This window comes from Miscanthus floridulus, chromosome 13 (genome assembly GCF_019320115.1).
Source record: "Miscanthus floridulus cultivar M001 chromosome 13, ASM1932011v1, whole genome shotgun sequence".
Classification (NCBI taxonomy): domain Eukaryota; kingdom Viridiplantae; phylum Streptophyta; class Magnoliopsida; order Poales; family Poaceae; genus Miscanthus; species Miscanthus floridulus.
Genome location: NC_089592.1, coordinates 23083876 through 23155964, shown reverse-complemented (window position 1 = coordinate 23155964; position 72089 = coordinate 23083876).

Sequence of the window (72089 nt, the reverse complement as noted above, 5' to 3'; positions counted from 1 at the left end):
GGATCAATGCAGAATTCCAAATCAAGAGCCATCCTATAGTTCAGAGTACATCGAAAAAACTCTCTTCTCCAAGTTGATCCAATTCAACTCCAACAACTTCTCCTTTGCAAATGTGCCAACACCACCGAGTACAAGTGTGTTAGCATTTTCACAAATATTTTTCAAAGGATTAGTCACTCAATTCACCATGCCACTCAATCCTAGCAACGTCGCAAAGTTAGATCGTTCAAGTGGCACAAGATGACCGATATGCAAACAAGTTTGCCCCTCTTGATAGTACGGCCATCTATCCTAAACCCGGTTATCAACTTCTCTACACGCCTATGACCCGTGAAATGAAATGCCTAGGTTATACATTTGCCTTGCGCATTCCATTCCTTCTCCTCCATTGTTGATGCAACACATGCACCAACCAATCACCAAATGATACGATCCACTTTATATCATCACGTGACCGTATTGGTTCATCGATCTTGACTTCACTTGCTCTTCACCGTTGCTTCGGTCCATCGGCGCCAAGTCATCACTCAACTTGCCCTTCACACTTGCAACCAGTCCATCGAGCCAAGTCTTGTCTTGATCTTCTCCACCTTGATCACATGACTCCATGTCATGTCTCATATGCAATGAACTCCTTCATCACATGTTTGAGCTTTGCAACATCTCCAAGTCATTTCACCTTCATGGCAAAGGTTGCTCTCACATGATGTACCTGTAGACTAATCACCTATGTATCTCACATTAAACACAATTAGTCCACCTAGGTTGTCACTCAATTACCAAAACCAAACAAGGACCTTTCACTCGTCGACTCCCTCGTATCGTGGTCGTCGAAACGCCAGCCGACGGTCTCACGGTCTAGTGCCGAGGCCAAGTACCGTGCGGTGGCGAACACGGCTGCTAAGTGCATTTGGCTTCGCCAGCTCCTTCGTGAACTCTGGTGCGACATCAAGAAAGCCACGGTGGTCTTCTACGACAACGTCTCTGCCGTTTACATGATGACGAATCTGGTTCATCACAAGCGAACGAAGCACATTGAGCTCGACATACACTTTGTTCGTGAACGAGTTTAGCTGGGCGAACTACGAGTTCTACATGTGCACACAGGAGAGCAGTTCACAGACGTCAAGACGAAAGGCCTACCGACGGCATCCTTCGAACGTCTTCGTTCCAGTCTTTGTGTACCGCCGCTAGAGCATTCAACTACGGGGGGTGATCTCTTGTACAGCATCACTCACCCATCAGACTATGGGGGACCCTGGCGGGGGGTGTTGAGGGACAGCGCCAAGACCACAAACAACAACTGCCGTCGCTGACCAGAGCCAGTGCGCGGTGACCACACGCACGGCGCGCGCCCCCGCGCCCATGTTGTACACTAGCACTTAGGTACAATTGCCAATTGAGCAACACATGTTGTAACTTATATAAACACATCAGAGATCAATGGAAACACTGTTGGCTCTCATTCCTACTTTCTACAAAGAGGATATTGTCTTAGAACTGGTTTGGGGGCATATGCTCCGGTACTCCTTTCTCAAAAATTTGCACGCTTTTCAAAGCAGCCAATTAAAGTAATTAATTTTGTTTCTTTATTTATTTTCTATCTGGGCCACGCTCGGACCACACCCTGTCACCGTGAGCCATTCCAAGATGCTGTCCAACCTAACCATTTGTTTAGTGGTTGACGAAGGAGATGGTGGCGCCGCCGCCGTGACAATCCACAGTGTAGCTAGGTTTGGGTCTAGGGACTCTAGGGTGTGGGCGCTATCAGGCAAAGGCCTTGCAGGCCTTTATCATGGCTGACAATGATGATGCTTTTGGTAGCACACTACTTATCAGAGGCATTTTAGTCAGGCCCTCTTCCCTCTAGGAGTTTTGGTTGAAAAAACTTGATTTTCCAATCGACGTTAATGGCACCTGTAGATGTCATTTATCTACTTGGAGGCGTTGCAATGAAAACTCACTCCCTCCTCCTTCCTAGGTTACATTGTTTGTTTATTGGGGCATGCATGGAGGTGTAGTGGCAACCGATGCTTCTAAGGTTTGCCAGTGTTGTGTTTCTTACGGTGGTAGTTTTGTTGTGCCTCCTCCGTAAGGATTTGTATATGTTTTAATTTTTTGCTAGGTTGTTTGGTTTTGTATTATTCTTGGGTTTTTCTCTTTGAATATTTGCGTGACATGCTCTTGCCGTTGGTTTTTCGGAAAAAAGAAAAAAGAAAGAAAGATGGAACAAGACAGACAACAAGTCGGGGAATGGAAGTCGAACTGCTTGGGTAAATGAATTTCTTGTGGCAGGCGCCTGGCAGGAACCCGTTCCATTCGATACAGCAGGCCACTACCCGTCGGCAGCAGGCCACTACCCGTCGGCCCGTTGCGTCTTCCATCTACAAGGCTCATTCTCAGCAAATCCTATGCTTTTGTCTCGCTCGCGAGTCCGAGCTGGGCTCTGGGCCTGCCAGTCCTGGCGGCCAGCCCAGACCAGCCTTTGGCGTGCATGGCCATTTTGCTTCTCGTCTCTCAATTTAGGCAGACCTTGACACTGCAGAGCTTTGCTCTGTTTTTGTCTCTGTTTCTCGCAGTCCGAGCTGCCATTTCCTTGTCATTTGTCAAATCCGATGGCTGCATTTGTTGTTGATGAACCGGAAATGGAGGGTCTGGTTGCAGCAGATGCAGCAGCGGTCTCCCAGGACGAGGTGGCCGGAGCAGTCGCTGAACCTGGGCGCGGCGGCGGACATGGAGGGCTGGGACTTGCTGCCACCTCTCTAGCGATGGCTCCATTACGCTCTTCGGGATGCTGATTGCTGGCGTCATCCTGGTCACTGTCCGTGTGTTCCGCGCTTAATACGCACGGAGTTGTAAATTGTAATAGGTCTCAGCGTCCGTCGTGAGAAATTTGCAGGTGATCTGAAGTTGACAGAGAGCTTGAGTGATGTTTCTGTATAGCTGGCTCATTTGGCGTGTGGGGACGAGACAGAGATGGTGTCCTGTTTAGCAATCTGGTCATTCTTCACCCTTTGTCAAGTTTTTTCTCGACGTTATCTATTGGTTTGGTGTTCCTAACTGTATTATCACTGACCACAGAACAAACTTCATCGGGAAAAAGTTCTTGGACTTCTGTGACGGATACGGTATCACGATCTATTAGGTCTCGGTCGGACACCCACGTACTAACGGTTAGGTCGAGCGGGCCAATGGCACGGTCCTCCAAGGACTCAAGCCCCACAGCTTCGACCGACTCAAAAAGTACGCCGGGTGATGGCTTGTAGAGGTCCCAGCGATCCTCTAGAGCCTAAGAGCGATGCCAAACCGGTCCACAGGGTTCACCGCTTTCTTCCTTGCATACGGAGCCAAAGCAGTGTTGCCCTCCGACCTCAATCACGGCGCCCCAAGAGTAAAGGCCTTCGACCAAGACCGAGCCGTGGAGGCTTAGCAGAACACGGTCGACCTGCTCGAGGAGGCTCGTGAGACGACCGTCATCTGCTCCGCTCATTACTAGCAAACTCTCCGCAGGTACCATGAAAGAAAAATCAGGGGGAGGATCCTCGAGGTCGGTGATCTCGTACTCAGGAGGACCCAGTCAACCAAGGACAAACATAATCTCTCTCTACCATGGGAAGGACCGTACTGGCTGAGGTGATCCGACCAGGCGCCTACCGACTGAAGGACGACAACCGCAACGTTCTCACCAACACATGGAACATCGAGCAGTTACATCGTTTCTTCATTCCTTCTAGACATTGTTTAGATCCTTTCAAATATATATATATATATATATAACTACTACTCTGTAGCTGGCTACAAAATAACTTATTCTGTAGCCACTTTGAGTTACGATAATTACTATGTTAATTTACGAGATTATAGTAACTCCTTACTAAGTGGTTTACTATAACGTTATGGTAAATATCCCCGTGTGTTATAGTAAACCAACTATCGTAAATATGTATTGACATTATTGTAAATGAAGGTGGCTATAGAATAACTTATTTTGTAGCTGGCTACCGAATATACTCTTCATATATATATATATATATATATATATATATATATATTAGTGCCTACTCCAACATGGTACCCAAGCCACCCATGTCTCGGTAACACTGGTGCTCCAAGGGCCAAGGGCCATGGCCTATGGCCGGGCGCCGCCATGACCTCGCCATGGTGGAGTCAATTGGACCTGCAAGCATGGACGTTTAAGCCTCGCCAAGATTAAATTGCCACCTTAAGGCCCTGTTTGTTTCAGCTTATAAGCGGCTTATCGGTGGAAATAAGCGAGAATCCCGCCAAACGCTTTGCTTATTTCCATCGATTCTCGCTTATGTGGTAAGCCGCTTCAGAGATTTGAACTACGAAAAGCGAAAAGCGAGAAGCGAGAAAATCTTCGCTTAGATTATAATCCAAGCGTGTCTGGGAGAAGCGGAAACAAACAGGGCCTAAATTGGAAACGCCAGTCACCAAACTAGACTCAAAGTTTAGAATTAGAGACTGTTATGAATCTTCAAAATCATGGAATTTGATATATTGAACCATAACCACGGGAATTCTGTTGGTTTCGGTAAATTTGTGACGTAAATTTAGTATAGTCGTCTTTATCTCGTAGTGACGTTTTTTTTATTTTTAGACTTCTTGTTTGACTGTACGTCTTATTCAAAAAATTTATATAAATATTATTTATTTGTTATGACTTATTTTATCATTAGAGATACTTTAATAATGATTTATTTATTTTATTATTTTTATAAAAAATTGAATAAAATGAACTATCAAACAAAAAGTCTAAAAGTAAAAAACGATACTTTTTAATAGTACTGAGGGCAACGATGTTTATACATGCGAGAAGTGTGGTTCACGCAACGATGCCGGGAGTATTGTTAGGACTTCTCGCGTCCATACGTCCTGCGATGTGTGGTTCTCGTGTGCTAACGTGCTTGTGGGCCTAGAGGCCATCACTGTCTTTTCGTAATTGAGTCGAAAGCATGGGAGCTGCGCCTGTCCTCTCGTTATTTGTGGACTGCATAGGGCGTGCTTGCAGCCAGATAGTTTTAGAATTTTGCTTGATTTATCCACACAACTATGTTTCTTTGGCTTGGTACAACTCCTTTGCATTATGTTCCATACATGGGCCTGTTTAGCATATCTCCACGAGCTCCAGAACCATCAAAAATAGTTTCACTCCATTAAAAGTTACCCAAACGCTCTAGCTCCACAAAATTCGGATTCGCCAAAAAAGTAGATCTGTGGCCAGATTCACCATTTTGGTGGAGCTTCGCAAAGGGTGCTCAACGAAATGTTGTTTCGCACCTCCTAGTGGAGTTAGGTGAAAATTACCCACCATTGCCACTGGGTACACACCTCCCTCCCGTATCGATTCGTTTCTATTCCCTTCCTTCTCCTCTCTCCCGATTAGCTACAGAAAAAAATCCACCCGTTTTTTACGCCACAGGCACACCTCCTCCATGTGGCGCAGCCGACATCGTGGTTTCTCTGGGTGGCCTTGTGCCCCTTGGCCGGCCTCGCAGCTCCCCTGGCCAGCCTCTTACGGGGGCGGTGCAGGGAGGAGCTTGGCGGGGAGCGCCTGCGACAGTCGCAATGGGAGGCACGACGCTCGGAGTAGCGCTGCATGGCACGGGGACGCCTAGTCCTGTGGGTCCGCCTCGAGCCGTTCTAGGACCTATAGCAGCACGTCGGCCAGACTCTCGGTGGTAGATGAGGCGGAGACGAACGTGATAAACAGGACAAATGCGAAACATGCCATTTCCAACCAAAATCTGATTTCATGGATTTGGAGCTGCTGTGTAGCCAAACAGTTACAGGTAGATCCATGGTGGATCTCAATGCACTAATAGAGCTGCTTCATGGTGAATCACATATCCAGATTCACTTTTTCAGTGGTAATGCTCTGTTAAACAGGCCCTATATTATAGACACATTTCGTTGTCAAACTTTGTCATAGTTATTATGGCTTCAATATTTTTAGCGGTAAATTTTGGGGAAGCTCTAATGTGTCTAAATCAAGTTAGTTTGTGACAAGGTTAGATACAAGCCAGATAAGATAACTTAGATAAGGCAACGATATGTTCATGACAGTAGTAGGATAATCAACGACGAGCTCATTTGAGTAGCGCAATGATGGTCAGCGTACCCTATACCCACAGCATCGAAATAGTGTTAAGAGGCAAGTCGCTAAAGCAAGAGATTACCGATAAACTATATTAGACTGTAAAACTTTGTCAAACAACATTAGTAAGCAATTCGATGCGTTATCCGAATAATTAGTTGGTAAAGAGATGTTGGTTGGTAAAACTGTATACCAACGCCATTTACAATGACTGAAAGGAGGAATCGGCAAAGATCTGTACTGATGGATGGTAAGTCAGTATATAGTGGCTTACTGACTAACAAATTTGTTACTTTTGGGCTATGGTATAGTAGTCGTAGACTAGTAGCTCATTTTGCCGAGTTCTGGTGTCTATGACTATACAAATTATCATATTTTTGGCTAATTGTTCTTTCAATAATAGACGATATATCAGTCGACAGTGAAATAACGACTATGACACCATTGTTGATATTTACATTATTTTTTTAATTGTGTGTTATAAGGATAGCTTATACACGTGGTACCTTATAAAGGTGAGATGAGAAGAAGTGCGTGACTTGTATTGTATTTTGAAAAAAAAATACAACCTTACACCATGGGCATTCAGGTCCCTACTTGCTGCTTTTGCTTGTTCCATTAGGCCGATAATTCATAGAAAATAGTATCAGCATTTATGATTTCAAAAAGGTATCCTCTCAAAATATATTTCATAACTTATATAATGGTACATATTTAATATGATAAATATTAGTATTTTTTATATAAATTTGGTTACACTAGTACTAAATATACAATCATTGTTGGTTTCTTTGGAACCGACAGTGATAATACATAACTATCGGTTCGTGGCTGATATTACAACCAGCAAGGATGGTGGGCTTCTACTGCCAGATATTGCCACTAACCAATAATGATAGTATTACTGCCGGATTTTCACATCAGCTAGCAGTATTCCTAGTACTCTGACCAGAATTTCATCTCAATTCATATAAGTTCCTTCATGTCTGTCATGTCCAGTGTTTTCCTAAACGCTAAACGGTAAACAGTCGGTCACCTACCGTTTAGCCATTATTTGGGCAAAACGTCCCATTAAACGGGCTAAACGGCCAATTAAACGGGGTAAACGGGTGATTAAACGGAAACGGTGTACGACCGTGTAGCATTTACACGGTGTTTAAACGGGCTAAACGACCATTTAGACAAATAGTGGTCATGTCTCTCTCTCTTTCCCCCCTATATCCTCTCCCTCCTGTTCCCCTTCTCTCCTATATCATGGCAATGGCGGCCCTAGCACACAGGCCCTAGCAGAGACGCTCCCTGGCACGCATGGCTGCGGCAGCAGCCTAGGTGCACGGCTACTGATACGATGAATCTCCCTCTCTGTCCCCTATATGGGAATCGATCTGTCATTCGATTTGATATGTGATTTGTTCGTATCCCCCTCTCTATGATGTGGATGAATCGATGTGTGATGTGTTGATCTCTCCCTCTGCACAGGGCTCAACACGAATGTGGCCGGTGTCCATGGCACAGGCAGGGACTGATGGCACGAGCGGGGCTGCTATTTTCTTCTTTTTTTTGTTTTGTGAAAATTGGTATCACTAGGTGAGCAACCAGTAGTAAATGGTCAGATCTATTATTGCTGATTGCTCATTGCGTGATAAAAAAATCTGGTAATGAAGACCGGTTTAGAACCGTCAGTAAATGCCGTTTCTGGGGTAGTGTAATTAAGTTCAAAATGGTTTGACATACTAGTATATTAAAGCTACATTCTTTCTATGAATAAAGGGAGTATAGACATTTTTGTTTTGGGACCGGCCTTTGAGACACGGAAATAAGGCATGAGGTTGTCGTGTGGCCACACCCACACGAGAAATTCATGCGGAAAATATTCTCCGTCCACCGTGCTCTTGCTGCTCGCTTGGGAGTTCATGGCTAGCTAGAACGTGCGTGGATGACCAGCCATCAGCTTACGGTACCTTGGCCATTCATTTTGCATCGAGATCTGGGCAGCTGATTTTGTATAGTGCTGGGCAGCTGATTTTGTAACTGTCTGTGCGTTGTGGTGCCTGCATGTAAAGCGTTTGTACCTGGAAGTGAATGTACGTATGTGTTGCTTAGGTATATTGGCTGATGAGGCGATGAGTAGGAGTCTGGGCCCTGGCGTCGAATTTCTTTTGTGGTGTGTGTGACCTGCAGAAAATGACATGAGTTACTGGTGGACGGCGAAAAGAACGACGTTAGTGGCTAGCTAAGCTTATTGTTACGTGTCGGCAGCTGCAGCTCTGCGTTTAAAACGTGAAGCATATTGATGTCCAAAAATGAGTGGACGACATTCATTCCGTGCAACAAGTAATAGTAGTACTAAGCTAGTGGCAGCTAAACCACACATGGCAACTGAGGCAAAGATGGGAGATTCAAGCAGCTCCACAGGACGAGGACGTGCATCACAGCAAGTACCACTCCACCCTGTGGGGTGACTTCTTCCTTCGTCATGTCCCATGACCTCCATTACAAGTATGTAGTTTGTTTTTTTTAGGGAAACAGGAGGGGTTGCTCCCTACTGAGCTTTATTAAAATTTTAAACTTTTGTACAGAGTTTGGTAGGTACAGATCAAGACACAAAGAAAGTAAAAAAAATCAATAAAATTACACAAAGTTGTCTAGCCATAATTGTAACTGAAGACTTAAATCCCTCTTAGCTCCGAGCTTAACCCAAGCTAGTTCCTGTTTGAAGACCAATTTGCAAGTTTGCAGAGAGTGGTTTTGATTCCCGAAGATTGCATCATTACGAGCAGACCCGATACCCTAGAACATTGCCACAATTATTTCCATGAAAAAAGGTCTGTGAATGTGATTCCTAAACAGAGGGATTGTTGGTCACTTTTCGCACCGACAGTTGGCATCGTCCATGGGGAAGACACCGTGCTTTCACGCTTTTGGTCATTGGATGGCCTAGCTTTCCTCCATCTTCGGCATGGCGGGCTCGAGCGATACAATTCGGTTTGGCTCGCTGCAGTTTCCCATGCTCCCACCTATTGGGATGTGGGTTCCTCCCGTCTTCGAGCCTGTTGGGTTCATAAACCCGGGGTCCCTCGCGGACCGACTTCCCAACAAAGGCTCGGCCAAGCAGGCAACGTTGCAAACAACGCGCAGCTCATGGGCCGGCCCAAGTACCTGAATGACAGGACAGAAGGGCGATCCAACCACTGACCAGAAGGCAAGGCCGAGGAGGAACATTGCCCATTTCTGACTCCGGCCCACCTCTCTGACCAGAGCGCTCGCTTCGGTCTCCAGCCCGCCTCCAGACGGCCTCTCCAACCGGAAGGCCTGGCCAAAAGCACCACTTCCGACTTCGACCCGCGTCTCCGACCAGGGATGCGCCAAGCCCCTGCTCACTGCTTTTCTCCGACAGGCACGATCAGAGCCGACCAGGACCAACCGACTGGGGACGCCCGCTCAGAAAGGACCAGAGAACGAACGGAGACAGCAAGGCAGGGCGCACAAGTCAAACCACGATACCAAGGACCATACCCTGTACACCTGTAGAAATAGTACTCTGCATCCTCTCTAGCACAACAGAGCCCAAACAATGTTGTAGGCGCCGACATTTTCCCTACAGTATTGTGGGCGCCATTAACTCCCATATGGTAAGGCTCCCCCCACATGCCTCTCGGCATCGACAGTGTTGTGGGCGCCGGTATTTACCGTACCGGGAGAACATGGTACAACCCCTTGCATGCCTCACAGAATCAACAGGGTGGCAGGTGCCGACGTCTGCCACACCCGAAGAAGACAACACAAGCCTCCCTCATGCCTCTGACACTCAACAATGTTATGGGCGTCTACCATCATCCTGTACCCGCCGGCGTGGGCAGCAAGGCTCAGTAGCATACGTACTCTCTCCCTCTCACTTGTAAGGTCATCCCCTTCATCTATAAAAAGGGATGCGCTCCTCCCAAAAGACTCAGTCGATTCAAGTTCATTCAAGTTGATTCAGACCCCGAGCACACGCTTGAACACTTAGCTCATAGCGGGGCTCCTGTCGCTCTCGGTCCCTCTGACTAGAGTCTGACCGGACCTCTTGTACCCCCTATCTTTCTCCTTCTCGTTTGTAACCCCACTGCAAACTCCGAGCACCTAGGCACAGGAATAAAATCACCGACCAACTCAAACTGGACATAGAGCACATTGCCTGAACCAGTATAAACCCTATGTCATTGAGTGCTAGGCCACCTCCGATCACAACGTACGACAAAACTACAAATATTTACTTGTTGGTCACTTTCTGCACCGCAGTTGACGCCATCTGTGGGGAGGATGTTGTACGTTCAACACTTTTTTGGTCATCGGATGGCCCACTTTTCCACCACCTTCGCCATGGCGGGCTCGGGCGATACAACTCGCTTTGGCTCACTGGAGTTTCCCGCACTCCCACCTGTTGGGATGTGGGTTCCGCCCATTTTCGAGCCATCCTAGGCCTTCCTCTTCGGAAGCCTGGACTTCGTCGCTGGCCGGCTCGGCATACTACACCTCCACGAGGAGGCACTCGTTCAGCGCCCATCAGAGGGGCACCCTCCATCGGCTCCGGGACGCATGACGACTACAAAAAGGAGGCATCTGCGCTTCATTCCGAGCAAACTCTCTACTCAAACCCCGATGTGAGTAATGTACATGCTATTATTTACTTGCTATTCTCTATCTTCCGCCGATTACCCGAAGGGACCGCGTTGTCCCCGCCGCGACCACCATACGACCGGTTCTCCTATGGCCTCGCATCTTTCGTGGACGCTTATGCCTGAGGGCTCTGAAGGATGCCGGCGCCGCCCCCTCTCATGTCCGAATTCATGGGGATGGCGAGCTATGCTCCCACCTGTTTCCTTGACCTCAAGGATGACGATGTTGAGAGTGATAGCTCCAGCATCGGCGATGTGGCACCTAGCCACCGTTCGTCCTAGGAGTGCACTACGGTGGACGCTTTGGGACAGCCATCGGCGGTAACGGAGTCCTTGCAGACTCACACCCCTCTGGACCCTCGTGCAGAGACCCCCGTGCTCTAATGGTAGCACGGCGAGGAACTACGACAACAGTGACTGCACCAGCCACCGACTGTGCCAGCGCGCTCGACGCACCACACTGCGCCCCGTGCGCATAAACCGGCGAGCGGCGCCCGGGGTCCAGCGCAACACCATGGATAGGGGGAATGATCCCCCACAGTTCGCTCAGGGCCAATCAGAACATCGCCGCAGTGGCAATGCTTCTACGCGGCCTTCCCGAGCCGAACGACCCTAAGGAACAGGTGATCCGTCGGAACCTCCAGGGCACTAGTGGAGACCGTCACCGTTCAATAGGCTTAGAGCTCCGTATCATGACATCGACTCGTAGCCTCACTCCCACCAGGGGAATGGGGACGCAGCAGACGAGTCTCTCCACCCACTCACTGCTACAACCGCCAAGCGCGGCACAAGAGGCCGAATTTGCGCCTCGTCCTATACATGAGCGGCTTGGGCCAAGCCGAGATGCTCGCAGCAGCGACTGGAGTCGCAGCCCAGATGCCCTGGGACCACGGGCCTTTGACCAATGCATCCAGCGAGTGCCTGCTCCCGCAGCGCTCCAACAGAGGCCGAGGCAAAGGCAAGGCCAAGTGCTAGGATCAGGATGAGGGCCCCTCCATGTAGAGGGGAAAAAGAACAGAAAAGATCGCCGCCGACCGACCAACTCCACGTCAGTCGCCATGGCTGATCACACGGGCAAACAGCCCTAGCAGGACCTTCCGGTCCACTTCCATGAGCTCATGGAGAGCCCGTGCACCAACCATGCCTACCCCATCAAACACCTCTACAAGGACTGCGAGCTCCTCAAGCGCCTTCTACGACAGGCTGGCAGGCCAAAGGAAGAAAAAGGCGAAGAAGCAGCAGCCAAGAAAGGGGACAAACCGGGCAAGGATCTAGAAGACTGAAGGTTGAGGTGATCCTGACCGGACGACTACCGACTGAAGGACAACAATGGCGACATTCTCACCAACGCTTGGAATAGCTATATTTCCTTAAAATTCAGTCTTACCATTGGTTACTTAACGTTTGCTCCTAGAAAAGCGCCCCGACCCGAACACTTTTTGGCCCGGGTCACTTGGGGGCTCCACGAGGGTGCACTACTACCTCTCTTTTTCATTTACTATCAAATGGTGAAACTCCTTCCTACCCAAACAAAAGGGTAGTTCGTTCCTTTAATTTGCCTTACGTAGCTTTGCTTTAAAATATTCTGACCGATCGCACCCCGCCTTTACCTATGGTTACGATCAGCTGAGCCTCGTGGGCCACGCCCTGGGCTCCTAAGGTTGCAGCCTATGGGACGAAGGGGCAAGTATGAGAAAGAAAGAATAAAAAACAAAATTATGCTAAGGGAAAACTAAGGAACGAAAGGGACAAGCTTCCCCGAACGGAGTGACTCCATCACAAAAAACGAAACCGATTGTAGTCATTGAGTATACAAGAACGTTTACACGGGGGCTCCCCCATGAACTTAAACTTTTTACATCTACTAAACTACTTTAATACTTTACAAGCTATTGGGGCGGCTCGGCGGCATCTGCTGTCGGTACGATCGGCAAAGGTGCGGGCTGGTCACTCCCCGATGGGACCACATTCGGCTCGGCTGAAGGCGGGACAACGTCCACTTCCGACCCAGGCTCCGTGCCATCCATAGGCTGGGCAACGTCCTCCCGACGCACGCTTCTGGCCATGTCTTCACAGTGGACATCCATCACCCACTGCACAGAGACTTGCTCTGCCACCAACCTTGCGTGCGGTAGCAAGCTCTCCCCGAGTGATTGGATGTCCTCCGTGCTGAAGCCATCGGCATACCCACTGTAGATAGTGGTGAAGTCCAGGTTCAGGTGGTACGTCACCACCGAAGTCAACACCCCCGATGCTCCATAGAACAACCCACTTGTGATAAGGGCCTGGACCTCATCCGGGACCTCCGCTAGGTGGACGGAGGGCGTGCTAGTACTTGGCGCCGACCCAAAGACCTCCGAGATGACAAACTGGGCAACATTGTGGATCTAGTCAAGTTCCCCCTCGAGAGCATGTCGCTCCTCAAGGGACTTGGCTAGCTCCTCTATATTTCGGCCAAAAGTCGCCTTGACCATCTCGAGGTCTCGATCCAACGACTTCACCTTTCGGCCCACCTCTGGAAGAAGGGCGACAAGCTCAGAAATAGGCTGAAGGGAGAAACCAACATGACGAACAATAGAAAAGGTACGTATCGAGGCGGAAGTTCTCAAGGGTGGAGAATTCCTCCACCTGCCGAGCCACCTGCTCGCGTAGCCAGGTGCTCGCCTCCTCCGTCCCCATCAGCCAGCCCCAAAGCGCGAGCATTTCCTAGTCTGCCTCCGATCGGGCCTTTTGCTCTAACTCTAGGGCCTTTCGTGCCAACTCCAGGGCGTTCCGCTCCGACACTAAGGCGCTCTGCTCTAACTCAAGGGTCTCCAGGGATTTTTGGAGTGCCACCTCGGTGTACACTAGGGACTTCCGCAACCCCGCCTCAGTCTCTGCCTAGCGGGTCTTTGCCGCCTCAAGCCCCCGCTCGGCGGTGGTCGCCCACTCCACTACACGCTGCTCCCCCGCTCGAGCCGTAGACACCTTAGCTGCCCGGTCATGGGGCTCACGGCGGGCGGATTCCAGCTGACGCTCAAGCTCAGCCACCCAGGCATGCTCCATCCGGAGGAAGCGGGACTTGCGGGACGACATCTCCTTCAGACCCTACGAAAACCAAAAGCAAGCATGCTGAGACAACCAACAAAAGACTCAGAGGTCAAGGACAAATACGGGAAACTCACCTTCGCAGCGAGCTACAGGTCAACCTTGACTAACTGCTAGGCGGACTTAACCCGCTCCTGGGAGTCCTCTAGCTTCACCGACAGGTTGGTGAGTTTGGACACCATGGCGAGTCCTTTCCACCCAAGGATGTCCCAGAGCTGACACTCCTAGGAATCCCGAAGGATGAACCGCACCTTTGATGGGTCCCTAGGGCAGGGCCACTCTAGATCACCCTCTAGCAGCCCACTAGAGGGCCTAGCCTCCGACCGAACCACCACCAGCTCCCGCGATGGCATCGATAGCTCCACCGCGTCATCCGCTTTGTCATCGGATGGGATCTCCACCACCTCAGTTGCATGGGCCGCCGACGGGTGTTCTGACTCCATCCCGACTATGTCTCCCCCCAGTGCCTTTAGCTCCGACTGCAAGGGTGAGCCGTGTAGCCCTCTGCCCAGCATGGTAGGGGTCTCGGTCTCCTTCTCCTCTTCCGCCATAGCTGGTGGAGGAGGGGCCGTGAGGGACACCATCGGCTAAGCCTCCGCCATCACCACTAGGATTGCCGCGAGCACCGTCGCCGTCGCTGCCGCCATACTAGCAATCGACCTGGGAGCACCACCCCCGAAAGGGAAGGGTTCGCTGCCACCATCCTGTTCCCCCCACCGCTCACCGCGGCACGCTACAGGGTGGGCCTCCAAACCTCCTGCATAGGAGATGGGGCGATACTCAACCCCATCATCGCTTGGCCATTGACAAAAGGCATGGGTCAGTCATACTACAAAAAGAGACTCGACAGCAAGATCGAAAAGAAACAAAGAAAAATGTACTGGGAGGTAAGCGACACAACTCTGAAACCAAAACCCTGAGTTCGACGGGCCCGCAGGGCGAGGACCGCTCCCAGGCTACGACCCACGCCCCCTCACTTTAGCCAAGGGCAGAGTCGTCCCAACTGGCTCCTGCCCCACCTACAGGTCACCGCGTCCTTCGGCTCGGGATGTCCCGACCGGAACAGCAGGCGGGGCATACTCCTGGCTATGAGTCGCGCGCTAGCACCGGTCCCAGTGACGCATGGGTGCAAGCCCTCTCCTTTGACCGCCTGGCTGGCTCGGCCACATTCGCGGTAGGCGGGGACGAGTCTGGTGATGCCACCGCAAGGCACGATGACTGCATCCGCTTTGCCTCCCGTTCACCGACGGCGTCTGCGCTCGTGGCACGCTTGCTCGGCATAGGAACCTCAGCATGCTTCTCCGCCTCCCTCCCATCGCCAACAGACATTGCCGTAGGATCGCGACTGCTCCGTCTAGGTCACAACGATCACTCGGCTTTCCTCCTCGGAGAAAAACCATGTCATCCACCTCTATGGGATCCTCCGACTCGAGCTCCAACTCGACGTCGCTCCTATGTTCACCGGCCTTCATGCGCTGTGCGATCTCCTGCTCCTTCTCTTGCTTCCATCGAACCTCCTTGGTTCTCATCTTCTTCCTGACATTCGCCCCTCCTTTTGGGTGGCCTACCGAGCCATGCCCTCCGGTCCCTTGGGAAGGTGTGGCCAGGACTTGTAAACTCCAAGTCCCTATGGAACTGGTGACACTGAAATCAAAAATAGGAAAGCAAAGGTAGAAACACGGACTAAAGAGAACGGAGCATACTAGTCTAGGACACGATCGCGGAGTTGAAAGGTGCAAGCTTCCCATCGACCTTCTCTTTGGGCTTCAGCTATAGCACCCGGTCAAGGCAACTCAAGACCTCGTCGTTCGATGGCTCCTCCAGTGACGCACGGTCTAGGTCTGTCGGGCCATCATACTTCCACATCGGCGACGTCCTCTCTGCCAACGGAGCAACCCAGCGGCGGTAGAGGGTGTGGAACACCCACACCCCATCAACGCCACGCCTCATGAGCTTTTGGAGGTCCTCCTCGATGATCTCCACCTTCTTCTTCTCCCAATGAGCAGGACCCCACGACCAACTATCCTACTTCTCCGGCCTCCCACCGGTGAACACTAGGAACGACGCCTCCACCGGGTTCCTGATATAAAACCAATCTCCGTGCCACCCCTAGTTGGAGTCGTAGGGGATGTACGCGGGATACGAGCCTTCCACGCTCGATTTTCTCTACAGGGCGAAGCCCCCCACCGGCACAACCTCGGGTGGATTCCCCATCAGCAAAGCTTGCCCAGAGAACATCCGCCGGAAGAAGTCCATGTGTGGCTCCATCCCAAGGAAGGCCTTGCAGACGGTGACCAAGCCAGCGATATGCAGCACCCCCATCGGATTAAGGTGCTACAGCTCCAAACCCCACTCATTGAGGAGCCCATGTAGGAACCAGTGCGCGGGGTATCCTAACCCACGCTCATGGAAGGTGAGAAAGGAAACCACCTCGTTAGGCCGAGGCTACGGGAACCCCTCTAGTGCGCCACCTCCTTCGGCGGCAGAAACCCATTCGTGGCAAAGGCCTTCAGTACCGACTCCCTCACGGTGGATGACCTCTAGTTCGACATCTCGCTCTGGGTTCATGAAAGGATTTGTGAGTTTTCTCTTCTCCCTCGCTCTCTCCCTTTTCTTTCTCTCCCTTTTCTTTCCTAGAAACTGCCACGGCCCTCAAGAACGCTCTTAGCAAGAAGGAAAAGGAAAGGAGGCGGTAGATGAGGAATAGGTGAAGGAATAGGGCGAAAACCTTCTCCATTCTCCTACTTAAGGAAAAGGGTGCAGCAGTTGGGGAAGGTGTGCCGATCAGGAAAGATGAAATGGTGGAGCAAAAAACCCTCTCTCTTCCCCATTTAATACAGATGGGACGCATCCTGACCGATGAGACGCTCCCTGCCTGACGAAACGGTGCCTGATTAGACGGGACATGGCCTGGGCATGGCCCACCACTACCGCACGCCAACCACTACCGCACGCTAGGCGCAAGAACCAAAGCGCCACCGCACGCAGGCGGCCCTCTGCTTCCCTAGGCGGGACTTAGAAAAACCGAAAAAACACAGGACCTCCGCCTAGAAGAGACCATCGGGCTTCCTAAAGTCGATCGAACGAAAAATACCAAGAGACAGGTAAGGAGCAAAGGGATGCCCCATGTAGGTTATGCTGACTCTGTCATGAACGACGAGCACGGGTCCCGGTCGAACATTTTCCGACAGGAGCTCTTCGAACCCCGTCACTCGAGTCATCAAGGTAACACTACCGACCCCCACTATTTCTTTATAATCATTTCATACATCCATACGTGCATTCATTCCATACGCCCATGCCCCCCGAATGATTCGGGCCCTGAACCGCCTGGGGGCTCGGGAACTAAGCATCGCACATGCAGTGAAATGCATCACAACGCTCTGTGTTGCGTCACAAAGCGGCAGTTGCCTCATTCGACATGAGCAACGACCTACCAGGGTTCAAAGGCCAGCCCACAAAAGGCTCGAGGCCGCCCCATGTTAAACAGAGCCAGGGGAGAAAACGCAGATGAGCCCCATGCGGCCCATGCTAGTCTGCCCCAAAGCAGACAGGGTCATCTCAACCTTCTTGTTCGATCCTAAACCTCTACCAAGCTCATAGAATCTCCATCGAGGGGAGGCCGTCAAGCCAGCCGGGTTGGTCTCCGGAACGACCCAGGCATCTGCCGGGTTACAGGTAAAGGAGTAGTGGAATGTTACAAGAGGGCTATGCCGACCCCGTCACGAACGATGGACCTGGATTCCACTCGATCGTACACGTTAGTGAACTCACCGAGCGTGTCACTCAAGCCCGAGCGATCGGGACAAGGGACAAAACTTAGCCCCTCCAGTTGTGAGAAACTGAGGACAGGGTAATGCACACAACTCAAACTAACCCCTACCAAAAGCCCAATAGGGCTCGGGGGCTCAAGGCACACCAAACACCTAGGTCTGTGACCCTGAACTTGACCCATCCGGCTATGCTTCGACTGCACACCAAGAACCTGGGTCTACGACCCCAAACTCGCCCCATCCAGTTGCGCTTTGACTGCACACCAAATACGCATGGGTCTGCGACCCCGAACTTGCCCAATTAGGATCCGAGCTCTAGCTCGCCCGATCCCTAAACTAACTAACTAACTAATTGTCTTAGCTATGCGGGTTGCACCGAGGCTAGGATCCATGACTCCGACTCACCCAATCCCACGGCGTGCATCGACGCCAGGATCAGCAAGCTCCGTCTTGTCCAATCCCTATACTAACTGCCTCAGCTACATAGGATGCACCGACACTCGGATCCATGAATCTGACTCGCCCGATCCGATGACACACACCGACGCCAGGATCAGCAAGCTTCGTCTCATCCGATCCCTATACTAACTACCTCGGCTACACAAGCTGCACCGACGCCAGGATCCATGACTCTGACTCACTCGGTCCCACGGCGCGCACCGATGCTAGGATCCACGAGCTCTGTCTCGCTCGATTCCTAAAAACTAAATAAACACCTCGGTTGTGCAACGACACCTTGGTTGACTGACTCCATCTTGACTAAAAAAACACGCACACATGCCGGCTGACAAAACCCCCTGGTCGATTCTGCTCGAATCACCCAGGGGCTCGGGGGCTACACCCGCTGACGAAACAAAAACTTCCCCCGCTGGCAACTCGAAAAAACCCCAGATGATTCTGCCTGAATCGCCCTGAGGGCTCGGGAGCTACACCCGCAGGGTGCGCTCGCGTGCACCCAGCCGTCAGGACAAAACTCCCCCAGACGATTCTATCCAAATCAGCCCTAGGGCTTAGGGCCTCCTATCAGGGTTCATAAACCCTAGGGTCCCTCACGGACCGACTTCCCAACAAAGGCTTGGCCCAGTAGGCAATGTTGCAAACAACAGCGCAGCTCATGGGCCGGCCCAAGTACCTGAACGATAGGACAGAAGGGTGATCCAACCACCTGATCGAAAGGCCAGGCCGAGGGGGAACAGTGCCCATTTCTAACTCCTGGCCCACCTCTCCGACCAGAGCGCTCGCTTCGGTCTCCAGCCCGCCTCCAGATGGCCTCTCCAACTGGAAGGCCTTGGCCAAAAGCACCACTTCCGACTCCTGACCCGCGTCTCCGACTAGGGATGCGCCAAGCCCCTGCTAGCTACTCTTCTCCAATTGGCGCAATCAGAGCTGACCGAGACCAACCGACCGGGGACGCCCGCTCAGAAAGGACCAGGGAACGAAAGGAGACAGCAAGGCAAAGCGCACAAGTCAAACCATGATACCAGGGACCATACCCTGTACACCTGTAGAAATAGTACTCTGCATCCTCTCTAGCACAACAGAGTCCAAACAGTGCGGTAGGCGCCGACATTTTCCCTATAGTATTATGGGTGCCATTAACTCCCATACGGTAAGGCTCCCCCCACATGCCTCTGGGCATCAATAGTGTTGTGGGTGCCGGTATTTACCGTACCAGGGAGAACATGGTACAACCCCTTGCATGCCTCACGGAATCAACAGGGTGGCAGGTGCCGACGTCTGCCACACCCGAAGAAGACAACACAAGCCTCCCACATGCCTCTAACACTCAATAGTGTTATGGGTGCCTACCATCATCCTATACCCATCGGCAGTGGGCAGCAAGGCTTAGTAGCATACATACTCTCTCCCTCTCACTTGTAAGGCCATCCCCTTCATCTATAAAAAGGGATGCGCCCTCTCCCAAAAGACTCAGTCCATTCAAGTTCATTCAAGTTGACTTAGATCCTGAGCACACGCTCAAACACTTAGCTCATAGTGGGGCTCCTGTCGCTCTCAGTCCCTTTGACCAGAGTTCCGACTAGGACCTCTTGTACCCCCCATCTTTCTCCTTCTTAGTTTGTAACCCCACTACAAACTCCGAGCATCTAGGCTCTGGAATAAAGTCATCGACCGACTCAAACTGGACAGTTGGGCATGTTGCCTGAATCAGTATAAACCCTGTGTCATTGAGTGCTTGGCCACCTCCGATCACAACATTCGGCAAAACTATAAATATTTACTTGTTGGTCACTTTCTGCACCGACAGAGCCACTCCAGACTTTCCTCTTTGGAAGCCTGGACTTCGTCATGAGGAGGCAGCTCGTTCCGGTGTCCACTGGAGGAAGAGCGCCCTCCACTGGCCTTGGGACCACTCGATGACCTCAACATCGAGACACTTGCACTTCACCTCAAGCCCATGCTAGGCTAAAACCCCACATTGAATGACATACATATTGTTCTTTACTCACCATTTAACACCTTTTGTCGACTCTCTAAAGGGACCCCATTGTCCCCACCGTGACCGCCGTGCGACTGGTTCCCCTACAGCTTCATGTCCCTCATGGATGCATGCATGTGGGGGCTCCAAAGGATGCTAGCACCACCCCCTGTCACGTTCGAGTTCATGGGAATGTCGGGCTATGCTCCCGCCTCCTTCCACGACCTCGTCGATAATGAGGTCAGAAGCGATGGCTCCAGCATCAGCGACGTCATGGCACCTGGCCACCCTTTGTCCTAGGAGTGTGCTATGGCAGATGCCCTAGGACAGCCACCAGTGGTAGTGGAGTCTCTGCAGACTCACACCCCTCTAGACCCCCATGTGAAGGCCCTGGCGCATGCACAGGAGCACGACGAGGAGTTACAATAAAGGCAGCAAAGCCATCCGCCACCAGCGCTGGCGCACTCGGCGTAGCTTGCCGTGCCACATGCGCATAACCCAGTGAGCGACGCTCGGGGTCATGCCCGTCAGGTCTAGCGTAACATCCTAGATGGAGGGAGTGATCCCCCTTAGTTTGCTAAGGCTGGCCAGAACATCGCTGCTGCGACGATGCCTCTATGCGGCCTCCCCGAGCCTGCTGACCCCTAGGAACAAGCAATCCATCAGGAACCTCTGAGCGCTAGTGGAGACCGCCTGCCATTCAACTGGCGGAGAGCTCTGCGTCACGACACCTGGCTCGCTGGCCTCTTCCCCAAACAGGGGACTAGGGCCGCACGAGTCGAATCACTCCATCCACTCACCACTAGCAGTTGCTGGCCGTGGGGTAGGAAGCCATGGCTGCACAGTAGCCCAACCCGACGCCTGCTCCACATAGACCAACTATGCGCGAATGGCTTAGGCTGAACCATGATGCTCGCAACGTCATCAACAATTGATGCCACTGCCCAGCACGATGATGACGTCCATCGAGTGGCGGCGAGAGCAGGCGGCATGGGCCTCGGCCTGACCATCGAGGAGTGCAAGGACTCGCACCCTAGGCATGGTGGCCGACCAAATGACTGGAGCCCTAGCTCGGATGGCCTAGGTCCATGGGCCTTTGGTCGTCGCATCCAGAAAGCACCGTTCCCACCGTGCTTCCGACTGCCCACCAGCATTGCTAGGTACACCGGGGAGACAAACCCTAGTTTATGGCTTGAAGACTTTTGGCTCGCCTATCGAGCTAGAGGAGTGGATGATGATTACTTCATCATCCTGTACCTCCCCATCTGTGTGGGGGCACATGTTTGAGCATGGCTTGAATTCCTTCTGCCCGACAGCATTCGCGACTAGGGCGGATCTCAAGAGGGTCTTCATCGTAAATTTCTAGGGGACGTATGTCTATCCTAGGAATTCCTAGGACCTCAAGAGTTTCTAGTAGGAGCCCAACTGAGTCCCTACTAGGATTACATCCGCAGGTTCTCAAAGCGGTGCAATTCCCTTCCTGATGTCGTCGACACGGACGTCATCAGTGCGTTCCTCTCTAGGTCAACCTGCAAGTCCTTGATGCACCTAGCTCGGTTGTGTGAAGCCCCGTACCACCCACAACCCACTCGAACCTTGCCACGAACCACGCCTCCAGCGAGGAGGCGGTTGAGGCGATCTTCAGTGGCGGTCGGGACAGGGGTAAGGCCAAGCTCTCATGAAGTGCATCCCGACCGACTAGGGAAAACAGCTCCTCCTTGAGGTCCATGCCGGAATCTACGGACATCACGCGGCCCCGAGGTCGCTGGTCAGGAAAGCCTTTCACCAAGGTTTCTACTAGCCCACTGCGCTACAAGATGCAGAGGAGGTGGTCCATAGGTGTGAAGGATGCTAGTTCTACGCTCGACAAACTCATCTGCCGGTGCAGGAGCTTCAGACCATCCCCATCACCTGGCCATTCGTAGTCTGGGGCCTCAACATGGTTGGACCCCTCAAAAAGGCCCCGGGCGGCTTCACTCACCTACTCGTAGCAGTGGACAAGTTCACCAAATGGATAGAGGTGAAGCCCATCACCAATATCCGCTCGGAAGAGGCGGTCAAGTTCTTCTTCGACATCATCGACCGGTTTGGTGTTCCTAACTGTATCATCACCGACCACGGAACAAACTTCACTAGGAAAAAGTTCCTGGACTTCTATGATGGATACGACATCAGGGTCGATTGGGCCTCGATCGGACACCTGCGTACTAACGGTCAGGTCGAGTAGGCCAATGGCATGGTCCTCCAAGGACTCAAGCCCCGCATCTTTGACCGACTCAAAAAATATGTCGGGAGATGGGTTGTAGATGTCCCAGTGATCCACTAGAGCCTAAGAATGACCCCAAACTGGTCTACAGGGTTCACCACTTTCTTCCTCGAATACAGAGCCGAAGCAGTGTTGTCCTTCGACCTCGATCACGGCACCCCAAGAGTAAAGGCCTTCGACCAAGACCAAGCCGCAGAGGCTCAACAGGACGCGGTAGACCTGCTCGAGGAGGCTCATGAGACGACCATCATCCGCTCCGTTCATTACCAGCAAACTCTCTATGGGTACCATGAAAGAAAAATCAGGGGGAGGATCCTCGAGGTCGGTGATCTCGTACTCAGGAGGACCTAGTCAACCAAGGACAATCATAAGCTCTCTCCACCATGGGAAGGACCGTACGCGGTGGCCGAGGTGATCTGACCGGGTGCCTATTGACTGAAGGATGACAATGACAGTGTTCTCACCAACATATGGAATATCGAACAATTACATCAGTTTCTTCATCCCTTCTAGACATTGTTTAGATCCTTTCAATATATATATATATATATATATATATATATATATATATATATATATATATATATATATATATATATATATATATATATATATATATATATTAGTGCCTACTCCAACATGGTACCCCAAGCCACCCATGTGTCTCGGTAACACTGGTGCTCCAAGGGCCATGGCCTATGGCCAGCGTGACGCCATGACCTCGCCATGGATGGAGTCCATTGGACCTGCAAGCATCGACATTTAAGCCTCGCCAAAATTAAATTGCCACCTTAAATTGGAAACGCCAGGTCGCCAAACTAGACTCAAAGTTTAGAATTAGAGACTGTTATGAATCTTCAAAATCATGGAATTTGATATATTGAACCATAACCACGGGAATTCAGTTAGTTTCGGTAAATTTGTGACATAAATTTAGTATAGTCGTCTTTATCTCGTATTCCCTCTGTCCCACTGAAAGTGACGTTTTTTACTTTTAGACTTCTTGTTTGACTGTACGTCTTATTCAAAAAATTTATATAAATATTATTTATTTGTTATGACTTATTTTATCATTAGATATACTTTAATAATGATTTATTTATTTTATTATTTGCATAAAATTGACTAAAACGAAGTATAAGCAAAAAGTCTAAAAGTCAAAAATGATATTTTTAATACGATGGAGGGAGTAGGTTGGTAGTAGGACAACACCCCCAACTCACGGTAGGTAGTATATATTGTTCCGTGCACCATAAGTTCAGATTAAAAACTTGTTTGACGACGATCAGGCACATGATTCATTTCACTGAATGGTTTGCCGTTTCTTTCAATTGAAACCAAAAGATTTCTTTCTGATTGGGACAGCTGTCCTTCTAGACATGTTTATACATGCGAGAAGTGTGGTTCACGCAACAATGCCGGGAGTATTGTTAGGACTTCTCGCGTCCGTACGTCCTGCGGTGTGTTCTAGCTCGTGTGCTAACGTGCTTGTGGGCCTAGAGGCCATCACTGTCTTTTCGTAATTGAGTCGAAAGAATGGGAAGCTGCGCCTGTCCTCTCGTTATTTGTGGACTGCATAGGGCAGTGCTTGCAGCCGGATAGTTTTAGAATTTTGCTTGATTTATCCACACAACTGTGTTTCTTTGGCTTGGTACAACTCCTTTGCATTATGTTCCATACATGGGCCTGTTTAGCATATCTCCACGAGCTCCAGAACCATCAAAAATAGTTTCACTCCATTAAAAGTTACCCAAACGCTCTAGCTCCACAAAATTCGGATTCGCCAAAAAGGTAGATCTAGCGGCCAGATTCACCATATTGGTGGAGCTTCGCAAAGGGTGCTCAACGAAATGTTGTTTCGCACCTCCTAGTGGAGTTAGGTGAAAATTACTCACCATTGCCACTGGTTACACACCTCCCTCCCGTATTGATTCGTTTCTATTCCCTTCCTTCTCCTCTCTCTTGATTAGCTACAGAAAAAAAATCCACCCATTTTTTACGCCACAGGCACACCTCCTCCCTGTGGCGCAGCCAGCATCGTGGTTTCTCTAGGCGGTCTTGTAGCCCCTTTGGCGGCCTCGTAGCTCCCCTGGCTAGCCTCTTATGGGGGTGGTGCAGTGAGGAGCTTGGTGGGTGTCAACATAAAATTTCGTCTCGTGCCGAGGACACACTGCAGCAAGCCGAAAGGATCTGCTCGATAGAGCTGTAGATCTGCCTAGCTTCAGCGCAGGGATGGTCGATCGTGCGCAATCCTCTCGAGACGTGCCAGTCAATTTAACCCTATAATTGACAAGGAGAGAAAGTTTATCAGTAATTAAGGGCGGAACATGCCGGTGTTGCTAGATAGTCCCGAATGTGCGGCTCTGAGAGCCGATATGAAAGGAAATTGACTAAATAGTCGGTTCCAGCATATTCATAAGAATAAATCGGTTAAAGCTCATGGGGTTGTGTAAGAAGAATCGGTTATCATTCAGGATAAATGTCATTATTTGAACAAATGTTAATCAATGGCAATAAGATGTCAATGTGATTGGTTTATGCTGAGCCAATGATTACAAGTAATCGAACCGCTTCTATATAAAGAAATAATTCAACACCATTTAACCATTTAATAAAGATAAATCTAATGAACATGTTAGATCTTATCTATCGCTATGACTAGTGGGGCATGAGGCAGAATCATGCAGGTCCGTAGAAACAACAACAGACTCGATGACCTCTAACTCATTACTAATATCAATGGGGTATGAGGCAGAATCATACAGACCTGTAATACAATAATAAGATCATGGGGCCAACATATCTTTCGACCTATCTTTACTTCAACGATCTCGTGATGTGAACTGTTCGTGAAAGCACTCGATATCGGCTAAAACAGCCGATTCAGGCATAGCGCATAGTTAAAGTCATGCCTTATCAGAAATAGATCTACCAAATAATGATCCCCACTCCACGGTGCTAACAGTGGGGTGTGAGGCAGAATCACACAGGCCATGATAATGGGCCATGAAACGATTTTTGCTAGCCAATAGATCTACTCAAGACGCAACATGCTTTAACCGCATGCTATGCACGATTAGGATTGATGTAATACAGTCGATAAAACATAACTCATCATTTACGGTGTAGATTAGATCAGTTTAGATTAACAAACGATGGGCTAAACAAGATATAAGGCTGATCTAGATCAATCCCAATCGTGCAGAGTAATATTGTTGTAATTAGATAAATAATGAAAGCAATAAGCAATATCGGTAACTTAATGAATCTACCAAAGACTGCCATCCTAAGGTAGAGCCGATAACTTGACCTTGATCTAGTTCATGTAGTGGGGGTCGACCGGATCGATGCAGCCATACTTGAACTAGGCAAGAATCGATAACTAACTTATAGCAGAGTCACAGTGGAGGTCGACCGGATCGATGCAGCCGTATGAACAGAGGTATAAGCCATGATAGTACTTACAACAAGCAGTGGAGGTCGACCGGATCGATGCAGCCATACTTGCTGAAGAACTCGCCGTGATCTACCCTACACTCCTAATGGGTGGCCAGAACCGAAAAAGTAAATAACTTGTATATTGGATTGATTGTTGTCCTTTACAATAGCCGGGGTTTGATATTTATACCCGAAGTTTAAACATGAATCCTACTCAAGCACGATTTGTTACAATCTTTGGCATAAATGAAAACATTCCTAATTTAAGATAACTTGGACTCTAATCTTTCCCTTTTTGTAGAGTCCAGCATGTCTCGTCCTAGCGCCGATCATAGCCTCTATCGTTATCCACTGACGCTATCTGAAGAAAGCCGATTCTAGTACTGCATCCGAATCAGTTGGTTTCGATCTGCACGCAATTGATCCCTTTCTGACATGATTTTGGGAGCTCTCGAGCCCCTGAGACCCTTCTTCCAAATTTTGGTGTAAACAATGTGCAACAGTCGGTGGGGCAAAGTTAGAACCAGGTGATCAATTTTGGCACATCAGGCCACATGCTGTCGTCGGCTCAAAAAATAGCACCATCAATGCAAAGGATCCGTAGAGATATAGATCCTTATGTCTACAATCAGAGACTTCAAGTAGCAAGCCAGCAATGGACCCAGCAGATCGAGATTCCGCAAGGGTATCACTATAGCACAGATTATAACACCGTTCACATGATGCCAAATCCCAGGATATCAAGGCACACGGGATTTCAATCCACAGATGGGTTAGCAAGTACAGAGAAATCCAAATTCAAATGCTGATGAGTTGCTGCTGAAGGTGACCGAGATGATGAAAAATCAGTTCAGGTTTGAAGCCAAAAGGGCTAACCTTTTCATACAAACTCCCATATCCTAGAATGGTATGATTTGGTCGCTCTTCCCACAAATTACAGGCTCCTAGAATTCGCTAAGTTCACTGGCCAAGACAGTACAAGCACGATAGAACATATCAGTTGGTATCTTACACAATTAGGCGAGGCATCAGTTGAGGACGCCCATCGAGTTCGTTTCTTCTCCTTGTCCTTATTAGGGCCAGCCTTCACTTGGTTTTCATCATTACCAGTCAATTCCATTACCAATTGGGCTGACCTAGACAAGAAATTTCATACATATTTTTACACTAGGACTGGAAGAAAAGAAGAATACCGATTTGACAACTATGAGACAGAGGACTCATGAATCGGGCACTGAATTTCTTTAGAGGTTCCGAGAAACTAGGAATTTGTGCTTCTCCCTAAACTTGGCTGATGATCAACTAGCTGCTTTAGCTGTTCAAGGAATGCTGTCGATGTGGAAAGAAAAGCTGCTTGGACAAGAATTTGATAACTTGGGTCAATTGGCTCAACTGAGTGGCAGTGCTCAATGGCCAATTCCAGAGTATGTGCAGAGATACCCGATTTCAGAAGAATGCCACAGTAGCCAAAGCTTATGATCCATACTCAGTCGATGACGGCTATGAAGATGAAGAAGAAGTTGCTGCAGGCTGAATGGAATTGGGGCAAGAAGACAGTAATGTTGCTGAATCCTTGGGGAAGAGGAGAGGAGAGCTATGACTTTGATGTCACTAAATCAGACAAGCTCTTCGATTTCTTGCTTGAAAAGGGGCAGATCAAATTGCCCAATGGTCATGTTATGTTACCCCCTGATCAGTTGAAGAATAAGAAGTTCTGCAAGTTCCATAATGCTAGTTCTCATTCTACTAATGAGTGTAGAATTTTCCTGGCAGCATATACAGAGGGCTATTCAGCAAGGAAGGCTAAAATTTGATACACCTCAGAAAATAAAAGTTGATGATAATCCTTTCCTAGGAGATCAAAATATGGTTGATGCTGGGCTACTCAAAGGAAAGACTAAGGTCCTAACATCGGCCAAATCAAGAGAAGCTGGAACAGTTGATCCTAGGATGCAAATATCGGCTAAAGAGTACAGAGAGATCAGAAGACATCACGCCAAGCAAAAGAGCCAATATGAGCAGGGGGAGACATCGAAAGCAGGGATGACGAAGCCATAGGGTTACATCTTAGATTCTGTTGAATAAGTGGTAGCAGGTAGAAGGAAATGGATTATCAGTGTTGGTTAAAGGATCAAGCATACCAGCACCAACTGAAAGAAGAGAGGTATGAAAGGAAACAAGCCGAATCACATTGGAATTGTTCCTTTCTTCAGACATTGCTTGGAATGAAGGTTTGAAGTTGCCTACCAGACATGACTGTCCAGAATGTAACAATCAATATTGGGAGTTTAGGCAATCTTAAACCAGCCGCCGGTCTGTCCATGCTCAAAATACATATCATCATAATAACACGGATCGGCGCTTAAAAAATCGGAAGTATTCATAATCGGCTGGGAAAAAGAGTTGTTGATCAAGACTGGGCTGATTATGAAGAAGAAGGCAACGAAAGAAAGTATGTTTGGTAGGAAGGTCAATGGTGTCCTAGGAGGTTTGACAAGAAGCCTAGAAGAGAAGGGCGCAATGCCTAAGGAATAAAGAGATGGAACAGGCTCAGGCATCCGGTAAACCTCAAGTATGGCGTACCAAGCAAATAGCCGATACAAAGCAACCATCGGCTAATATCCAAATGGCTTTTCTGTTGCCATCAGAGTTCAGAGATCTAGCAGATCAAGAAGTTTATTTGAATTTTGATGAATCATAGTATGATGAGATAGTTGCCAAGTTAGCGGTTGTGCAACAAGCAATATTTGACAAGCCAGTCAAACATCGGCACTTAAAAGCGTTATATATGAAAGGTCCTGTTGATGGGAAGCTGATGAACAAGATGTTGGTGGACGGAGGTGCTTCTGTCAATCTTATGGCTTATTCTACATTTCGTAAACTTGGCAAAGGGCCAGGAGATCTGATGGAGACGGACATGATGCTTAAGGATTTTGGAGATAATAGTCTAAGGCCCTGGGGGGCAATAAACGTCGAACTAACAATCAGGAGCAAGACTCTTCTCACCACATTCTTCATCATCGATGGAAAAGGGTTATATAGTTTGCTCCTTGGTCGTGATTGGATTCATGCGAACTGTTGTATACCATCGACCATGCATCAGTGTTTGATTCAATGGCATGGAGATGATGTTGAAACTGGTTCGCGCTGATGAGTCCTGTGAGCATCGCAACAGCCGATCCAGTCTTTTGGGAACTAGGAGACTTCGAATGTTTTTCTAGCAAGTCATGGGAAGGAGGCTTCATTAAGATCAGCAATGAAAGTCAATAGCCGGTGCAAGCGATCGGCTCTGAGAGTTTGTTTTAGTAAAAAAGTCATGGCTTCACGTCAGCCATTGGATTAAAAGAAAAAATAAGCATTGAGTCTTGGAGATGGGTTTAGGCCGACTTATGTGGATGCTAAGTCAAATTATAAGTGCGATTCAGAGTTAATGGATTTCTTAAAGAAGTTATATTTTGCTTAATAGGATGCTTGACCTGGGTGGATTAATTATTTGACCTTTGATATGACATGTTCTGCAGAATGTTATCCTAACGTCTGATCAACACTTGATAGCCGATTTATTCTCAGTTCTAATAGCCGGTACCAGGGGGTACCGCCTCTGGTACAAAAAATGAAAATCTTCAAGGACATAAAAGCTGATACGATACGTATCGCCTCTAGAGCAAGAAATAAGGAGCAAAAACATTCATGAGACATACTTGGGGCATCACACTGAGACACATTCATAAGAGGACAAGAAGGTTTCATTCGGTTTCGACCTAAGTACAATCTAGTCGAAGACCTTGTTCACCACATCCTAAGCGGATGTGATATCCACAATGGCCTCCGCCGCTATGACGAATTCTTCCATCAAGTCCTCATGTTCCTCAAGATCGTCGCCTACTGGGAAACTAGGTCTCCATGGCATGGAGCTCGTACCCTATCTGAACCCTGCAGCCACGGTCAGCGCACCGACGCGCCGTGATGAACGCTGTGGAGGGAAATCTCCTGAACGCTGGGCCAGGGACGTCTTAGGAGACGAGCGTCAATGGAGGAACCCCTGAGCATTGATGGCATCTGCTGACCCGTTCGTCGGCCAGTTGGAGAGATTCTAATTACACTATCAGGGCTGGCAATCACAGGAATAGAAAGATTATCAAGATGAAGACAGAGGAGATTGGAATGGAAGCGTTTATGGAATTCATCTTACCTACCACCGTGGCATCCGATTCAGCCAACCAGCGCTCGAATCGCATTGGCCTCTTCCTCAGCCACTTGAAGGGTAGCCTGAGAGACCCCGAGGTGAATCTCGAGTTGACCGTTCTCCCAAGTTACCTCAGAATAACGATTCTGAGCCATTCTCCACTCATGAAGAAAATGACAAGTGTCGTCGCCATTGTAGGAGTCGGAAGAATCCGACGACGAGACTGGCATAGAAGATGCAGCGTCAGAGGGCACACCGGCCCTGGGAAGAGGACTGAAGACTGTCATTCATGACAAACCTATAGGCGAATCAGAACAGTTCATCATCGTAAATAGGGAATGTCCAATCTGCACCTCATGCGTCGGAGACGCTGGTTCATCGGCATGTTCTCCTCCTGGGATCTCCTCCGCCGCGCGCTTGCCTTGGTTGTCCTCGCCGTCCATGAAAGATGATTGGATCTATGGAAGGGAGAAAGAAAACCGCTATAGGGTTTTGGCAAGCGGAGAAGAGCAAAGGGACAGTTGCGGATGCAGATGTGTTCAAGGCTAAAGCCATCGGCTGGTATTTGAAGACATGAAGCGAAGAGGAGGACGCATTGGGGCACACAAAAGGCAATCCGCAATTAATAGAAGGCTGAAGCGCCACTTCACTAATGCCAATGAGAATACGGCATTGGGCAACTGAGGGCATGAGATCGAAGGATTCTCTTAATAAAAGACGTGTTTTCAGACTTGATCGGATTAGAAATCTAGGATCGACTGTATCAAATCGGCTCTTTAGCCAAAAAAAGAGGCAGTAATTAAATAACGGAGAATATGACCGATACGCGTCGACATGCAGATTTTAAGTCCGGAACATCATGGATCGCTCTCAATATTTCTAGCCAAATAGTATCAACTCTCGCGATCTGTTTGACTTTTTTGGCTGACCTAGGGTTGTTTGCGAAGATGTACTTATGACGGTCAATGGCAATGAGACTCTAGAGATCTGGGATGGACTACCCTTGATGGCCAAGAGCAAGATAGTCGGTATGGTTGTCTAATCGGGAGAAACCTTATCGGATCAAATGTTATGCGCATGGTAATATTTACATTTTGGAAACACTGAGGAAAAGAGGAATTCGGCAGAGCAATCGAATGGAGAATATTTAAAGGAATATTACTCTAATGATTGGAGTAATACTTGACAACCGATTTGCTCAGCTATCAGCCGATACCAGAAGGGTAAAAGCCGGTACGATATGTGTCGCCCACAGGAGCAAGGCAAACACGTGCAAAGGGGTGCATGAAGTAAAAAGAAAATCATTAGGAGACGAGGGAATTGTTTGCTTGATGTCACCTATTATAAGTTATAGACCAGGAAACACTTTGTTCACTATATCATCGGCCTAGGAGGTCAGGGCTACAGAGTTGGCTGACGTCGGAAAAATCCTCGACCAGTAGCTCATAATCTCCGGGGTATCTGGTGGCTGGAACTCCATGGGGAAGGAGCCGAAGATCGTGGCCGGAGTGAACTTGCGCAGCAGCCAACGCCATGGCAGCACCATGATGAACACCATGAAGAGCAACTTCTCTGACGTGGTTTGGGATGTCGTGCAAGCGAACCACTGGAATGGCGCCCCTAGCATTGACGAAACCCGCCGCATGGTCCGTGGCGAGACAAAGGCTTTCCAGCTGAGCCGATAGATCTAAAGGATTTAAAGAAGGGATAATCAGGATCTTGGAGGCAAAAGTTAAGAAGAAAATAGAAAATTATGATAAATGTCTCACCTACGATTCTGGCTTCAGCCTTGGCCAGCCTCCCCCACACCGGGTTGGCCTCAGGGGGTGATCGGCCCTAAACTATGGCCAAAGCCAAGTCAGCAATAGCACTCGAAAGAGCAGATAGAAGAGAGACATGGTTGAATTGTTGAGTTGCTCTCAATAGGGTCGAATAGACATTTTATAACCAGCCTGGAAAGACGAATCCAAGTGCTCGTGAAGTAGTGACGCTCTTGTAAAAGTTTTGAGGCATAGGCCCGATGAGCTGATGTAGGCGGCGACAAACAGTAGACCCTAGATCAAGATTCTCTACTCGTGACAGCGGACCAATTAGGGATACAGACATGATAATTTTGGAATAAAATTACTTTTATCCCAAAATTGGGGGGCATGTGTTTACACCAAAATTTGGAAGGAGAGTCGTAGGGACTCGAAAGCTCCTAAGATCATGTCACTAAGGAATCAATTGCTTGCAGATCGGAATTAACTGATTCAAATACAGCACCGAAATCGGCTTTCTTCATGTAACGCCAGTAGATAACAACGGAGGCTACGATCGGCATCAGGACAAAGCATGTTGGACTCTACAAAAAGAAAAAGATTAGAGTCCAAGTTATCTTAAATTAGGAATGTTTTCTCATAGGGCCAAATATTGTGATGAGTCGTGCTTAGATAGGAGTCATGCGTAGGTTCCGGGTACAAATACCAAACCCCGGCTATTGTAAAAAACATAATCAATCCAATATACAAGTCATTTACTTTTTTTCGGCTCTGGCCACACCTTAGGAGTAGGAGTAGGAGTAGAGTATATCTCGGCGAGTTCTTCAGCAAGTACGGCTGCATCGATCCAGTTCGACCTCCACTGCTTGTTGTAAGTATCGTCATGGCTTATACATCCTGTTCATACGGTTGCATCGATCTAGGTCGACCTCCATCGCGACTCTAGGTATAAGTTAGTTATCGATTCTTGCCTAATTCAAGTATGGCTACATCGATCCGATCAACCCCCACTGCATGAACTAGATCATGGTCAAGTTATTGGCTCTACCTTAGAATGGCAGTCTTTGGTAGATTCTTTAAGTTACCGATATTGCTTATTGCTTTCATTATTTATCTAATTACAGCAATATCACTCTGCAAGATTGGGATTGATCTAAATCGGCCTTATATCTTATTTAGCCCATCATTTGCTAATCTAAATTGATTTAATCTGCACTTTAAATGATGAGTTACATTTTATCGACTGTTTTATATCAATCTTGATCGTGCATAGCGTGCAGTTAATGCATGTTGCATCTTGAGTAGATTTATTGGCTAGCGAAAAATCAGTTCCATGGCCCGTTATCATGGCCTGTGTGATTCTGCCTCACACCCCACTCTTAGCACCATGAAGTGGGGATCGTTATTTGGTAGATCTATTCCTAATAAGGCCTGACCTTAATTGTGCGCTTGTGCCTTAAATTGGCTGTTTTAGCCGATATCGAGTGCTTTCACGAACTAGTTCAGCATTACGAGATCATTGAAGTAAAGATGGGTTGAAAGATGTGTTAGCCCCATGATCTTATTATTATATTATGGCCTGCATGATTCTGCCTCATGCCCCACTGATATTAGTAATGAGTTAGGGTCAGTCCAGTCTGTTGTTGTTTCTACGGCCTGCATGATTCTACCTCATGCCCCACTAGTCATAGCGATAGATAAGATCTAACATGTTCATTACTATTTATCTTTATTAAATGGTTAAATGGTGTTGAATTGTTTCTTTATATAGAAGGGGTTCGGTTACTTGTAATCATTGGCTCAGCATAAACCAATCACATTGACATCTTATTGCCATTGATTAACATTTGTTCAAATAATGACATTTATCCTGAATGATAACCGATTCTTCTTACACAACCCCATGAGCTTTAACCGATTTATTCTTACGAATATGTTGGAACTGACTATTTAGTCAATTTCCTTTCATATCGGCTCTCAGAGCCGCACATTCGGGACTGTCCGGCAACACCAGCACGTTCTGCCCTTAATTACTGATAAACTTTCTCTCCTTGTCAATTATAGGGTTAAATTGGTTGGCACGTCTCAGGAGGATTGCGCAGGATCGACCATCCCTATGCTGAAGCTAGGCGGATCTATAGCTCTATCGAGCAGACCCTTTCGACTTGCTGCGTGTGTCCTCGGCACGAGACGAAAATTTCATGTCGACACCCGCCAAGCTCCTCCCTACACCGTCACCATAAGAGGCTGGCCAGGGGAGCTACGAGTCCGGCAAAGGGGCACAAGACCGCCTAGAGAAACCACAATGCTGGCTGCGCCACAGGGAGGAGGTGTGCCTGTGGCATAAAAAACAGGTGGATTTTTTTTCTGTAGCTAATCGGGAGAGAGGAGAAGGAAGGGAATAGAAACGAATCGATACAGGGAGGGAGGTGTGTAACCAGTGGCAATGGTGGGTAATTTTTACCTAACTCCACTAGGAGGTGCGAAACAACATTTCGTTGAGCACCCTTTGCGAAGCTCCACCAAAATGGTGAATCTGGCCATAGATCTACCTTTTTGGCGAATCCGAATTTTGTGGAGCTAGAGTGTTTGGGTAACTTTTAATGGAGTGAAACTATTTTTTATGGTTCTGGAGCTCATGTGGAGATATGCTAAACAGGCCCATGTATGGAACATAATGCAAAGGAGTTGTACCAAGCCAAAGAAACACAGTTGTGTGGATAAATCAAGCAAAATTCTAAAACTATCCGGCTGCAAGCATGCCCTATGCAGTCCACAAATAACGAGAGGAACAGGCGCAGCTCCCATTCTTTCGACTCAATTATGAAAAGGACAGTGATGGCCTCTAGGCCCACAAGCACGTTAGCACACGAGTACAACACACCGCAGGACGTACGGACTATTTAACACCAAACCGGCCTACATGATTCTGCCATATGCTCCACTGATATAAGATCTAACATGTTCATTAGATTTATCTTTGTTAAATGGTTAAATGATGTTGAATTGTTTCTTTATATAGAAGGGGTTCGGTTACTTGTAATCATTGGCTTAGCATAAACCAATCATTGTTGACATCTTATTGCCATTGATTAATATTTGTTTAAATAATGACATTTATTCTGAATGATAACCGATTCTTCTTACAACCAAATGAGCTTTAACCGATTTATTCTCATGAATATGGTGGAATCGACTATTTAGTCAATTTCCTTTCATATCGGCTCTCATAGCCGCACATTCGAGACTGTCTAGCAACACCGACAAGTTCCGCCCTTAATTACTGATGAACTTTCTCTCCTTGTCAATTACAGGGTCAAATTGACTGGCATGTCTCGGGAGGAGTGCACTAGGATCGACCATCCCTGCGCTGAAGCTTGGTGGATCTATAGCTCCATCGAGCAGACCCTTCCGACTTGCTGCAGCATACCGTCGTCAGCTCAAAAAATAGCACCATCAATTCAAAGGATCTGTAGAGATATAGATCCTTGTTTCTATAATAAGAGACTTCAAGCAGCAAGCTAGCAAAGGACCCAGCAGATTGAGATTCCACAAGGGTATTACTATGGCACGGATTATAACACCCTTCACATAATACCAAATCTAGGATATCAGAGCACACGAGATTTCAATCCATAGATGGGTCAGTAGGTACACAGAAATCCAAATCCACAAGCTGATGAATTATTGCTGACGGTGACCAAGATGATGAAAAATCAGTTCGGTTTGAAGTGCAAAAGGATTGACCTTTTCATACAAACTGCCCATATGTAGAATTGTATGATTTGGTCGCTCTTCACACAAGTTATAGGCTCCCAGAATTCGCTAAATTCACTAGCCAAGACAGTACAAGCATGGTAGAACATATCAGTCAGTATCTTACACAATTGGGCAAAGCGTCAGTTGAGGATGCCCATCGAGTTCGTTTCTTCTCTCTGTCCTTATCAGGGCCACCCTTCACTTGGTTTTCATCATTGCCAGTCAATTCCATTGCCAATTGGGTTGACCTGGAAAAGAAGTTTCATACACATTTTTACACTAGGGACTGGGAGAGAAGAAGATTACCGATCTGACAACTATAAGACAAAAGACTAATGAATCGGGCACTGAATTTCTTCAGAGATTCCGAGAAACCAGGAACTTGTGCTTCTCCTTAAACTTGGCCGATGATCAATTAGCTGCTTTAGCTGTTCAAGGAATGCTGCCGATGTGGAAAGAAAAGCTACTGCGACAAGAATTTGACAACTTGGGTCAATTGGCTCAACAAGTAGCAGCGCTCAATAACCAATTCTAGAGTATGCACAGAGATACCCTGGTTCCAGAAGAGTACCACAGTAGCCAAAGCTTATGATCCATACTCAGTCGATGACGACTATAAAGATGAAGAAGAAGAGGTTGCTGCGGCTGAATGGAATTGGGGCAAGAAGACAGTGATGGTACCAAATCCTTGGGGAAGAGGAGTTGAGGAAAGGTATGACTTTGATGTCACCAAATTAGATAAGCTCTTCGATTTCTTGCTTGAGAAAGGGCAGATAAAGTTGCCCGATGGTCATGTCATGTTGCCCCCTGATCAGTTGAAGAATAAGTTCTGCAAGTTCCATAATGCTACTTCTCATTCCACTAATGAATGCAGAATCTTCAGACAGCATATACAGAGAGCTATTCAGCAGGGGAGGCTCAAATTTGATACACTCAGAAAATGAAAGTTGATGATAATCATTTCCTAGGAGATCAAAATATGGTTGATGCTGGGCTATTCAAAGAAAAAACTAAGATCCTAACATCAACCAAATCAAAAGAAGATGGAACAGTCAATCCTAGGATGCAAATATCGGCTGACGAGTACAGAGAGATTAGAAGACGTCATGCCAAGCAAAAGTGCCGATACGAGCAGGGGAAGACGTCAAAAACAGAGACGACAAAGCTGTGGGTCACATCTTGGATCCTATTGAATAAATGGCAGTGGCAGAAGGAAAAGATTATCTGCGTTGGTTGAAAGATCAAGCGTACTAGCATCAACTGAAAGAAGAGATGTATGAAAGGAAACAAGCCGAATTACATTGGAATTGTCGTTTCTTTAGACATTGCTGGAATGAAGGTTTGAAGTTGCCTACCAGACATGACTATCCAGAATACAGCAATCAATATCGGGAGTATAGGCAGTCTCAAACCAACCGTCGGTCTATCTATGCTCAAGATGCATATCATCATAATAACATTGATCGGCGCTTAAAAAATAAAAGTATTCATGATCGGCTTGGAAAAGAGTTGTTGATCGGGACTGGGCTAATCATGAAGAGGAAGGCCAGTGGTGCCTAGAAGGTTTAACAAGAAGCCAGAAGAGAAGGGTGCAACGCCTAAGGAATAAAGAGATAAAACAGGCTCAGGCATCTGGTAAAACTCAAGTGTGGCATACCAAGCAAATAGCCGATGGGAAGCAACCATCGGCTAATATCCAAATGGCTTTTCTGTTGCCATCGGAATTCAGAGCTCCGGCAGATCAAGAAGTTTATTTGGATTTCGATGAATCAGAGTATGAGAAAATAGTTGCCAAGTTAACAGTTGTATAGCAAGCAATATTTTATAGACCAGTCAAACATCGGCACTTAAAAGCGTTATATATAAAAGGTCTTGTCGATGGGAAGCCGATGAACAAGATGTTGGTGGACAGAGGTGCTTCTATCAATCTAATGCCTTACACAACTTTTCGTAAACTTGGCAAAGGACCAGAAAATCTGAAGGAGACTGACATGATGCTTAAGGACTTCGGTGGTAATACGTCTAAGACCCGGGGGGCAATAAACGTCGAGTTAACAATCAAAAGCAAGACTCTGCTCACTACATTCTTTGTCATCGACAGAAAAGGGTCATACAGTTTGCTCCTCGGTTGTGATTGGATTCATGCAAACTGTTGTATATAAGGCTGGATAACGAGCCAGCTCGGCTCGTTCTGGCTCGTTAAGATAATGAGCTAGCTCGGCTCGACTCGTTATCCTAACGAGCTAGAAAGCCAGCTCACCTCGGCTCGTTAAAAGCTCGAGTTGGCTCGTTAAGCTCGCGAGCCAGGTATAAAAAATACATAAAATATAATATTTGCATTTATCTAAAGTTTGAGAATAATAATAATACAAAAGAAATGAATCTAACAACCTTAAATCGAATAAAAAAATTAATATGCGCTAATATATATACAAGTATAATAAAATACTATAGTATTCATGCATCTAACTACCTTAAATGATACTTTTTTTCTAGAAGCTTGGCTTGTTTAGCTCGTGAGCGGCTCGCGAGCTGCTCGAGTTGGCTCGTTATAGCTAACGAGCTAAAATCTTGGCTCGGCTCGGCTCGTTATCTTAACGAGCCGAGCCAACCCGAGTCGAGCCAGCCACGAGCCTAAGCGAGCTAACGAGCTTCGAGTTTTTCATCCAACCTTAATTGTATACCATCAACCATGCATCAGTGTTTGATTCAATGGCATGGAGATGATGTCGAACTGGTTCACGCTAATGAGTCCGTGAGCATCGCAACAGCCGATCCAGTCTTTTGGGAACTAGGAGATTTCGAATGTTTTTCTGGCAAGTCATGGGAAGGAGGCTTCATTAAGATCAGCAATGAAAGCCAACAGCCGATGCAAGCGATCAGCTCTAAGAGTTTGTTTTAGTGGAAAGTCACTGGCTTCACGTCGGCCATTGGATTAAAGGAGAAATAAGCATTTAGTCTTGAAGATGGGTTTAGGCCGACGTATGTGAATGCTGAGTGAAAGTGTAAGTGCGATTCAGAGTTAATGGATTTCTTAAAAGAAGTTCTGTTTCACTTAATAGGATGCTTGACCTAGGTTGATTAATCGTTCGACTTTTGATATGAAAGTTCTAGTGGTATGTTATCCTGAACACCTAGTCAACATTTGATAGCTGATTCGTTCTTGGCTCTAATAGCCAGTACCAGGAGGGATATCGCCTCTAGTTCAAAAAGTGAAAATCTTCAAAGATAATAAAAGTCGATATGATATGTATCACCTATAGAGAAAAAACAAAAAGCAAAAACAATTATGCACAAGGGCATTGCACTGAGGCGCATTCATGAAAGAGAAGTCTTTGTTCATTGGTTCCCCTAAGTACAATCTAGTCGAAGACTTTATTCACCACATCCTGAGCGGATGTGATGTCCACTGATGGCCTCCGCCGCTGCGGTGAAATCTTATATCAAATCTTCATGTCCCTTAGGGCCATCGCCAATCAGGAAGCCAACATCCATGGCGTGGAGATCATACCCAGTTTGGACCTGTGCTGCAGTTAGCGCCACCGACACGCCATGATGAACGACGTGAAGGGCAATCTCCTGGATGTGGGCCAGGATGTCTTGGAGACAAACGTTAATGATGGAACCCCTAGTGTTGACGGCGTCCGCGGCCACGTTTGCCGCCAACTTGAGAGACTCCAATTGCACCATTTGAGCTAGTGATTGCAGAAGAATATCAAGACAAAGGCAATGGAAACCAAAATAGAAACACTCATGGACCTCGTCTTACCTGCTACCCGTAGTGTCAGACTCAGCCAGTCGTGCTCGAACGGCGCTGGCCTCCTCCTCAGCCGCATTAAGGGCCGCTTGGAAGACCTCTAGATGAATCTCAAGCTGGCCATTATTCCAAATCACCTCAGAATAGCGGTCCTCGGCCGCCCTCCATTCTCAGAAGAAGCGTTCAGGCATCATCGCCGTCATATGAGTTGGAAGAACCTGACGATGAAACCAGCATGGAAGATGCAGCATCAGTGGGTTTGCCGATCCTAGGGGAAAGGATGAAGGCTGTCATTCACAACGAACCTATAGGCAAGTCAGAATAGGTCATCATCATGAATAGAGATTGCCAATCTCACCTCATGGGTCAGAGACAGTTGGTTCATCAGCACATCTTCTGTCGAGATCTCCTCTGCTTGCACGCTTACCTCGATTATCTTCGCCAGCCATGAGAAATGACTGGATCTACGTAAGAAAGGAAGAAAACCGCTGTAGGGTTTTGGTAGGCAGAAGAGAGCGAAAGGAACAGTTGTGAATAGAGATGTGTTTGAGGCCTGAAGCCCTCGGTTCGTATTTGAAGACATGAAGCGAAGAGGCGGACGCCTCGGGACACGCAAAAGGCAACCGCAATTAATAGAAGGCGAGATGCCACTTCACCTAATGTCCAAGAGAATACGGCGCCATATGACTGAGGATAGGAGATCGAAGGGCTCTCTTAATAAAGGCCGTGTTTTCAGACCTAAGTGGGACTGAGATCGAGAGTCTGAAATCGGCTATTTTCAAAAATTGGCTCTTTAGCCGAAATGGATATGATCAATCGATTGCAGTCATTCTTTAAGCCTCTTGCCTGTTTGAGTTCCCCTTGGCCAAAAGGATTTCACGATCAAACAAACCCCTCTGAGCCTAGTTTCACCTTCAGGACTTGATCTTCAAAAAAGTAAAAGGGAGACAAGACTCTGGGGAAGGCCGAGAATAGATTGCCCTTGATGACCAAGAGCAAAGGAGCTGATGTGATCGCCTTATGAACTTGTGCATAGACACAATGCAGTCTTTCCTTGGGAAGTTCAAACTAGATCAAGACGTGTTATGTTGTAGAATGATTTATCAGTCGAAGTCTACCAGAATTTTGTGATGGATCAAATGATGCAGCACCTAGGTAACGTTTATATTTTTAGGAACAGCTAAGAGAGGAAAAGGAATTCGGCAGAGCAATCTAATAGGGAATATTTGAAGGAATATTGAACCTAACGATTGGATCAATACTTGGCAACCAATTTGCTCAGTTGTCGGCTCTAATAGCCGATATCAGAAGGGTATCACTTCTGGTACAAAAATAAACCCAAAGGGGTAAAAGATAGTACAATGTGTATCGCCCGTAGAAGCAAAGCAAACATAGATAGAGTGATGCGTATAATATGAAGTACGAGACAAAGGAAAGATCACTCAAGATAGGGAAACTGTTTGCTAAATATCACCTATTACAAGTTATGGGCCTGGAAAACTACTTTGCCTACTACATCATCAGCTAGGGTGTTGAAAGCTACAGAGTTGGCGGTGCTAAGGAAATCCTCAACCAAGCGTTCATGAATCCCCAGGGTGCACCAGCGTCTAGAAAACCATGAGGAAGAAGCCGAAGATTGTAGCCAGAACGGGCTTGTGAAAACCTCCTCAGCGGACCTCTTGTTGTTCTCCATAATCTCAAACCTACGAAAAGCAGGAGCTATACTAAGGACGCAGAAGGCTTGAGACGAAGTGGGCTGTTCTCCGATCTACAGCTGTAACCTGTATATATAGCCTAGGAAGGCAAGAAGATAGATTTCGCCGGGGTGTGAAATTGAAATCAGAGACGGAGACGGATCGACACTCTAGGAATTTAGGGAACGAATAACGGAGAGGTAACGGATTTGAAATTATTGCTTCCCCAAATTATGAAGCATCGTGGGACGGATACAAAGAATTTACATAGACCAGAGATCAACCCACCAAGACTTCTTTGGATTGAAGGGAGTCCGAATCCCCAAGGCCGAGGGTCATCGTAAACCAAGTCACATCGGCCCATTAATAAGATTGTGCCAAAGAAAGGGAAGAGCCGCCTGCCTAGCAGATACTTAGCTGATTTCTTGGTGACTGGGAAACCGTTGGAAAGAAGCTTGCGGTTTTCCCGATAGGCATTTGATGGAACAAACAAGGGGAAGGTGTCCACACATTTTGGCCCTTGCAAACACTAGGAACAGCTCTATGAGCATGGTGAGAAGACACAGGTGATATCACAAGACTTCTTCTAGCCTGCAAGTAGCTGATCCTCTTGCTCGACAAGGCGCCAGAATGAGCGACACAATCACCCTATACACAAGAATTCTTCCAACCGCTCAAGATCTTCATAACAAGAGAATGGGCCATGGAGGGTCCGGTAGAACTAGAGGCGCTCGAGGGAGCAGATGGAAGAAAAACATGGCTGAAGTGTTGAGATGCTCTCGCCAGGGATTAGATAGGTGTTTTATAGCTGGCCTAGGAAGATGAATCCAAGTGCCCGTGAAGCAGTGATGCTCTTGTAAAAAGTTTCGAGGCATAGGCTCATGAATGGATGCAAGTAGCGAAAAATAGTGGACCCCAAATCAAGGTTCTCTACCCATGATTGTGGACCAATCAGGGATGCAGACATGATAATTTTGGAATAAAATCACTTTTAATCCCAAAATTGGGGGGCATGTGTTTACACCAAAATTTGGAAGAAGGGTCTTAGGGGCTCGACAGCTCCCAAAATCAATTGCGTGCAGATCGAAACCAGCTGATTCAGATGAATCATGCTCGAGTTGGATTCATGTTTAGACTCTAGGTATAAATATCAAACCCCGGCTATTGTAAAGGACAACAATCAATCCAATATACAAGTTATTTACTTTTTCGACTCCTGGCCACCCCTTAGGAGTAGGAGTAGAGTAGATCTCGACTGAGTTCTTCAACAAGTATGGCTGCATCAATCCAGGTCGACCTCCACTGCTTGTTGTAAGTACCGTCATGGCTTATACCTTTGTTCGTACGGTTGCATCGATCCGGTCGACCTCCACTGCGACTCTAGTATAAGTTAGTTATCAATTCATTGCCTAGTTCAAGTATGGCTGCATTGATCCGATTGACCCCCACTGCTATGAACTAGATCAAGGTCAAGTTATCGGCTCTACCTTAGGATGACAGTCTTTGGTAGATTCATTAAGTTACCGATATTGTTTATTGCTTTCATTATTTATCTAATTACAGCAATATCACTCTGCGCGATTGGGATTTATCTAGATCAGCCTTATATCTTGTTTAGCCCATCGTTTGTTAATCTAAACTGATCTAATCTACACCGTAAACTGATGAGTTATGTTTTATCGGCTGTTTTACATCAATCCTGATCGTGCATAGCATGCGGTTAAACCATGTTGCGTATTGAGTAGATCTATTGGCTAGCTTGAAACCATTCCATGGCCCGTTATCACTGGCCTGTGTGATTCTACCTCACACCCCACTGTTAGCACCGTGGAGTGGGGATCGTTATTTGGTAGATCTATTCTTGATAAGGCATGACTTTAACTGTGCGCTATGCCTAAATTCGGCTATTTTAGCCGATATCGAAGTGCTTTCACGAACAGATCATTGAAGTAAAGATAGGTCGAAAGATATGTTAGCCCCATGATCTTATTATTGTATTATGGCCTGCATGATTCTGCCTTATACCCCACTGATATTAGTAATGAGTTAGGATCATCGAATCTATCGTTATTTCTACAAGCCTGCATGATTCTGTCTCATGCCCCACTGGTCATAGTGATAGATGGGATCTAACATATTCATTAGATTTATCTTTATTAAATGGTTAAATGGTGTTGAATTGTTTCTTTATATAAAAAGGGGTTCGGTTACTTGTAATCATTGGCTCAGCATAAACCAATCATTGTTGATATCTTATTGCCATTGATTAATATTTGTTTAAATAATAATATTTATTCTGAATGATAACCGATTCTTCTTACAACCCAATGAGCTTTAACCGATTTATTCTCATGAATATGCTAGAATCGACTATTTAGTCGATCTCCTTTCATATCGGCACTCATAGCCGCACATTCGGGACTGTCTGGCAACACCGGCAAATTCTACCCTTAATTACTGATGAACTTTCTCTCCTTGTCAATTACAGGGTCAAATTGACTGGACATGTCTCGGGAGGAGTGCATAGGATCGACCATCCCTGCGCTGAAGCTTGGTGGATCTACAGCTCCATCGAGCAGACCCTTCCTGGCTTGCTATGTGTGTCCTCAGGCATGGGACGAAAATTCTGTGTTGACACACATGCTGTACTGATGGTCCAGGATTATACTGTATCTGATTCGTAGTAGTTCCTTGAGCCTGTTCAGATGAACCCTGAACTGTTTGGACATCACCACTACCTGCTGGTGCTGCTTCTTGATGGCTGGTACCGACTTGATTAGTCCCTTGGGTCGTCAGATCTGGAATATTGTAATAAGCTGGCCCATCTTGACCAACTAGAAATCCATGAATCGCCTCTCTCATGGTGTTGTGGAATATAGTCCACGAAAGCTTCGTTATGGCTTGATATGGCATCATGAACAGATTTGTCTACAACTTCCTTAAAGAAACGCATGTCTTCATCTTCAGTTGTATCTGTCTGCCCTGTGTAACAGAACTCTTCGTAGTTGAAATTTTTGAATAATTGTGTTGTCACGTGTTTTGGTGTAGGACAACAAACACTTGTTCTGAAACTCTTCTATAGCTTTGCTAATGATACCCTTATCCCCATCAGGTAGGTCTTCATAATGCAGCATAAGGATGTCGTTGTTATTGTGAACCGCCATGACGATTGTAGGGTCCCACCTGAGCGTGCTAGAAACGTGTGTCGACATGAAATTTCGTCTCGTGCCGAGGACACACGCAGCAAGCCTGGAAGGGTCTACTCGATAGAGCTGTACATCCGTCTAGCTTCAGCGCAGGGATGGTTGATCCTCCCGAGACGTGCCAGTCAATTTGACCCTGTAATTGACAATGAGAGAAAGTTTATCAGTAATTAAGGGCGGAACGTGCCGGTGTTACTAGACAGTCCCTGAATGTGCGGCTCTGAGAGCCGATATGAAAGGAAATCGACTAAATAGTCGATTCTAGCATATTCGTAAGAATAAATCGGTTAAAGCTCATGGGGTTGTGTAAGAAGAATCGGTTATCATTTAGGATAAATGTCATTATTTGAACAAATGTTAAGCAATGGCAATAAGATGTCAATGTGATTGGTTTATGCTGAGCCAATGATTATAAGTAACCAAACCCCTTCTATATAAAGAAATAATTCAACACCATTTAACCATTTAATAAAGATAAATCTAATGAATATATTAGATCTTATCTATCGCTATGACCAGTGGGGCATGAGGCAGAATCATGCAGGCCTGTAGAAACAATAATAGACTCAACGACCCTAACTCATTACTAATATAAGTGGGGCATAAGGCAGAATCATGCAGGCCATAATACAATAATAAGATCATGGGGCTAACACATCTTTCAACCCATCTTTACTTCAACGATCTCAGTAATGCGAACTGTTCATGAACGCACTCGATATCGGCTAAAATAGCCGATTCAGGCATAGCGCACAGTTAAGGTCTTGCATTATCAGGAATAGATCTACCAAATAACAATCCCCACTCCACGGTGCTTACAATGGGGTGTGAGGCAGAATCACACAGGCTGTGATAACGGGCCATGGAATGGTTTTCGCTTGCCAATAAATCCACTCAAGACGCAACATGCCTTAACCACACGCTATGCACGATCAAGATTGATATAAAACAGCTGATAAAACGTAACTCATTGTTTAAAGTGTAGATTAGATCAATTTAGATTAGCAAATGATAGGCTAAACAAGATATAAGGCCGATTTGGATCAATCCTAATTGGGCAGAGTGATATTGCTGTAATTAGATAAATAATGAAAGCAATAAGCAATATCGGTAACTTAAAGAATCTACCAAAGACTTTCATTCTAAGGTAGAGCCGATAACTTGACCTTGATCTAGTTCATGCAGTGGGGGTCGACCAGATCGATGCAACCATACTTGAACTAGGCAAGAATTGATAACTAGCTTATACCAGAGTCGCAGTGGAGGTCGATCGGATCGATGCAACCGTACGAACAGATGTATATGCCATGACGGTACTTACAACAAACAGTGGAGGTCGACCGGATCGATGCAGCCATACTTGCTGAAGAACTCGCCGAGATCTACTCTACTCCTACTCCTAAGGGGTGGCCGGAGCCAAAAAAAGTAAATGACTTGTATATTGGATCGATTGTGTTTTTTTACAATAGCTAGGGTTTTGGTTTTTATACCCGGAACCTACGCATGACTCCTATCTAAGCATGACTCATCACAATTTTTGGCCCTATGAGAAAACATTCCTAATTTAAGATAACTTGGACTCTAATCTTTCCCTTTTTGTAGAGTCCAACATGCTTTGTCCTGATGCCGATCGTAGCATCCGTCGTTATCTGCTGGCGTTACATGAAGAAAGCCGATTCCGGTGCTGTATTCGAATCAGCTAATTCCGATCTGCAAGCAATTGATTCCTTGGTGACATGATCTTTGGAGCTTTTGAGTCCTTGTGACTCTCCTTCCAAATTTTGGTGTAAACAGCAAGGGAGCACCTACGACAGTCGCAATGGGAGGCAGGACACTCGAAGTAGCGCTATGTGGCGTGGGGACGCCTAGTCCTGTGGGTCCTCCTCGAGCCGTTCTAGGACCTATAGCAGCACGTCGGCCGGACTCTCGGTGGTAGATGAGGCGGAGACCAACTGTGATAAACAGGACAAATGCGAACACAGGCCATTTCCAACCAAAATCTGATTTCATGGATTTGGAGCTTGCTGTGTAGCCAAACAGTTCTAGGTAGATCCATGGTGGATCTCAATGAACTAATAGAGTTGCTTCATGGTGAATCCCATATCCAGATTCACTTTTTCAGTGGTAAAGCTCTGTTAAACAGACCCTATATTATAGACACATTTCAGTTGTCAAACTTTGTCATAGTTATTATGGCTTCAATATTTTTAGCCGTAAATTTTGGGGAAGCTCTAATGTGTCTAAATCAAGTTAGTTTGTGACAAGGTTAGATACAAGCCAGATAAGAGAACTTACATAAGGCAACGATATGTTCATGACAGTAGTAGGATAATCAACGACGAGCTCGTTTGAGTAGCGCAATGATGGTCAGCGTACCCTATACCCACAGCATCAAAATAGTGTCACTACTACAGGAATCAATTTGCGCAGCGTGGCCAAAATGGGCTCCATGGCGGGCAGCTCTTTTGCCCACCATGGTTAACCGGTGGCCGGCCACCGAGGCTGGCCACCGAGGCGCTCGCTGCGGGAAAAGGGTTTACCGTGGTGGGCCACCTTACTTGCCCGCCGTAGGAAATCATTATTTACCACGGCGGGTGGTATGAATCGCCCGCCACGGTTAATACGATTTACCGTGGCGGGCTCTTTAAACTGCCCGCCGCGGTAAAGAGTTGATTTACCGAGGCGGGCGCTTTATCTTGCCCGCCGCGGTATAGCCTGTACAAAACACCCCTTCGTCTTCTCCACGAGTCCATCTTCCTCTATCAAACTCAGGGGAGGCTTTGCCCTAAAATTTGAGGAAAATTTTGATTTGAGTTGAAGGGCTTGGATTTGAGGAAGGAGGACATTGTAAGAGGTTCATAAAGGCTCTCCCTCTCTCCTTCCATCCTCTCTCTCTATTTCCATCACATAGAGTTCTCTCTAGATCTAGATCTAGATCAATTTTATTAGGAAAAAATGATGTCATGTATTTCTTTAACTTTAGATTCATCATAGATGCATGCTTCATCTTTCACATCGTCATTTCCTCTCTTTTTCATGATTTTGGACGTAAAAATCATCAATTTCTCCTAATTCTTCTTTATTTAATGTTGATTGTGACGGATAATGTTCGCAGGTATGATGGATAGGTCGGAATGGATGTACCTGGATCGATAGAGTGAATGATCCGCGGTACCTCTTTGAATTAAGGAAGTTTATTGCTGCTGGTAAAGCTCACCATGAGAGACTGAAGCGGATGACAACCATATGTCCATTGTTCTCGTTGCAAGAACCTGAAAGCCCACCGAGACAGTGAGGTGCAAACTCATTTGATCATGTATGGTTTCGTCGAGGGCTACACAGTCTGGACATTTCATGACGAAAGAGTTGGTGCGAGTGGCGATGCATCTGGAGTGAGCTCTTCGACGCCAACGACGACAGCACCACTAGTGAATAAAGATCCTTTAGGAGCACCTAGCTCCTCATCATCTTCAGCAGCAGCTGCGCCAGCTGACAGTGACAACAGTTGTCATGATTACATCACGGTGGATGATCTAATGCAAGACATGGCCGACGAAGCCAGGCGACAGGTGGGGATGGTCAGGATACTGTGAGCCAACCTAAGGATGTGCAGCTTGTTTAAGATCTAGTCAAACACTTCGATGAAGACGACATTGTGTTGGGTTGCCCAAAGTGGTTGGAGAATTTCAGAGAGTTGAAGCAGGCGGCAGTTGATCCTCTTTATAAGGACGGCGGCGATTATCCAAAGGAGTGCACGGCGCTCCGTTTTAACCTCCATATGTTGATGTTGAAGGCTCGTCATGGTTGGTCTAACACTAGCTTCAATGAGTTGTTAAGCTAGCTTGCCACCACGTACCCAACAGCTAACAAGGTGCCCGCCAATACTTATCGAGCCAAGAAGCTGATCCTGGCCTAGTGGCGATGAAGCTTAGAAAGTTTGATGCATGCCCTAACCACTGCATCCTGTATCGGGGCAATGAGTATGAGAATTTCACGAGTTGTCCGCACTGTGGCTTTAGTTGGTACAAGAAAAATGCTGGTTGTCGCGTGGATGAAGAAGACGAGGGAGGCTTGCGGGGTGGTCAGAAGAAGAACAAGAAGGGGGCAAAGAAGAGCAGTGCGGCCAAATAGATCTCGGCTCAGCAGGATGATAAAGAAGAGGGTTACACTCACAGGAAAAGTCCAGCACTGTCGGTGTGGTACCTACCCGTGACTGATCGCCTACGTGCAATATTTGGGAACCCTGACAATGCCAAGCTCATGTCCTAGCATGCATCAGCTGACCGCTTGAAAGACGATGGCAAGCTACGGCACCCATCCGATGGCAAGTAGTGGAAGGATTTCGACGAGGCCTACCCAGAGTTTGGCAAGGAGCCCAGACATGTTAGGTTCACGCTGAGTACCGATGGGATGAACCCATTCGGTGAGCTTAGCAGCTCGCACAGCACTTGGCCCGTCGTGCTCACCATGTACAACCTACCTCCCCATCTATGTCAGAAGCGTAGGTACCTTATGCTGACCATGCTTATCTCTGGACCGAAGTAGCCCGACAATGATATAGATGTGTTCCTGGAGCCGTTCACGGAGGAAATGAAGATACTATTTGATGTTGGGGTCCAGATGGTGGATGCATCCCGCAAGGAGAAGTTCACACTAAAAGCAATCATCTTTGTCACCATCACCGATTACCCCAGTCTCTTCTCACTGTCGGGGCAGATCAAAGGAAAGACCGGCTGTGTAATTTGCATCGACAGGACCTGCTACACTTACGTTAAGGGATCCAATAAGATGGTGTACATGAGGCACAGACGGTTCCTCGGCAAAAATCATAGGTATAGAAGAAGTATTATGAACAAATACTTTAATAATCAGGACGAGCCGTAGCGTGATCAACCGACGCAGACTAGTTGGGGGACAAAGGTGTATGAGATGGTCAAGGACATGGATTAGGTGGAGTTTGGAAAGAAGAAGAAGCCGCCTGAAGAGGGGACCAAGCAGACAAGGAAGCGAAAGCGGGACCAGACGGAGGAAGTCCCCACCGTCGTTCCTTTCAAGAAGAAGTCAATTTTCTTCAAGTACCTGTCGTATTGGAAAACACTGAATACACCCCATGCCATCGACTGCATGCACCTAGAGAAAAATGTCTTCGAAAGCACGATCGGTGTCCTGCTGGACATCAAGGGCAAGACAAAGGATGGTATCAAGTCATGGACGGATCTTGTCAATCTAGGGCATCAGGCCGGACCTTCACCCGGGACCGCCTCAGAACGGTAAAGTCGATATCTCGGGTGCAGCCTTGCAACCTAACGCAAGATGAGAGGATGGCTTTTCTTAAGTTGCTTAGGGGTATCAAGGTGCCGACTGGTTTCTCTTCCAACATCAAGAGCCTGGTCTCCATGAAAGACCTCATAATGACCGGCTACAACTCACACGACTGCCATGTCATGCTGTCGCTGTTCCTACCAATTGCGATTAGGGCTATCCGTCCAGAGTACGTGAAGATGGTCATCACACGGATGTCATACTTCTTTAACCGCATCACCCAGAAGGTCATTGATAAGGCTGAGCTGCCTGCCTTGAAGGAGTTCATCGCGGAGACCCTTTGCCAGCTCGAGATGTGCTTTCCACCATCTTACATTGATATTATGCCACACCTAATGATGCATATGGTCGATCAGATCCATCAACTGGGCCCCGTGTACCTACACCAGATGTGGACGTACGAGCAGTTCATGTCCACCCTCAACAGATACGTCTATAACCATGCTTACCCGAAGGGCTCTATGATCGAGGCATACACAACGGAGGAGGCCATGAACTGGTGTATGAGGTACATAAGAGATGGGAGGGTGATTGGGCTGCCTGTCCATCAGCACGAAGGCAAAACCTCAGGGATGGGGTGCACAGGCCGAAAAGTATGCACCGATGTGGCAAACCGAACGGTGTAAGAAGCTCATTACAGCATCCTTCATCAGTTAGTGAGCATGGAAAAATACATTGAAAAGCACCTGGAAGAGATCCACGCCGCTAATGACGGTCAACGCACGTAGGCATGGGTCTAGAACCATCACAAGAGCAATTTCATAGAGTGGCTCAAAGAGCAACACATACCCCTTGAAGGATGCCCTGATGAAGATACGGAGACCATTAAGAGGCTTGTGTTAGGCCCATCCAGCCAAATCACCACGTGGCAAGGGTATGACGTCCAGGGCTACAGGTTCCACACGAAAGACAAGGACAAGAAGAGCTCGGCACAGAACTACGGTGTTCGATACGAGGGCGAAGAAGAGTCCACGGGCCAGAGGAGGCAATACTATGGGCAAGTCGAAGAAATATGGGAACTTGACTACGGCCAAAACCTACACATAACCGTCTTCCGTTGCCAGTGGGTCAAACCGAATGCGGTTGCAGTAGACAGTTATGGGCTAACCACCGTGGACCTCAAAAGTATCGGCTACAAAGATGACCCGTGGGTACTAGCAACCAATGCCGCGCAAGTGGCCTACTATATATATGCAGAGGACCCAAAAAGGCATGTGGTTGTGTCCGGAAAGCAGCGGATTGTGGGAGCTGATGGGGTGCAGAGTCCCGAACAATACAACAACTACGCAGAGCTCGAGCTTTTTACCGATCATCCAAAGAAGATAAGGCCGTCGAGGACCGATTCAATAAGTCTAGGATGATGCCATGCCCCCCCCCCCCCCCCCCGACGGTGAGAAGAGGATGGTGAAAGCACCTGCACCAAAATGATATACGTATCCCAGAGACATATATGTAATAATATAGCTCGATCTATTGGAGACAAGTTTTGTAACTTATTATTAATATCATGGAACCATACTACTCTACTAGTACTACTAAATCTACTACTACTACTATACAATACTACTCTACTAGTACTACTCAACCTACTACTACTATCTATTGTACTAATACTACTCTCTACTACTCACATGTACTAATACTACTCTCTACTACTCATCCTACTACTACTATCTATTGTTTGACTTACCTGTATATTAAAGCTACGTTCTTTCTATGAATAAAGGGAGTATGGACATTTTTGTTTGGGGACCAGCCTTTGTGACATGGAAATAAGGCACGAGGTTGTCGTGTGGCCACACCCACACGAGAAATTCATGCGGAAAATATTCTCCGTCCACCGTGCTCTCGCTGCTCGCTTGGGAGTTCATGGCTAGCTAGACCGTGCGTGGATGACCAGCCATCAGCGTACGGTACCTTGGCCATTCATTTTGCATCGAGATCTGGGCAGCTGATTTTGTATAGTGCTGGGCAGCTGATTTTGTAACTGTCTCTGCGTTGTGGTGCCTGCATGTAAAGCGTTTGTACCTGGAAGTGAATGTACGTATGTGTTGCTTAGGTATATTGGCTGATGAGGCGATGAGTAGGAGTCTGGGCCCTGGCGTCGAATTTCTTTTGTGGTGTGTGTGACCTGCAGAAAATGACATGAGTTACTGGTGGATGGCGAAAAGAACGACATTAGTGGCTAGCTAAGCTTATTGTTGCGTGTCGGCAGCTGCAGCTCTGCGTTTAAAACGTGAAGCATATTGATGTCCAAAAATGAGTGGACGACATTCATTCCGTGCAACAAGTAATAGTAGTACTAAACTAGTGGCAGCTAAACCATAGATGGCAACTGAGGCAAAGATGGAGATTCAAGCAGCTCCACAGGACGAGGACGTGCATCACAGCAAGTAGGATAATCAACGACGAGCTCGTTTGAGTAGCGCAATGATGGTCAGCATACCCTACACCCACAGCAGCGAAATAGTGTTAAGAGGCAAGTCGCTAAAGCAAGAGATTACCGATAAACTATATTAGACTGTAAAACTTTGTCAAACAACATTAGTAAGCAATTCGATGCGTTACCCAAATAGTTAGTTGGTAAAGAGATGTTGGTTGGTAAAACTGTATACCAACGTCATTTACAATGACTGAAAGGAGGAATCGGCAAAGGCCTATACTGATGGATGGTAAGTCAGTATATAGTGGCTTACTGACTATCGGGTCAAACCCGGGGTCCCTAATGGACCTGTTTCCCTGCAAAACCCGCCCTAGCAGGTGGCACAGCGATATCTCACGCCTGAGATGGCCCAGATACATGATGATAGGCCGAGACCACGATCCTGGACAAGGTGGGACCGTAGTCCGACTCCGACCAAGGATACGCCAGACCTCTGCTCACTGTTGTTTCCTGATCGACACGGTCAGGACCGACTGGGAACGACTGACCGGGGATTAGGCAGAGCAGATAAGGTAAGGCGCTCAAGTCAACCGTAATACCGAGTACCGTACGCTACCATGCCCAGCGCACCTGCAGAACGGTGCCACCAGGCCATGCTAGACGGGTACTGTACAACCTTCTAGACGCATCAGTGCACAAACAGTATTGTGGCGCCGACATTTGCCATACCAGGCGAACACGGTAGAGCCTGCCAGATGTGTCCATACATAAACAGTATTATGGCCGCCGATGATCGTCTCGTACCCAACAGCGTGGGCAACAAGACTAGGTAGCACACGTATACACTCTCTTTCTTTCTCTCTGACTTGTAAGGCCATCCCTTTCAACTATAAAAGGAGATGCACTCTCTCCCAACAAAAAGAGGCTAGAGGACTCGAGCACTCGAGGACCTAAGAACTCGAATAGCTCAATAGCTCTAGAACTCGAAAGCTACACAGAGCATATGCTCTAATACTTAGCGCACGTTAGAGCACCCGTCACTCTCTTCCACTCAGTTCAGAGTCCGACCGGGCCTTTAACATCCCCTTCTCATTTCTACTCGTTTGTAACCCCATAGCAAACTTCGAGCACCTGGGCTCACGAATAAAGTCACCGACCGACTGAAACAGGACGTAGGGCACGTTGCCTGAACCAGTATAAATTCTATGTCATTGAGTGCTAGGCCACATTCGATCACAACGCATGGTAAAACTATAAATATTTACTTGTTGGTCACTTTTCACACTGATAGTTGGCGCCATCCATGGGGAAGACGTCGTGCGTTCACGCTTTTGGTCATCGGATGGCCCACCTTTCCTCCATCTTCGGCATGGCGGGCTCTAGCGATACGATTCGCTTCGGCTCGCTCGAGTTTCCCATGGTCCCACCTATTGGGATGTGGGTTCCTCCCGTCTTCGAGCCGATCCAGACTTTCCTCTTTGGAAGCTTGGACTTCGTCACCGACTAGCTCGGCATACTCCGCCTTCGCGAGGAGGCGCTTGTCTCGACGTCCACTGGAGGAGGAGCGCCCTCCACCGGCCTTGGGCCACTCGACGACCTCAACGTCGAGACACTTGCGCTTCATCTCGAGCCCATGCTGGGCTCAAACCCCACGGTGAGTGATGTATATATTGTTCTTTGCTCAACATTTAACACCTTCCAGTCGACTCTCCGGAGGGACCCTGTTGTCCTCGCCGTGATCGCCGTGTGACCGGTTCCCCTATGGCTTTGTGTCCCCCATGGACACATGCACATGGGAGCTTCGAAGGATGCTGATGCTGATCCCTCTCACGTCCGAGTTTGTGGGAATGGCAGGCTATGCTCCCGCCTCCTTCCATGACCTCATCGATGATGAGGTCGAAAGCGACGGCTCTAGCATTGGCGATGTCGTGGCACCCTCTATCCCGGGAGTGCACTATGGCGGATGCCCTAGGGACAATCACTGATGGTAGTAGGAGTCTCTGCAGATCCATGCCCCTCTAGACCCCCATGCGAAGGCCCTGGTGCATGCGCAGGAGCACGGCGAGGAGTTACGACAAATGTGGTAGATCTAGCCACCACCTGCACTGGCGCACTCAGCACATCACGCCGCGCCACATGCGTGTAACCCGATGAGTGGCGCTCGGGGTCGCGCCTGTCAGGTCTAGCAGTAACATCCTAGACATAGGGAATGATCCCCCTCAGTTTGCTCAGGCTGGCCAGAACATCGCTGCTGTGGCGATGCTTCTGCGCGGCCTCCCCGAGCCTGCCGACTTCCAAGAGCAGGCAATCCACCTAGAACCTCTGGACACTGGTAGAGACTGCTGCCATTCAAAAGGCGGAGAGCTCCACGTCATGACACCAGATCATGGCCTCTTCCCCAAATAGGGGACTGGGACCGCACTAGTCGAATCACTTCGTCCACTCACCACTGTAGTTGTTAGACGTGGGACAGGAAGCCTCGGTTCCACAGCAGCCCGACCCAGTGCCTGATCCACACCGACCACCTATGCATGAGCAGCTCGGGCCAAACCATGACGCTCGCAGCGTCATCAACAACCGATGCCATGCCCGGCATGATGATGTCGTCCATCGAGTGGCAGTGAGAGCAGGCGGCATGGGCCCTGGCCTGACCATCGAGGAGTGCGAGGACTCACACCCTAGGCATGGTGGCTGACCAAACGACCGGAGCCCCAGCTCGGATGGCCTAGGTCCGCAGGCCTTTGGTCGTCGCATCTAGAAAGCATCGTTCCCATAGCGCTTCAGACCGCCCAAAAACATCGCTAGGTACACCGAGGAGACAATCCCTGGTATATGGCTCGAAGACTTTCAACTCGCCTATCGAGCCAGAGGAGTGGATGATGATTACTTCATTATCCAGTACCTCCCCATCTACGTGGGGCAAGCATGTCCGAGCATGGCTCGAATTCCTTCCGCCTGATAGCATCCGCGACAGGGTGGATCTCAAGAGGGTCTTCGTTAGAAATTTCCAAGGGACGTATGTCCATCTTGGGAATTCCTAGGACCTCAAGAGTTGCCAACAGGAGCCCAGCGAGTCCCTACGGTATTACATCTATAAGTTCTCAAAGCGTTGCAATTCCCTTCCTGATGTCATCGACGCGGACGTCATCAGTGCATTCCTCTCTAGGATAACCTGCAAGTCCTAAATCCACAAGCTCAGCTGTGTGAAGCCCCATACCACCCATGACCCGCTCGACCTCGCCACAAACCATGCCTCCGACAAGGAGGTGGTCAGGGGTGGTCTTCAGCGGTGGTCGGGATAGGGGCAAGGCCAAGCGCTCATGAAGAGCATCCTGACCGACCAGGGGAAACAACTCATCCTTGAGGTCCATGCCATAATCTACGGACATCATGTGGCCCCGAGGTTGTTGGTCAGGAAAGCCTTTTGCCAAGGTTTCTACTAGCCCATTGCACTCCAAGATGTAGAGGAGGTTGTCCGTAGGTGTGAATGATGCCAGTTCTACGGTCGGCAAACTCATCTACCGGCAGCAGGAGCTTTAGACCATCCCTATCACCTAACCATTCATGGTCTAGGGCCTTGACATAGTTGGACCAGTCAAAAAGGCCCCGGGTGGCTTCACTCACCTACTCGTAGCGGTGGACAAGTTCACCAAATGGATAGAGGTGAAGCCCATCACCAATATTCGCTCGGAAGAGACGATCGAGTTCTTCCTCAACATCATCTATCGGTTTGGTGTTCCTAACTGTATCATCACCGACCACGGAACAAACTTCACCAGGAGGAAGTTCCTAGACTTCTATGATGGATATGACATCATGATCGATTGGGCCTTGGTCGGACACCTGTGTACTAACGGTCAGGTCAAGCGGGCCAATGGCATGGTCCTCCAAGGACTCAAGCCCCGCATCTTTGACCTGACACAAAAGTATGCCGGGCGATGGGTTATAGAGGTCCTAGCGATCCTCTGGAGCCTAAGAACGACCCCAAACAAGTCCACAGGGTTCACCCCTTTCTTCCTCGCATACGGAGCCAAAGCAGTGTTGCCCTCCGATCCTCAATCACGGCTGCCCCAAGAGTTCTTCAATGAGGCTCAGCAGGACATGAGCGACCTGCTTGAGGAGGCTCGTGAGATGACCATCATCTGCTCTGCTCGTTACCAGCAAACTCTCCATGGGTACCATGAAAGAAAAATCAGGTGGAGGATCCTTGAGTTCGGTGATCTCGTACACAGGAGGACCTAGTCAACCAAGGACAAACATAAGCTCTCTCCACCATGGGAACGACCCTAAGCGGTGGTTGAGGTGATCCGACTAGGTGCCTATCGAACTAAAGGACAATGATGACAACGTTCTCACCAACACATGGAACATCGAACAGTTACATCGTTTCTTCCCCTAAAGCTCGGTCTTACCGTTTCTTTCCATTCAACATTTCTCCTATAGTCCCCAGCCCGAGCACTCTCGACCTAGGTTGATCGGGGGCTCCATGGGGGTGCGATACCACCCTCCTTTTTTACTATCATGTAGTAATACTTTTTGCCCAAACAAAAGGGCGTCACCCAAACTGAAAGGACATTCCGTTCCTTTGATTACCCTATGTAACTTTTGCTTTTATCCTCCAACCGATCACACCCTGCCATGACCTATGATTACTAGCAGCTGAGCCTCGCGGGCCATGCTCAGGTTCTTAAGGTTGCAGCCTATGGGTCAATGGGTAGGTGCGAAAAAGAAAGGACAAAAAACAAAGCTATGCAAGGGTAAAAACAAGGGCGAACGGGACAAGCTTCCCCTCACTGAGTGATTTCATCACAAAACGAACTTAAAATATTCATGAATGTAAAACTATTCACATGGGGCTCCCCAATGAACTCATCTTTTACATAAATTAACTATTTCTACTCTAACTCTATTATGGCCCAACGGCAGCATCGGCTGGCGGTACGGTTGTCGAGGACGAAGGTAGCTTGGTTGTGGTCGGGACGACCTTCGGCTCAGTTGTGGTCGGGATGACACTTGCCTCTGACCTGGCCTCCGCTGCCTCCGTAGGCTGGACAACATCTTCCCGGTGCATGTCTACGGCCATGGTTGAACGATGAGCCTCCATCACCCACTGCGCGGTGACCTACTCAGCGACCATCTATGCATGTGGCACCAAACTCTCCCCCATTGCATGGATTTCGTTTGCGCTCCACCCATCGGCATATCCTCTGTAGATGGCCGCAAAGTCTAGATCAGGGTGGTGGGTAGCCACCGAGGTTAGCACCCCCGATGTCCCATAGAACATGCCATCGAAGATGAGCGCCTAAACTTCATTCGGGACCTCCGCCAGCTGGACGACCTACGTACTAGTGCTCGGTCCCGACCCGAACACCTCAGAGATGACCACTTGCGTAATATTGCGAAGCTGGTTGAGCTCTCCCTCAAGAATGCATCGCTCCTCAAGGGACTGAGCTAGCGCCTCCATGCTCTGACCGACCATCGCTTTGACCGCCTCCAGCTCTTGCTCTAGAGAGCCGATGTTTCCACCCAGTTCTGGAAACGAACGACAAATTCAAGAGCAAAGGAAAGAAAAATTCAAGGCATCAACCGAGGGCAGAATAGGTACGTACTGAGGCAGGTGCTTTTGAGAATGGAGAGCCCTTTCTCTTGCCGAGTCACCCTCTTGAGCAGTTGAGCATTCGACTCCTCTGCCCCAAGCATCTACCCCTGAAGCGTGACCACTTATTGTTCGGCGTCCAACTAGGCCTTTTGCTCTGCCTCTAGAGCCTCCAAGGACTTTTGGAGCACCGCCTCGGTCTCCAACAAGTGGGCCTTTGCCGTGTCAAGTTCCCACTCGACAGCAGTTGCCAGCTCAACCGCACGTAGCTCTGCCGCCTGTGCTCCCGTCGCCTCGGCCACCTAGTATTGAGACTCACGGCGGGCGGACTCCAGCTAATGCCTGAGCTCGTTGACCTGCCATGATGCCACCACTTCTTGCTCCATCTAACCATGCTCCTCCCAAAGAAATTGGGACTTACAGATCGACGTCATCTCTAGGTCCTGCGAGACAAGAAGCAGGCATGCTGAGACAACCATTTAAAAGCCTAGGAATCAAAGACAACACCAAGAACACAGAGAACTTACCTCTACAATGCATGGTAGGTCAATAGTCATGGCCTGATGAACGAGCTCAACCCTCTCCAAGGCCTCCTTAAGCCTCACCTTTGTAAGGGCGAGATTGGACTTCATCGACAGTCCTCTCTCCACTAGTAGGTGCTAGAGCTTCACCTCCTCCTCGTCACAAAGGACTAACCGGGCCTTTCTCGGCTCACCGGGGCAAGGCCACACCAGCTCACGGGTCGCCCCTGACCGCTGGAAGATCCAGCCATCGTAGTATCATGCGATGACCGGATCATCACCAACTCCCGGGATGGCAGGATGGCTGGTGGCTCCACCTTAGTGTCTTCCTCACCGAAGAAGGCGATGTCCACCACTAGGACTCCATGGCTCGCCAATGGCTACTCTACCTCCGGAACCCTCTAGCTTTGACCAGGCGGGTGAACCATGAGCTCCTCCATTGGGCGAGACAAGGAGCCCGATTTCCCTCCTATCCTCCTCCGCAGCCATTGGGGGAGGAGCCGCAAGAGTCACCTCCAACCCAACCTCCGCCATTGAAAGGTCCTAATGGCTAGAGGGGGGTGAATAGCATATTAAAAATTTCTACAACAACACTAAGACGAATGATTAGTCAATAAGATGGCGAAGCGAATTATGCGCTAGCACTATACTTGGGGTTGCAAGCCACCTACCGAATTCTATTTTGTATAGTCTCTATCCACACAATTGCTATGTTGCTACACTAAGTTAGTGTGCTCTCAAAGGCTAACTAAAGAGCCACACTAACCAAACTAACAAGCTCTCACGACTAGCTACACTAAAGAGCTTGACAACTAGTTTGCGGTAATATAAAGAGATAGAGCAAGATGGATATACCGCCAAGTCGAGGAATGAACCAATCAATCACAAGGATGAATACCAATGAAAACCAATCACCTCAGAATCAAATGATGACACAATGATTTTTTACCAAGGTTCACTTGCTTGCTAGCAAGCTAGTCCTCATTGTGGCGATTCACTCACTTGGAGGTTCATGCACTAATTGGCATCACACGCCAAACCCTCAATAGGGTGCCACACAACCAACACAAGATGAGGATCACACAAGCCATGAGCAATTTACTAGAGTACCTTTTGGCTCTCCACCGCGGAAAGGTCAAGAACCCCTCACAATCACCATGATCTGAGCCGGAGACAATCACCAACCTAAGCTCGACGATCCTCGCTGCTCCAAGCCATCTAGGTGGCGGCAACCACCAAGAGTAACAAGTGAATCCCGTAGTGAAACACGAACACCAAGTGTCTCTAGATGCAAACACTCAAGCAATGCACTTGGATTCACTCCCAATCTCACAAAGATGATGAATCAAGGATGGAGATGAGTGGGAGGGCTTTGGCTAAGCTCACATGGTTGCTATGTCAATGCAAATGGCAAAGAGAGTGAGCTTGAGCTGGCCATGGGGCTTAAATAGAAGCCCCCACAAAATAGAGCCATTGGATCCTCAGTCCACTGAAAATCGAGGCGACTGGACATGCCGGTCAGATCGACCGGACACACCCTGCCAGCATCCAGCAATGGATGGCTGCCACATCATCCCTCACTTCAAATGCAGAGTGCTCAATCTCAATGGTTAAATCATGACCGGACGCAACACAGTGCTAAGACTGGACGCACCTTTGCCAAGTCCTTTCGTTTCTAGAGAGGTTCCATTCACGACCAGACGAGTTAGTTAGACCACGACCGGATGCAGGATCCCAGCGTCTGGTCACTTCCAGTAAGCTTCCACTCATGACCGGATGCCTGACCGGACTCACCCAGCATCCGGTCACTCACTGTCTCCACTGTGCGCCACCACATCAGCACGACCGGACATTGAATAGTGTTTAGCCAGAGTCCGGTCACCTATGTCTGGTCAAGAGACTAAGAGTGGCCTTCTCTATGCGCCACTGGCCGGACGTAGGACCCTAGTGTCCGGTCACTGCATGACCAGCGTCCGGTGCACTCTACGAAACCCTATCTTTTCTATACACTCCGCCAGTGAAGTTTCAAACCCTTGCTCAAATGTGTCAACCACCAAGTGTATCACCTTGTGCACATGTGTTAGTATATTTTCACAAATGTTTTCACGGGTGTTAGCACTCCACTAGATCCTAAATGCATATGCAATGAGTTAAAGCATCTAGTGGCACTTTGATAACGCATTTTGATATGAGTTTCACCTCTCTTAATAGTACGGCTATCAATCCTAAATGTGATCACACTCTCTAAGTGTCTTGATCACTAAACCAAAAAACTCCTAACAATTTCACCTTTGCCTTGAGCTTTTTGTTTTTCTTTCTTCTTTTCCAAGTCCAAGCATTTTATCATCACAATGCCATCACCATTATCATGTCATGCTCTTCATTTGCTTCATCACTTGGAGTAGTGCTACCTATCTCATAATCACTTTGATAAACTAGGTTAGCACTAAGGGTTTCATCAATTCACCAAAACTAAACTAGAGCTTTCAGCCATCACCACAGGGATCGCCGCCATCACCGCCACCGCCCCTGTCGCCGTGCTCATGACCGGCTAGGAAGATGCAACCCCCACTAAGGAATGTCACACCACCGCCAACCTACTTCCCCTGTCGCTTGTCGAGACCCACTACAAGCTGGGTCCCCGTGAATGGCCCCGACCGCCAGCTCATAGTGAAACCACCGAAGCAACTAGCGGGGCATCTCCCCGTTGGGGGTCGCACACACATGTCGACCCTAAAGACGTAGGGGAGCGATCATGTCCCTCGACCGACCGGCATGCTCTACCACACTCAAAGCAAGGGCCGCGAAGCCAACAATGCTTCTGAAGGGCACGGCGACCATGCCTGCTTCGCCTCTCATTCGAGGGCGGTGTCTTCGCTCATGGCGCGCTTCCATAATTTAGGAACATCTCCGTACCACGCTCGCCTCCGATGGATCCAGCCGTGGGCTCACGGTGTTCCACCAAGGTCACGACAGCGCCTCTATCTCCTTTGTCCTCCAAGGCACTAGCGTCATCACCCATCTCCGTGGGCTCCTTCGACTCGAGCTCCACCTCCATGTCGCTCTGGCTCTTGCCACCATGGACCCACCGGTTGATCTCCTTCTCCTTATCCAACCTCCTCCAGGCCTTCTCGGTTTTCTTCTTCTCCTTGGAAAGCGCGACCTCCCTCTAGGAGCTTGCCGAGCCGCACCTTTCGGCCCTCTCAGAAGATGCGGCCGAGATTTATAGCCCATGAGTCCCTTCAAAATGGGCAACTCAAAATCAATCAAAACATCAAAACAAGAAGGAAAATGTCACGAAAAAAAACATACCAAATTGGACAGCTTTGTGGCATCAAGGGGACCGAGCGTCCCTTCTAGGGAGTCTTCATCCCTCAACTATAGCACCCGATCGAGACGACTCCAGACTTCATCCTTTGGCAACTCCTCCGGCGACGCGCGGTCGGGATCCACTAGGATGGAGTATTCCCACATCGGCCATGTTCTCTCAACCAACGGGGCGACCCAATGGTGGAAGAAGGTATGGAAGACCTGCAACCCGTTAAGGCTATGCCACATGAGCCTTCAAAGCTCCATCTCGATAATTTCCAGCTTGTTCTACCAACAGGCGGGACCCCACGACCAGCTTTTCCTCCTCTCCAGCCTCTCCCCAGTGAACATCAGGAATGGCGCCTCCATCGGGTTCCTAATGTAGAACCATTCACCATGCCACCACTGGTTGGAGTCATAGGGGAGTACATGGAGTAGGGGACTGACAACTTCAGCCTCTTCTATAGGGCAAACCTTACAACCGATGCAATTCTAGGCGGCTTCCCCTCGAACAGGGCTCGCCTGCTAAAAATCCACCAGAAGAGGTCCACGTGCGGCTCCATCCTGAGGAAGGCCTCGCAGACGGTGATGAAGCCAGCGATGTGTAGTACCCCAGTCGGGTTGAGGTGCTGCAACTCCAGGCCCCACTCATTGAGGAGCCCATGCAGGAACCCATGCGCGGGATATCCAAGCCCGCGCTCGTGAAAAGCAAGGAAGGAGATGACCTCGTTGGCCCGAGGTTGCGGAACAACCTCCCCTAGCGCAGGAGCCCTCTAATGCGCCACCTCCTTTGATGGGAGCAACCCCTTCTCGGCGAAGGTGGCTAGCACCTCCTCATCCACGTTGGAGGGCCTCTAGTTCTACATCACACCTTGGATTTATGAATAAATCTATGAGTTCTTTCTCTCCCTAGCCCTGCTCTCCTCTCTCCTAGAAACCGCCGCGACATACGAACAGGCTTGGCGAAAAGAAGGAAGGACAAATGGTAGCGGTTGAAGAAAGGTGAAAGAATAAGAGGAAAACCCTCTCCCTTCTGCCTATTTAATGCGGAAAGGCATGTGGCGGGACATGGCCCTAGATGACAGGATGTGGCCTGCCCAATGAAATGTCGCCTGGCTATCGGGACGTGGTCTAGGTAGGGCCCACCACTACCATAACCCAGGCATGGGAAACAAGGTGCAACCACACACAAATGACCCTTCGCCTTCCCAGGCAGCATTTGGAGGGGCCCACCGATGGAATCTCCATCGAGGAGAGGCCAATAGGTCACCCGAATCGATCAGATAGCTCGGGCAGCTGCCGAGAGATAGGTAAGGAGTAGTGGGATGACCCATGCAGGTTATGCCGACCCTGTCATGAACGACAGACATGAAACCCACTCAGCACATATCCGCTAGGAGCTCCTTGGACCCATCACTCGAGCCATCGAGGTAACTTTACCAACCCCCATTCTACTTTCCCAGTGCATGAGCATTCATTCATCCATCCTCATACATGCATTCATACACTCAGTCACATATTCATCCACACATTCATCCCATACATCCAAGCATTGCATATGCTATTGTTGCATCACAATGCTTCGTGTCGCATCATGAAGCGGTAGTCGTCTTATTTGATATAAGCGATGACCGATTGGGGTTCGAAGGCCGGCCCGCAAAGGGATCGAGGCTGCCTCACGTCAAATAGAGCCAGGGGAGAAAACACAGATGAGCACTAGCAGCCCTCACCTGATCCACTTAGAAGCGGACAGAGTCATCTCGACCTTCTCATTTGATCCTAACCTCGAGCCAAGCCCATAGAATCTCCATCTAGGAGAGGCTAGCGGGCCACCTGAGTTGGTATCTGGAATGACTCGGGCATCTGCCAGGAGGTGGGTTAAGGAGTAGTGGAATGCCACTTGAGGGCTATGCCAACCCCATCACGAATGACAGACCCAGGATTCCACTCGGACAAACCCGTTAGCGAGCTCGCTAAGCGAGACACTCAAGCCATCGAGGCAAGTGTTGTTAGCTCAACCCCTCTGGTTGCGGAAAACCATGGACAGGGTGACACATAAAACTCGGTCGACCCCTACCGAGCCTAACGGGGCTTGGGGCTCGTGCTGCTAGGTCCCTACTTAGGAACCCAACCAACCGCACAGGTTGCGGTTGGAATGGACATGGGTGAACACCCTGACCAGAAGTAACACAAGAGTCCACAGCCCCAGAAAAGAGTACCAAAGTGCTCAGCCTCCGATCGACTCTCTAGCCGGCTAGGAGGCTTGGGGGCTACAGCCCACCCCTGTCTTACCCGACCATTGGGTTCATGCTTAGTCCTCGCCCGACCCCAAGGCCATGGGCTTCAGTCTCGCCTGACCCTAAGGCTACGGGCTCCATCTTTCCTGACCCTTGGGTTCACACTCTATCTCACCCGACCCTTGGGTTCACGCTACATCTAGCCCGACCATTGGGTTCACGCTCCATCTCGCCTGACCCTTGGGTTCGCGCTCCTGTCTCGACCGACCCTTGGGTTCATGCTCCATCTCGCCTAACCCTTGGGTTCGTGCTCCGCCTCACCCAACTCCAAGGCCATGGGATCTATCTCGCCCGACCCCTCAGGTTCGAGCTCCATGTGTGAACAGCCCCTTCATGGCTTCACGAAAGCCCCAAAGGGGCTCGGGGGCTCCTATCGGGTTCATAAACCCAGGGTCCCTAATTGACCCACTTCCCTGCAAAACCTGGCCCAGCACGTGGCACAGCGATAACTCGCGCCTTGGTCGGCCCAGATACATAATGATAGGCCAAGACCATGACCCGGTCCCCAACCGGAAGGTTTGGCCAATGTGGGACCGTAGTCCAACTTTGACTAAGGATACGCCAGACCTTTGCTCGCTGTTCTTTCCCGACCGACATGGTTGGACCGACTGGGAACTGACTGACCGGGGACGCCCACTCGATGAGGGCCCAGGGATCAGCTAGAGCAGATAAGGTAAGGCGCTCAAGTCCACCGCAATACCGAGGACCGTACCCTACCATGCCCTATGCACCTACAGGACAGGTGCCACTAGGCCATGCCAGACGGGCACTATACAACCTTCCTAGACATGTCAGAGTGCAAACAATATTATAGGTGCCGACAGTTTGCCGTACCAGGCGAACACGATAGAGCCTGCCAGATGTGTCCATACATAAACAGTATTGTGGGCGCCGAACGACCATCTTGTACCCAACAGCCTAGGCAACAAGACTAGGTAGCACACGTATACACTCTCTTTCTTTCTCTCTAACTTGTAAGGCCATCCCTTTCAACTATAAAAGAGGATGCGCTTTCTCCCAACAAAAAAAAGGCTAGAGGACTCGAGCACTTGAGGACCTGAGAACTCGAATAGCTCAATAGCTATAGAACTCGAAAGCTTCACAGAGCATACGCTCCAATACTTAGCGCATGTTAGAGCACCCATCACTCTCTTCCATTCGGTTCAGAGTCTGACCGGGCCTTTAACACCCCCTTCTCAATTCTACTCGTTTGTAACCCCACAACAAACTTTGAGCACCTAGGCTCAGGAATAAAGTCACCGACCGACTTAAACTGGACGTAGGGCACGTTGCCTGAACCAGTATAAATCCTATGTCATTGAGTGTTAGGCCACATCCTGATCACAACGCACGGGAAAACTATAAATATTTACTTGTTGGTCACTTTTTGCACCGACAGTTGGCGCCGTCCATGGGGAAGACGTCATGCGTTCACGCTTTTGATCATTAGATGGCCCACCTTTCCTCCATCTTTGACATGGCAGGGCTCGAGCGATATGATTCGCTTTGGCTCGCTAGAGTTTCCCATGCTCCCACCTATTGGGATGTGGGTTCCTCCTAGTCTTCGAGCCGCTCTAGACTTTCCTCTTCGGAAGCCTAGGACTTCATCGCCGACCAGCTCAGCATACTCCGCCTCCATGAGGAGGCGCTCGTCCTGGTGTCTACTGGAGGAGGAGCGCCCTCCACCGGCCTCAGGCCACTCGACGACCTCAACGTCGAGACACTTGCACTTCACCTTGAGCCCATGCTGGGCTCAAACCCCACGATGAGTGATGTACATATTGTTCTTTACTCAACATTTAACACCTTTCGTCGACTCTTCGAAGGGACCCCATTGTCCCCGCCGTGACCACCATGCGATCCGGTTCCCTATGGCTTCGTGTCCCTCATGGACGCGTGCACGCAGGGGCTCCGAAGGATGCTGACGCCGCCCCCTCTCACGACTTGAGTTAGTGGGAATGGCGGGCTACGCTCCCACCTCCTTCCACGACCTCGTCGATGATGAGGTCGAAAGCGACGGCACCAGCATCGGCGACATCGTGGCACCTGGCCACCCTCTATCCTGGGACTGCGCTATGGCAGATGCCTTGGGACAGCCACCGGTGGTAGTGGAGTCTCTATAGACTCACACCCCTCTGGACCCCCGTGCGAAGGCCCTGGCACGTGTGTAGGAGCACGGCGAGGAGTTACGACAAATGCAATAGAGCCAGCTGCCACCTGCACTGGCGCACTCGGTGCAGCACGCCATGCCACATGCACGTAACCCGGTGAGCAGGGCTCGGGGTCGTGCCCATCAGGTCCAGCGTAACACCCTGGACGGAGGGAACGATCCCCTTAGTTTGCTTGGGCTGGCTAGAACATCACTGCTACGGCGATGCTTCTGTGCGGCCTCCCCAAGCCTGTCGACCCCTAGGAGCAGGCAATCCACCAGGAACCTTCAGGCGCTGGTGGAGACCGCCGCCGTTCAATAGGAGAAGAGCTCCGCGTCACGACACCGGCCTCGCGGCCTCTTCCCTGAACAGAGGACTGGGGCTACACCAGTCGAATTGCTCCGTCCACTCACCACTGCAGTTGCCAGGGCATGGGGCAGGAAGCCGCGGCTACACGGTAGCCCAACCTAGCGCCCGCTCCACACTAACCACCTGTGCGCGAACGGCTCGGGCCAAACCATGACGCTCACAGCGTCATCAACAATCGACGCCACGCCCGGCACGATGATGACATCCATCGAGTGGCAGGCGAGAGCAGGCGGCACGGGCCCTGGCCTGACCATCGAGGAGTGCGAGGACTCGCACCCTATGCATGGTGGCCGACCAAACTGACCGGAGCCCGAGCCCGGATGGCCCGGGACCATGGGTCTTTGGTCGTCGCATCCAGAAAGCGTCGTTCCCACAACGCTTCCGACCACCCACCAACATCGCCAGGTACACCAGGGAGACGAACCCCGGTATATGGCTTGAAGACTTTCGGCTCGCCTGTCGAGCCAGAGGAGTGGATGATTCTAGTACCTCCCCATCTGCGTGGGGGAGCATGTTTGAGCATGGCTCGAATTCCTTCGCCCGACAGTATCCGCGACTAGAAGAATCTCAAGAGGGTCTTCGTCGAAAATTTCTAGGGGACGTATGTCCATCCTGGGAATTCCTGGGACCTCAAGAGTTGCTAACAGGAGCCCAACGAGTCCCTACGAGACTACAACCATAGGTTCTCAAAGAGCTTCAATTCTCTTCCTAATGTTGTCGATGAATCTCCCTCTGATACGATGAATCTCCCTCTCTGACCCCTATATGGGAATCGATCTGTCATTTGATTTGATATGTGATTTGTTTATGTCCCCCTCTCTATGACGTGGATGAATCGACTGTGTGATGTGTTGATCTCTCCCTCCACCTGCATAGGGCTCAACACGAATGTGGCCACCGGTGGCCACGGCACGGGCAGGGAACTGACGGCACGGGCGGGGCTGCTATTTTCTTCTTTTTTTGTTTTGTGAAAATTGGTATCACTAGGTGAGCAACCAGTAGTAAATGGTCAGATCTATTATTGTTGATTCCTCATTGCCTGATAAAAAAAATCTGGCAATGAAGACCGGTTTGGAACCGTCGGTAAATGCCATTTTTAGGGTAGTGTAATTAAGTTCAAAATGGTTTGACATACCAGTATATTAAAGCTACATTCTTTCTTTGAATAAAGGGAGTATAGACATTTTTGTTTGGGGACCAGCCTTTGCGACATGGAAATAAGGCATGAGGTTGTCGTGTGGGTGAAATTCATGCGGAAAATATTCTCCGTCCACCGTGCTCTTGCTGCTCGCTTGGGAGTTCATGGCTAGCTAGAACGTGCGTGGATGACCAGCCATCAGCGTACGGTACCTTGGCCATTCATTTTGCATCGAGATCTGGGCAGCTGATTTTGTATAGTGCTGGGCAGCTGATTTTGTAACTGTCTCTGCGTTGTGGTGCCTGCATGTAAAGCGTTTGTACCTGGAAGTGAATGTACGTATGTGTTGCTTAGGTATATTGGCTGATGAGGCGATGAGTAGGAGTCTGGGCCCTGGCGTCGAATTTCTTTTGTGGTGTGTGTGACCTGCAGAAAATGACATGAGTTACTGGTGGATGGCGAAAAGAACGACATTAGTGGCTAGCTAAGCTTATTGTTGCGTGTCGGCAGCTGCAGCTCTGCGTTTAAAACGTGAAGCATATTGATGTCCAAAAATGAGTGGACGACATTCATTCCGTGCAACAAGTAATAGTAGTACTAAGCTAGTGGCAGCTAAACCATAGATGGCAACTGAGGCAAAGGCTGTGTTTAGTTCGTGAATTTTGGGAATTTGGCTACGATAGCATTTTTATTTTTATTTGGCAATTATTGTTTCATCATGAACTAATAAGGCTCAAAACGTTCGTCTCGTAATTTCCAACTAAACTGTGCAATTAGTTTTTTTTCATCTACATTTAATGCTCCAGGCACGTATCGTAAGATTCGATATGATGGCTACTGTAACACTTTTTTGAAAAGTTTTTGGAAACTAAACAAGCTGAAAGATAGAGATTCAAGCAGCTCCACAGGACGAGGACGTGCATCACAGCAAGTAGGATAATCAACGACGAGCTCGTTTGAGTAGCGCAATGATGGTCAGCGTACCCTACACCCACAGCATCGAAATAGTGTTAAGAGGCAAGTCGCTAAAGCAAGAGATTACCGAGAAACTATATTAGACTGTAAAACTTTGTCAAACAACATTAGTAAGCAATTCAATGCGTTATCCGAAATGTTAGTTGGTAAAGAGACGTTGGTTGGTAAAACTGTATACCAACGCCATTTACAATGACTGAAAGGAGGAATCGGCAAAGATGTGTACTGAAGGATGGTAAGTCAGTACATAGTGGCTTACAGACTCTAACAAATTTGTTACTTTTGGGCTATGATATAGTAGTCGTAGACTAGTAGCCTCATTTGGTCGAGTTCTTTACGGTGTCTATGACTATACAAATTATCATATGTTTGGCTAATTGTTCTTTCAATAATAGACGATATATCAGTCGACAGTGAAATAACGACTATGACACCATTGTTGATATTTACATTATTTTTTAATTGTGTGTTATAAGGATAGCTTATACACGTGGTACCTTATAAAGGTGAGATGAGAAGAAGTGCGTGACTTGTATTGTATTTTGAAAGAAAGAAAAATACAACCTTACACCATCGGCATTCAGGTCCCTACTTGCTGCTTTTGCTTGTTTCATTAGGCCGATAATTCATAGAAAATAGTATCAGCATTTATGATTTCAAAAAGGTATCCTCTTAAAATATATTTCATAACTTATATAATGGTCACTACTAGAGAACAAACTTTAGAACGATGTCCTAATTTGACATTAGCCTCGGTATTTTTTGCCCCTGGGACTAAAGGATCCTTTAGTCCCGGTTGGTAATACCAATCGGGACTAAAAGTTCCTGCCCAATGGTCGTCCGTGGGGCAGGGATCTTTAGTCCCGGCTGGTATTACCAACCGGGACTAAAGGTTTACCTTTAGTCCCGGTTGATAATACCAGCCGGGACTAAAGCTTTTAGTCCCGGTTTGGCCCCCTAACCGGGACTAATTATTCCGGCCTATAGACCAGCTCATTTCTTCCTCCCCGAGCCCGAGCCATTCCATTCAAACTCACTGTCCTCTGTTCTTCAGCTTGCTGTTGTTCTTGCTCTCTCCCCCTCCATTGGTGTTGCTCTTCGATTTTGGAGGTAACAAACTTAATCCTCTTATGTTTTATCAGTAGCTTATCTCATTTTGCGATGTAGATGCATGTGTAACTTTATATGTTGGACTTTATTATGATTTTATATGTCATTTTAGCTCAAAATCACATGATGATTTGCATATATGTTTGGATAAACAAAAGTTAAATTAGTTCATCAAAATCACGCCTCGCTCGTTCTCGCTGGAGCACGCGCCATCCTCGTCCCCGGCGGCTTACGTGATCTTAGAATTAATTTTTCCATGAAATGAAAAACTTAGAAAATAGTTAGAAAAATATAGAAAATTCCGTACTAGTTGAACTTGCGGACCGTGTTCAGCTCGGCGAGCATGTTCTCTGCCTGAGCGGTAACGGACGTCAAGGAGGAGCTTTGATTCTACGAGGGAGAGCGGCAATGGTCGTGGAAGACCGTGTTCCCTTTCTCGTAGAATCGGAGCTCTTCCTTGGCCAAGTACGGTGCCGTCCGGTGGAGAAATGCTCGCCGAGATGATCACGTAAGCAAGGTCAACTAGTACGGATGGTTATTTATTGAAACATGTTTTTGAGCTATAATTTGATGGATATTTGATAACTTCAGACCTACAAATGTTACTATCCTCGGCAACCTAAACGCCCACGAGCTCGCCGATATCGAGCAGGTCACTTAGAATTATTTTTTCCATGAAATGAAATACTTAGAAATCATGCCTTTTATTTTTTAGAATTAAATTTTCCATGAAATGAAAAACTTAGAAAATAGTTAGAAAAATATAGAAAATCCGTACTAGTTGAACTTGCGGACCGTGTTCATTTCGGCGAGCATGTTCTCTGCCGAGCGGTAACGGACGTCAAGGAGGAGCTTTGATTCTACGAGGGAGAGCGGCAACGGTCGTGGAAGGCCGTGTTGCCTTCCTCGTAGAATCGGAGCTCTTCCTTGGCCAAGTACGGTGCCGTCCGGTGGAGAAATGCTCGCCGAGATGATCACGTAAGCAAGGTCAACTAGTACGGATGGTTATTTATTGAAACATGTTTTTGAGCTATGTGATTTCTATGTCATTTTTAGCTCAAAATCACATGATGATTTACAATAGTAAAATCACTTGATAGTTTGGTATTTTACTATTATACATAGTACATATTTCATGGTTTAGTTAGATAAATAAATAATTTTAGTTTTGTTTAAATATATTATTTTAGAAAATGTGAAATTTACACTAGTTTGCAAAAATAAGTATAGAAAGTAGATGACAACTGGTACCGGATCCTCGGCCTCTCGTTCGGTTGCGAAACAACTGAGGCCAGAACTCCCTCTCATTATCTGTGGCAAGTGTAAGCAGAAGATTGTGATGGAGTACTGAGTCAAGAGACAGGGACCCAACAAGGGTCGTGTTTTCTACAAGTGCCCGGATCGCGATGTGAGTTTCTTACGCATTTGATTATTATGGCTAATTGACCTGCTTTTCTTGAATATTTTTGACTAAATATTTTTTGGCTTTAATTTCAGTGGGAGGGCAATGGATGCGATGGTTGGTACTAGGAGGAAGATTATGCTACATACGTGCAGAATTCGAGTGCGCTTGAGGTAGCGGCTGCTGATGATGAGGCAGTGAGCCAGCAGGAGAAGCTTATTAATATTCAACAGAAGAATGATTTGTCTGTTTTAGTTGCGTACGGTCATGAAATAATTATGTTACTGAAGTGCATTGTAGTTTTAGTTTGTTTAGTGATAGTTGGGAATTGCTTACGTTGTAGCCAGGCTTAGTTAATTAATCAACCAGTGTGTGTGTCATCTATGTTGTGTAATAAAATACTTAATTATGTTCAAGGTTTTCATAATTTGTCGTGTAATGCAGATTATGTCACGCCATTAGATGTACAATGCCGATCGCCGCTCCCAAGACTTTATTGAGGGCGTGCACTATTTCTTAGGTGTGGCCGAGGCAAATAAGCGGAATGGTTTCATGTGCTGTCCATGTGCCATATGTAAGAATTTAAAGGAATATTCAAGCTCAATGAGTCTTCATTCACATTTGCTTAAGTCAGGTTTCATGTCAAACTATATATGTTGGACTAAGCATGGAGAAAGCGGGGTCATGATGGAAGAAGGTGAAGGAGAAGATTTAGACATTGATGACATTATTGCTCAGTATGGTGCCTTTGATGATACTACAATGGGAGGAGATGAAGAAGAGGTAGCGGCTAGAAGATGATCTCGGTGATGCTCTTGGCGATGCTATTCGTGATGCACAACAAGAATGCGAAAGTGAAAAAGAGAAAGTTAAGTTCGAGCGCATGCTTGAGGATCATAGGAAGTTGCTATACCCGACGGCCGAAGAGGGGCAAAAAAAGTTGGGTACAACACTGGAATTGCTACAGTGGAAGGCAAAGAATGGTGTATCCGACAAGGCATTTGGGAATTTATTGAACCTCATAAAGAAGATGCTTCCAAAGCCAAATGAATTGCCCACCACTATATACGAAGCAAAAAAGGTTGTCTGCCCTTTGGGATTAAAAATCCAGAAGATACATGCATGTCCTAATGACTGCATCCTCTACCATGGCAATGAATACGAGAATTTGGATGAATGCCCGGTATGTAAAGCAGCGCGGTATAAGATCAGGCGCGATGATCCTGGTGACGTCGAGGGTGAACAACGTCCTAGAAAGAAAATCCCTACCAAGGTTATGTGGTATGCTCCTATAATACCACGCTTAAAACGTTTGTTCAGAAATAAAGACCATGCAAAGTTGTTGCGGTGGCATAAAGAAGACCGTAAGGTAGACAATATG